The 63,447-nt window shown below is 40.0% G+C and overlaps 2 protein-coding genes across 2 annotated transcripts; both read right to left on the reverse strand.

The window, feature by feature from the left end:
* Positions 1-3,043: 3,043 nt before the first annotated feature.
* On the reverse strand, positions 3,044-22,369 carry STAT3 (signal transducer and activator of transcription 3). The gene is made up of 24 exons (XM_053453593.1): positions 22,234-22,369; positions 17,277-17,420; positions 16,808-16,952; positions 15,927-16,025; positions 15,273-15,368; positions 15,103-15,184; positions 14,875-14,969; positions 14,139-14,290; positions 13,283-13,441; positions 12,174-12,266; positions 11,596-11,655; positions 11,459-11,488; positions 11,145-11,238; positions 9,727-9,774; positions 8,161-8,244; positions 7,429-7,527; positions 6,782-6,917; positions 6,640-6,692; positions 5,921-6,015; positions 4,395-4,534; positions 4,092-4,307; positions 3,804-3,846; positions 3,550-3,656; positions 3,044-3,298 (listed from the first exon to the last, which is right to left on the reverse strand). The coding sequence occupies exons 2-24, from the start codon at positions 17,402-17,404 to the stop codon at positions 3,243-3,245; spliced, it is 2,310 nt and encodes a 769-aa protein (XP_053309568.1). The 5' UTR covers positions 17,405-17,420; positions 22,234-22,369; the 3' UTR covers positions 3,044-3,242.
* Positions 22,370-27,649: 5,280 nt separating this feature from the next.
* Positions 27,650-49,039, reverse strand: CAVIN1 (caveolae associated protein 1). Its single transcript, XM_053452899.1, has 2 exons — positions 48,439-49,039; positions 27,650-30,048 (listed from the first exon to the last, which is right to left on the reverse strand). Exons 1-2 carry the CDS (start codon positions 48,859-48,861, stop codon positions 29,377-29,379), a joined length of 1,095 nt encoding a protein of 364 aa, XP_053308874.1. The 5' UTR covers positions 48,862-49,039; the 3' UTR covers positions 27,650-29,376.
* Between the last annotated feature and the right edge of the window lie 14,408 nt (positions 49,040-63,447).

The following is a 63,447-nucleotide window of genomic DNA, read 5'->3' on the forward strand; positions in this document are numbered from 1 at the left end:
ATGCTTAAGTTTCAGCTGAGGATGGATAGCTATAATCTTGGCTAAACTAATATCCAAAAAGCACCTGCTGGCTCCAAAGTTGATCATGGCGGATAAGGAGATATGACCTTTAGTCCACTGTCAGAAAAGAGAGATGGATAAATGGGGGTACACACTTGGGGTACTTTTTAGTTTCTTCCAAGTGCGGCTGGATAAAAGCGTACCCTCTTGGTGAAGACGTCGGGTACGGCATTCCTTATATAAGAGTCCTGGTTTACCAAAATAGAGGCATACCTTGTATGATCTGCATCTGCCTTATCCTCTGGTGTTAAGTCTCCTCTTACAAGGCCAATCTGCATAGGTCCCTCAGCGGAGGTGGAAATGTTGTAGTGACTGAGAAGGGGAAGGTAGATTTTGATAGGAAACAGCCTTCCTCTCTCTCGCAACCCGTGATCAATCGTGAGTTCCCAAGCGAGGCACGTCGTCTATTAAGGCAACTGAAAAGCCCCGGCCAAATCGATCCAGCAAGGTTGATTCGTTCGCTATTTTTCTGGGAAAAACGGTGTCTTAAAATCGAAAAAATACGGTACTAATGTTGAATACATTTGGAAATTCTATTAAAATATTCTGATAATAAATCCAGTAGCTGGCTCCCTCCTTCAGAACACTGCTGCAAGAATTTGCTTTACCGTATTTTTCGCTCTATAAGACGCACCTGCTGATAAGACGCACCTAGATTTTAGAGGAGAAAAAAAAGGAAAAAATATTTTGAGCTAAAAAATGGGCTAAAATATTTATTACAATAACTGAATAAGCTATGAACACAGTAAGACACACACAGTAAGACACACACAGACACAGTAAGACACACACAGACACAGTAAGACACACACAGACACAGTAAGACACACACAGACACAGTGAGACACACACAGACACAGTAAGATACACACACACACACAATAAGACACACACACACAATAAGACACACACACACAGTAAGACACACACACACAGTAAGACACACACACACAGTAAGACACACACACAAACACAGTAAGACACACACACACACAGTAAGACCTCCCTCCCTAACCCCCCTTCTCAGTATCTCCCCTCTAACTCCCTAACCCCCCCTTCTCAGTATCTCCCCTCTAACTCCCTAACCCCCCCTTCTCAGTATCTCCCCTCTAACTCCCTAACCCCCCCTTCTCAGTATCTCCCCTCTAACTCCCTAACCCCCCCTTCTCAGGATCTCACCCCCCCCCGCCCCGGTCACTTACCTTAAACTCCTGTGTTGGAAGCGTGAGGCGTTTGTCTCGGGTGCCGGCGCTTCACTGCTGAGCGCCGGCGTCTGACGTCAGCGTAAAGCGCCGGCACCCGAGACAAACGCTTCCAACACAGGCGTTGAAGCGCTGAGGCAGGCGGCGGTGGCGGCCGCCGCCAGCAAAGGATTCCTGTATATCTGTCAGGCAGGGGGGCCCGAGAGTTGGACCCCTTGGGCCCCCCTGACTGGCAGAAATCCAGGACTCCTCTGCTGGCGGCCGCCGCCGCCGCCGCCTGCCTCAGTTGCGACCCCGGATTTATCGGCGTATAACACGCAGGTAGGGTTTAAGCTCCGAATTTTAGTTAAAAAAGTGCGTGTTATACGCCGATAAATACGGTATATCGTTGCCCCCCCCCCCCCTCCCTGCCTGCATCTTCGCTCCATAAGACGCGGCTGATTTTTCATCCTACTTTGGGAGGAAAAAAACTGCGTCTTATGGAGCGAAAAATACGGTAATTTAGCCATACGAGTATTAGTGGGTTTGGGCATGGATGATGGCTCGTTTTTTTAGTGATTCTATGCTTTCAATCTTGTGGCAACAGGTGGGGGAAGCTCATAACAATTCCCCAATGAACAAAGCGAGTTTTTCATAAGGTCGGTATGGAGTGACCTACAGAGTCTTGTCCTACTCTTGGCATCTGCCACACCAAGGTTGTGTGCTGGACTGCCATACGGTGAAGCTTGATTCATCGCTTCAGATTCAAGGCATTTTCATTCCTGAAGACCCCAATGCCAGCATTGTACCTGTTGCTTTTAAGCTTGTGTGCCAACCATGGTCAAGTGATTGTTACCCATTTTAGCACTCAGCCAAGAGGTAGTAGGCTATACTAAGCTCACATACGGACAGAGCTGTGCTTTTGGGATAGTTAAAATCTCTGGGCATGGTTATCACAACATATGTGGTTTAAAGCAACCATGGGCTTACAAAAAAAACTAATCATTTTTAACACAGCTTAAAAGGATGCAAGTTAAAATTCGATCTAAGTCATACCTAAGAACCTCTTAAAAATACATTAACGTCATTCAATGCATGAAGACAGACTTCACTATGCCTTTATTTTTCTATTTTTAATATATTGTACATAATTTTTATTAAAAAAATGTATGTTTCTTGGACTAAAAACAAAAAAAAAAAAACAGGCAAGTGGTACTACATGCATAAGAGTTTAATATGGCATGAAACATTGTCTTCTTAAAATCTTAAAACAGGGATTGGACCTTTAAGAAATTATAAATACGGGTGACACAAGATATAACATACAAACACCATGTAGTTATGACAAGCAGGCTTCTATTCTCACCAACAAAGAAAATAATTATTCATTATAGCTTTATCTGAAAGGGATTACTAAAATCTTAAATTGACACCTCATTTAAACACTGCAGTGGTCTAGCAGCGCCCGAAAGTAAACCTTCCACAAAATAACATTCACTTTAGTTACATGTTTTTTTACATTGATTGTGAATATGTTAGCAAAGGTCAAAATACAAATGAACTTGTTTCCAGCGAGTATGTCTTGTGAGCTTCTAGCATTGCAATGCATGTTCGTAATCATTGCACAAACATTACAGTCTTTACAAGACGCTTACATCAGTATGCTGTATGCCGGAGTTTGACATAATGCTCCAAGTAGGTGCATAATGTATAGATATGAATCACATCCTCTTCATAAAAGGTGCAATTTAGTTCTAGAATTCTTAAAATTAAACATAGCCATTACTATAATGAACGATAATCCAGAAAATTAGGTTTATCTAGCGTAAAGAACACTATGTAAAATACTGGTTTTCACTCTAGTTCCTATGCTTATCCCTTGCTGTACAAGGAGCTTAAAATGTCTTGTGGCCCCAGTGAAAAGAAAAGGTGCACGGAAACTGCACAGGTCCGAAAGTCCGAGACAGAGCATTAACTTTTGCACAGATGAATAAAGCCAGGTCACATGGGAGAAGATGCGCATTCAGGTGTCAGCTCCATGTCAAACGTTAAGGTCTCTGGAAATTTAAAAGAAATTTTTTTTACAAAAATGCTCCAAAAAGTGTAAAAGATTAACAAATGTAATTTTTGACATATTTTAATGCTTACATGCAGATAGAATATGAATGTTTTCTTTAACACATTGTGTATTTTAATAATACTGTATGTGTTCACCTGCATGCTACCATATTCATTTAGCCTTGCCTTGCCTGAGCTACGATCTGGTTCTCTCACAAAGCATTTCTGCACGGCAAAAGTAAAAACTCACCAAACTGATTTCCAGCACTAGCCTCGGCCCCATCGCTTGGAAACTGCATCAAAGAATCTAAGGTCCGTGGAGACATTGGTAGATCTATGGTGCTGCTACATGTTGTCCTGGTAATACATTGAAGGACATAGTCTTTAATGTTAGGAGCGGTGTTGTTGGCAAGAGGGTTTATAGATATTGCAGAAACATCACAATCATTTTAGTATATAGAAAAAAAAGTCAAGGGTATTCAACAATAAGGTAGCAATACTTACGGGGTGACACAAATAAACTTTGTCTTTAGATAAGGCACGGTGCCTGAAAATAGAAAATATCAGTTGTAATTTAAACAGGAAGTACTTTCTGACAGTTTTGTTCTCCGTATAACTTTTAAGTTAAGACATACCATGAAAGACATTAAAGAAGAAAAACAAAAAAGTATTTTTACTAGAAGGACTTATACGCTCACACCCACCATGTGGGCCATTTTAAAAGTCAAACACCTTGTTCTTCTATAGCACAGCAGGCTGTCATCACAGACTTCAACCTGGGAAGTCTACTACTACCTGGGTCTGTGGGTTCTGGGTGCTCCTGGCTCTCAGGGCGGCAATATTTCCCAAAGGCCTCTTCTTTGGGAATGTCGGGGTACAGATAAACTAGCGGGGAAACAAGGATGTTTGTTGCATCCATGATTTTGTAACCCATGATGATTTCGGCAAATGACATATTGTTCAGCTGTTGCTTGGTATATGGCTCAACAGACTGGATCTGGGTTTTCCCTGTGAGTAAAACAAGATATACAGACATAAGAACTTCATTAAGGAAGACTTTGTATACTTTATATAAAATTATAGTTCTAGCCATACCGCTGATGTCTTTCTCCACCCAGGTGAAGGTGATCCCTCCTTCTTTGCTGCTCTCACTGAACCTTAGCAGGAATGTCCCAGGAGGTTTAGTACTAAGAATCGCCCGTTCACGCTCTTTGCTAATGAAACCCAAGATATAACTGTGGAAGCGAGACAGAGATATAAACATCAGAATATAGAATGAAAAAAGCAGGTATAATTAGAAAATAATGTTAACCATAGAGGATAGTGAATCAATACAGAATGTGCTGGGCTTCCTACATGCATGAAAGGAGATGGATATAATAGTGTAACTGCTTAAAATGTAAATATAATTTATTAAGACTTTGTTCACAAACGGAATGGATAAAAATCAATTTTATCTTCTTAACCCCTGTGATTATTATTATTATTTTTCCAAGTGGCTGTGTTTAGAGCCAAGTTTCTACAGCTCTGTTCAGTGTTTCCAGTAATACCAATACTTATCACTGTGAAAAGAGCAGGATGCAAAGGGTCATTTCAAAATTTTTTGTGCATGGAGTTGTATGTCCATAGGGATGTTAAGGGCTTGGGGTTTGGTGAATTAAAGTCAGGCTCTGAGTACTATGCCACCCCCCCCACACACACACACACACTATATGGGGGGTCTAGCCCATACCCTGAAAAACAGCCCCAAGCCTATTATGCCTCCTCCACCAAACTTTCTAGTAGACACTATAGCACTGCTTTGTGGCCAAGCTGTTACTCCTAGATGCTTCCATTTTATAATATTAGCACTTACAGTGGACCAGGGCAGAAATTTCACAAGCAGACTGTGGCAAAGGTGGCATCCTATGACAGTTCCACGTTTAAAGTCACTGAGCTCGTCAGTACGACCCATTCTACTGCCAATGTTTGTCTATGGTGGCGGCTGCTTGATGCGCTTTATTTTATGTCCCAGTTAGGTATGGCTGAAACAACGGACAGTAGTGTCCACATACTTTTGGTCATATGGTTTACATCCACCCCATATAAGTTCCAGTACACAAAACAAGAGGTTAAATTCCAAAACCATGTTAAAAACAAGTGGAAACGTATGTTCGCAAGTATGACCACCTTTTGGTTTTGAGAGTAACCCCCATTATTCTTGTCATTCTGATGAGAGTTGCAGTTCAAGGAGGAACATCTCTGAAATTTCTTTAAAATATATTCTTTTACAATTATTTTATTCTACCTGATTAGAAAAGTATGGTTACAAACTGATAATGCTGCCAACTGTCTTAGAAAGTGGGGATGTCCTATCACTGTAGAATATTCATAGACAGCAGATCACTGACACTTTTATCTGAAAGAGTTGCTAGCAGACTGGATGACTCTCGTGGAGTTGTGCCCCTCAGCTTCTTGATTGCAATAGCTAGGAAGCATATTTAAAAACAGAAGATGGCTGTGGAGGTCAATGGCTAAAACGGCTGTATAAACTATAGCCACACATTGATGAACATCAGTCAACCAATGTTTCAGTTGCAAAACTGGTAACATAAAGGAACAGAAGCTATTTGGAAACTTACCCTTCGTTCCAAAGAGCAAGAATATATTTCTTCACAAGGTCAATAATGTTGTCCAGCCAGACCCAAAACGAGAACCCTTTGCCTGCCATATTTTCCTGTTGACAAAGCCATACCGAGAATTACCAATAAACATACACTATGAGATATTTCTTAGTCACAATTACCCAACGTGTCACTTTATTTTACATATTCTAATGATTATTAGCACTGTGTCTCTATAATCCACGGCAAACTGTTGCGTACAGAATAAAACATATGAACTACAAGACTTCAGGTCACCAACTCCAGCCCTCAAGTCCCCTACAGATAAACAATGGCTTTCACTCGGTGTGACAGATCCAACTGTGGTTATTTGAGCAATCAGCATTTAACAGGATATCCTGGAAGCCTGAATGGTTTGTGAGGAAGGCAAGACATTTGGAACACTGGTTATGATAACACGGGTTACTTCAGCATCTTGGGAAGTTAATTGCAGTAGGCAACCCATTATTTAATATCTCATTGGATAGCTAGCTTCAGGAAAGACCTCAATGACTCCCAAGAGCAAGTACTGGGCTTCTATAAACATTAACACTGGTAACCAATGTTTTCAAGCATTTTAGTCAGAATCGAACAGAACCACTTATTTAAGGCTGGCTACAAATAGAGCTGCTTTTGGTTTTAGAAACCTGCCCTACTTATTTTTAACATTTAAAATATTTGAAAAATGAGAAAATTACTTTACAAAACTTGGCCCAAGTGATTTGACAGCCAGAATAGTTGACGCCAGGGCCTAAAGAAAACAAGAGAAGGTTATTTTCCAATGCACATATCCATGCGGTATAAATACAAACTGGCCACTCCTGAGGGGGGGAAACATACCTAGTAATTTCTCTGCCAAGGTAGTTAGCTGCTCGATGCTAAGGCCACGTTTTGTGGTAGATGAAAACTGCCAGCTTAAAACCTCTGCCACCTGGTCCCAAGTTCCAATGGGTGGTTTTGTAAAAAAGTTAACATTCTGGAGAACACAATAGAAAAGAAAGAATATATCAAACATAAATTGCAGGGCTACAACAATGGAAATAACCACTAGACCATCTTCACAGAACACTGGAGTTTATAGTTACAATAGCCAATCATAGCTTTTACTTATATTATTTATTACATACTGGGATTCATCAACTCAACATTTTCACTGAGGGATCGCAGAACAGCAGGAAAAACTAATACTAACTGACAAATTTCCACTTCACATCTTACAGCATTATCTTTTCAATAATTAAAACATCACCCAAAAAATCAAATAAAATGAAAGTATGCTTCATAAATAGAAATGATATATTTAGACACCGGATTAAAAATTATGTACGTGTGTATGCAACACTGGTTAATCTGTGCATGAACTATAATAAGAAACACCATTATGGGGCAAAAAATAGCATCATTGTATGGAGTAAGTTGAGTTCAGTAAACAGAATATGATAAAAGTGAGTAATCTTATTTTAGTGGCAGCCTGCAAAAACCCCCACCTTTGGATTGTTGGTTAGCATGTTGTACCACAGGATGGATGCCCAGGCATTTGGCATCTGGCAAATATTGGAAATCACGACAACTGGCAGCGAATGAGTCTGCAAGCAAATAAAGTTATGTTGAGACGTACCCAGAAGTTTACATTTTCCAGACGTATACACTGAACACAGTCATGACATCATACCTCATAAGAGATTAGACTAAATTACAATAAACTTTCTAAAAAGAAGACCCGCTGAGTGCATCAGATTTATTTGCATGCTGTATAGATCTTTTGGGTTGTTAGCACCAGGGCATATTATAACTGTCTCCAATCAAGTGAGTGCGTTACACACCACATTTTTTGCGCATATATAAACTCTTTAGCTTCTTTACAAGGAGTCTGTAATAATGCCATAGATGCGTACCAAAGGAATCACTGCACCACAGGCTAAAGGCACAGAGAGAATATGCATTAAGGCTACTGAAAGTTAATTCACGAAACCCCACTGTGGCCGCTGTTGCAACAAACCAGGGTTAAAGGTGCAGCTAAATAGGGATGCTGGCAAAGCTACATTACAAAAAAACTGATCGCAGAGAGGGAGAGGTTTTCAATATGCTCAAGAAGCCTGGACTTCCTCTACCCATTTTGTATGGTAGGCTTGGACCCACAGATTTCCATTATTCAACTGAATGCTGAGGCCTGAAATATTGTTTTTTGCCCAAAAACCTGCTTTTGAAAAATTCCTTACCTCTAGATCAATTTTCAAGCCCTGGTGATAAACCTCAGTCTCAAAGGTGATTAGATGAAGTTCCTCCGTGACAATAAGTGAAGCCTAGAGAGAGAGAAAAAAAAAAAAAAAAAACCATGATAGCGTGTTAAGGTAGCTATGCAGAGTGAGAAGCTACTGATAAAACCGATTTTAAGGTCAAAAGAATACAATACCCATGATTTTATCTAGTATTATCATTAATAAAGGGCCTAATTATTTTAACAAACTGGCCATAGAGCCAGTGTATGTGTGTGTATATATGTATATACCGTATTGGCTCGGATATAGGCCGCCCCCGTATATAGGCCGCACCCTAAAAGTTTGGTGCTTTTTTAAAGAAAAAGTTTTTTTTCTTTAAAAAAGCACCAAAAAAAACATGCTGCCACTCTGTCCCCCCCCCGAGATATGCTGCCACTGTCCCCCCCCGAGATATGCTGCCGCTGTCCTCCCTCCCCGCGATACGCTGCCGCTGTCCTCCCTCCCCGCGATACGCTGCCGCTGTCCTCCCTCCCCGCGATACGCTGCCGCTGTCCTCCCTCCCCGAGATCCGCTGCCACTGTCCTCCCTCCCCGAGATCCGCTGCCGCTGTCCTCCCTCCCCGAGATCCGCTGCCGCTGTCCTCCCTCCCCGAGATACGTTGCCGCTGTCCTCCCTCCCCGCGATACGCTGCCGCTGTCCTCCCTCCCCGCGATACGCTGCCGCTGTCCTCCCTCCCCGCGATACGCTGCCGCTGTCCTCCCTCCCCGCGATACGCTGCCGCTGTCCTCCCTCCCCGCGATACGCTGCCGCTGTCCTCCCTCCCCGCGATACGCTGCCGCTGTCCTCCCTCCCCGCGATACGCTGCCGCTGTCCTCCTCTGCCCCCCCCTCCTCGACTTACCGGAGCAGACTCCCGGGTGTCTGCTCCGGTAAGTCGGGGGTGGGCAGAGGTAAAACGCTTAGATAACCTCCCGTGCCGGCACCCCCCCCCCCCCGTGGGAAGTGCTGGCAGGGGAGGCTGTCTGAGCGTATCGGGGAGAAGGATGCAGGTCCCCTGCACCGCTGCGGGGGATCTGTATCTTAACCCCGCTGCCTGTCGGGCGCTAGACCCCGAATATAGGCCGCACCCCCACTTTAAAAACTTAAAGTGGGGGAAAAAAGTGCGGCCTATATTCGAGCCAATACGGTATATCTCAAAGCTCTGTGTTACAAGTCAACGTTTTCAGGATGAAAGTCTGAAAATAAAAGACTGAAACGTTGACTTGTAACACAGAGCTTTGAGAGATTTATTGAAACCAAGTCCCAGGAGTGCCGGTAACTATTTTTGGAATCTATATGCATTACTGCTTCAGGCACCAGGCAGAGTCATTAAGGTTGGTGTGCAATTGTGTACTTTGGAATGTAATTTTTTCTACAGAATGTAGTATTTGGACAAATAAAAAAAAAAATCCCTTTCAAGTAATTCAATATCTGAGAAGACAATCTTAAACATCACAAGATAAAAAATATCCAAGTAAAGTATCATTCTAGGTGTGTATATTTGGCATGTCCACTTTTTATAACTCACATCACAGTTTGCTCTTCCCCCATTACCACATCGCTGTTCTCTTAGAGTCTGCAAAATAAAAGTTAAAAAGTGCTGTAATCAATGATTTGCTTCAGTGCTTTTTGAAATTCCGGTGGAATTAGGGGGATACTGACAAATTACTTTAGTATTAAATCAATTTCCTGTTTATATATGGATTAAACACCTAATTTAATTCATCATTACTATGATGTACAGTTTCTGTAAGCATCCTAAGAAAAGCGTTAATTGAACAGCTAATAGAATTACACCTTCCTCTAAAGTCTACTAAAATGCGTGATCAGGCAGATAAACTGTTCAATAAACCGACCACCAGGGACTATGTATTCAAGTCACATGCTACAAAGTTTCTTGCAGCAGATATAAGAAGTTGTTTGCAGCTCACCGCACACCTGTGGGTTTAGGAGAGGCTTTCGCTGCCTGGTCCTGCTGTCAAACTGAAGAGCAAGCCTCTTACCTTAAGATTGTTAACAGTATGAAGCCTTGCTATAGGTGGGCTAAGGGGTCTGAAGTAGAGGACTGCATTGGGGACTGCGGGTGGTCAATGTACCCGCGGGTCCCAGTAATCCTGCAAATCTCTGCTGCTGTGGATTACTCTTCCAATGATGCTCAGCCAGCATTATGGTGGACACATGGCTGGCTGAGAATCATGGGAATTTTAGTTCACAGCTAGCATCTGCAGCTTTACTGTTGCTGCACTTCCCATGACGCTCAGCCAGCAAGTAGTATGTCTGGCTGAGCCTCATGGGAAATCAATTCAATGTGTTGGTTATTTCTAATATGCATGACTGCTGACAAAAACGAAGCGTGTTCTAAGTGGTGATGCGAGCGCGACATTGTAAAGTGCAATTTCTTGTATCGTGAGTTCCGCAAGATTATTTTTTAAAAAGCGTCCCTCTTTCACATTTTGAAATGTTGGGAGGTATGAAAATGCAAATTGCCGCCTTATTTTTGGCAATATATGACTTCACGCAAAAGGCTTCTGATATAATCAAGACAAATGGGATCTGACATCCCATGCAAATTGTGGGCCTGTTTCTCAGAAATATGCAGTTTCATAGAAATTGTTTGCAAATAACTCCCTTTACAGAGCAGTAGTCAGTATAAGACATTTTACAGTACAGTTTTGTCCGCTGTATATATTTTTTTCAGAACAAATCTACTCCTTTCTGAATAGAACTGCATCTATCCTACGGACCACATCAATGTGCATGGAAATCACCATGATGACAATTACACGATTTACTAAACTTTTTGAAAAGCTAGAGCAGGCACCAAGATCATGATTAACAGCTCATCTTAAACATTAATCAAACTAAATATACTGTACTAAAATCTACAAGAGGTTTTCAGTCGAATTCCAAATACGATGTCTTTTTTTTCTTTAACTTTATCCTTACCAAATGTTTGAACTCAGCTGACAAGCTTCCATTATTGGATTCCTCCATGTTCATTACTTTGGTGTTTGTCCCAAGAATATTGAATTTCCGAGACCTATACATGAATTAGAAATTGCATGGCCACAATTAGGACTTTTCGTCTCATTCTGATCGAGACCTACCCATGCCAATAGGTATTGTGTCATGGAGATGAATGAAAACAGCAGTACATATACCAAAACGGGTACAAAAAAAAAAAAAAAAAAGTTTCCATTCCAAAAAGACATTAATATAAAAAAAAATATCCTAAAATCTTCATGAAAAGTTTCTCTTACCCCCGCAAGGCTGCAACATCGCCAGAATCCCTGCAAAAAAATATTTATTTTAATCCAAAACAAATTAAAGTTTCATTGTTATATCTTATATACAAAAGACAAACCAGCCCCTAACAGTTATCTAATCTGTTACTTACTTATCAATGCAAACTTTGATTTTCAATTGATAATTGAGTTCAGGGAATTTCACCAGAAGCCTGTAAACCACAGAAATTAAATGTAATACTAGACATAGTTTCGTGAAGCCACACATACATTTACCATAAAGCAGTATTCCTACATTCATGAACTAGCATCCTGACAGAACTAAGAGGAAACACTGAATATGTAGAATAAGGAGTTCAAACGTTGAACATAATGAGCTATTGCCAAAATTTATGATTAGTGCAACAACAGAAAATATTGCATCTCCGGTCTGATTTTTAATTAGCTTTACAGTAACCTTCATACAAAATATTAAAAAGTGCAAAACACTGGGGGTTACGATAAATTAAATAATTAAGAAGCTGCAGTGCAGCTATACCTCCTTCACTTCACCTTTAAATACGCATTATGATCAGGATGAACATATGTTCTTTGTGGGCCAGAAACGCTTTATGTAAATACTTGTAGACAATCTGTGACGAAGGGTAAGTTTTTTTTTTTTCTATGACAGACAGTTGAATACAATATAGCATTACCAAAAAGACAGTTAAGACGCACAAAATTAACCAACCTGACTTTGGTTGTAAACTGGACACCTGTCTTGATGACAAGAGGCCGGTCAGGATGCATGGGCATACAAGGCTGTCTTTCTACCACAAAGGCACTGTAAGAAAGTAAATTAAAAATTCTTCATGATTTTTGTGTGGTAGCAAAAAACATGAGTCCCTATTCTGCTAATAATGACACAAAGTACACAGCTGATGACAATGTCTTTAGGAAATCATAAATCCCTTATATATCTTCCACAGATATCAATGTAAAAAGGAACATAACTTTAACCCTTTAATGACCAGTGATGCGCCTGGTCTCTCTAGACCCCCTTGAGGACTCTGGGCTCCCTGTGCAGGTTGAATACAGATACTGCATTCATCCATGCAAGCCAAAGGAACCCTGCTTACTAGTCACATTGTAATTAGTAAAACATAAAAAGAATAAAGTAACAAAAGTACATTCCCAACAAAATGTAAAACAAAAAAAAGTCCTCCCAAATGTGGCCTTTTAGCCCTGTCTAGTTTTCAAAAATACATGGTTTGATGGGGTAAATATAATTGACCAGCTTCCAAGATGCCACATGGGAGTAGAATGACCAGATTTGGGAAAAGAAAAAAAAAAAAAAAAAAAGAAGGTTTTGAAATAGTAATACGCTACTTGTACTTATTTCCCTATAACTTGCAAACAAAAGCAAAAAAAAAAAATCTAAAACCTTGAACAATCTATTTAGTAGGTTTGATCATTAGCTTTTCCAAGATGGTACCCGGGGGGGGGGACTTGTGTGGGTTCACTAAATGGGAGAGGTGAAAATTACAGCTAAACATGAGCACAGCAAGTGTTAAAACAGCTTTGGTCACGAAGGCTACAAAAAGAAAAAACAGCTCGGTCCTTAAGGGGTTAAGTGTCAAGATTTAAACCTTGGAGCCATGTGGACATTTGTCTAGCATTGTAAGCAATCGTAACAAAATCAATTGGTCCAGATAGGTTTGTACTGGTGAATTTTCTTCTGCTGCATTTAAATCCAGGTTCGAATTGTATAATAAACACACCAGCATGTACATATACCAATCTACACATTCAAATGTTTGGTCCTTTATTGCCACTTTAATGGAGGACAGCTATACTTGCCTCTTCATAAGGTTCCTGAACAGCTCCACAATTCTTTCCTCCAACATGGGCCGATGCTGTATAATAGGATCTCCTTTATAAGACACTTTCTGCTGTAACTCCTCAAGTTTTTTTATCTGCTGCCGAGTTTGCAACTGGGACTCGGCCAGCGAGGTTATCCTGAGATCATATGAAAAGTCTCATTAAGTCATTTAATAAAAATACCTCTACTCTGCTCTCCTAATCAACAACGTCAGTATGAATAATTATCAGACACACACACATACACATATATATATATATATATCTATATATATATATATATATCTATATATATATATATATATATATATATATATATATATATATATATATATATATATATATATAGTTATATAATACTGATATATCTATACATTTGATATAGATTAATTTTTTTTTTTTTTTTAATGTAATGGCCCCAAGTTGAAGGATTGGATGCCACAGAGCTCATGTGTCCAAATATCCCTACAATGTCATCACCTGTATCACTACACTACAAAATAAAAATCATATAAAAAAAAAAATTCTGTCCACACTACAAAAATAAATAAGAATATCTGCATGATCTAATGTTGTCCCCAAAACATGCCAAATCTATTAATCCAGGCCACCACTCTACGTTTGATGGCAGAGGCTCAGAATCCCAAACATAAAAATATTATACAGGCGTATGAGGTATAGCCAAACTCAACATTTTTATGGTTTCAAAAGAAAGTCCTACTTGTCCCAATACATATATCATTTGAAGGAGGAAAATACAGTTGAACAAGGACAAAAATAAAATGCTGTCGCCTGCAACTGTAAGGGGTTAAAATGGTGTCCTGTGGGGGTTTACCAGTTTTCCAGACGATCAAGGCAGATATTAGGTGGCCCGCCAATACATGCTATTTGTTGCCTCCTTTTCCAATCTGCAAGTTCCTCATCAGTTAGGGTCTTTTGGACATATTCCATGGCTGACAGGAGACCAGCTAAATCACTTATGATGGTCTTAGAAAGTGGAAAACAATACATTTTAGAAACAACTAGATTAAGATGCAAATTGTAGTATTGTAACAGTTTTGGAATTCAATACAACATTAAAAACATAACTTCTAGTCAAGTAGAATTCCAAAGCCCTTCCCAGAAATACATTTTATTATCCAGTAGAATTGTCTCAATTATAGTTTTTCAGGGTATGCAAGAACTTTTGTTGACTCAGATACAGGAAATAAACACATTTGTATTATTTGTAAGCGGTTAAAACTTCACATAAAAAGAAGATAAAAATGCAGGTTTGCTAAGATTTTCTATCTTAGAGAGTTCAATTAAAGTGTGCTCATGTCTAAGTGGATAAGAACATTCAAAGGGTTAACTAGGCAATATAAAAATGTATTGATTGTGACTGACTGAACCTAAAATAGTGCTCATGTTTTTTTGCCTTTAAAAGTACCAGAGCAGCTGTGTTCTTCCATTAAATGACACTTGAGACATTAACGGGTAGTTAATATTTTAACAGTGCCTCATATTTAGGGTCAAGGATACCGTGGCAAATGTGGAATCCATAGACAGAGGTCAAAGCCCAAAACACATACCCTTCTTAGTTGATCCAGTGCAGTCAGCATCTGTTCCAACTGTTGCATTTTCTGTCTCGTCACCGACTGATTGTTGCCATTAAGGTCTGATAGATCTGCAGTACAAGAAGTTTAAAGATGGATGCAATTAGCCAAACATTAAAAAAAAAAAAATTCTTAAAATTTTTTTAAACTTCCAGTTTTAACTGGTGGTCTTTGGATGTAACTACATCTAACAATTAAACTCACCACTTTGACTTTTTAATGTTTTATAATTGAAATCAAAGTCATCCTGTAGATTTTCTACAACCTTCATCTTCTGCTCAAGGTCCTGTAAGACATTTTTATCATAAGTTATGCCATTAACATGAAGACACATTAGGTGGAAGTGGGACTACTGTGAATCACGGAATACACACCTGCACTTTCTTCCTCACGTCTTGCAGGTGCTGCTCTAGCATTTGCTGTTTTTCGGTTACCACTGCTGCGGTTGGATGGGAAGAGGGCCCACCTTGCTATGAGGGTATAAAACATGTCATAAGTGCTGGCTCAACTAAACTTATCAAACTAGAACAGCAGGGAGGAAGAGTGGCATATAGGGGTTAAACTGAATATCTGGGGGGCAGAGTGGCATATAAGGGTATAAGGCAAATCTGGCAGCAGCGTGGCATTTCTGGGGGCAGAGTGTAAATTTGTGTTTATTTAAATCTGTAAACATTTTACATACATTTGTGTATTGTATTGAACTACATAATATAGGATTTGGGAAAAGTGAGAAATCCACTATAAATCACTATACACAGTCAATGTAAACATTGTAAACCATTAGGTATGGAGGGTTTGCAAGCATCTTGCAGCAAACATTAATTCCAAAAGGAATGCAACAAGGAAATCTTAATTGCTGGTCGCTATAAAACATAGCATTTATTTTAGTGAATTTCATACTTTAGCGAGCAAATAAGCATGCATTGGTCAAGCAATCTTCATAGAAAGAAAATACATGTGCGTGTTTGGTTTCCTATATGAGAATTCAGATTATATTGGTCTTAATGGCATATTATAGATTTCATTACCTGGGCAGCAGCGGCAGCATTTTGAAGAAGCCTTCCCTCTTCCCATAGACATCTAGCTACAATGCGTGCAATCTCCATGGGTTTCTCTAGATATCTGCTCTGCAAGAATAAGTAGTGTGAAAATCTTCATGAAAGCAATGACAAAACCAGGGCCTTCACAACAATTTGTGGGGTCAAAATTTACGGTACAGACAAAACCCAACACACATTTTACGCATCAAAGCGTGGAACACTATTACGGCTATTCTATAAGAAGCGTAGCTCCCAAAAGCATCTGTAACTATGGCCTACCAATCTATTAACTGTAGAATGTAGTTACACAAAGTGCTTTTTAACGTCATTAGAAAGACCAAAGGGTTAAAAATTATTTTACACACTGTTCCTCACCAAAAAAATGGCACTTTTGCTGTACTTCTGGTTAATAGGCAAGTGAATATTTGTGTAATACGCAGTAAACCTAATCTTGTAAGAGCAGGGCCCTCCCAACACGTCCTAATGTGTTTTTATTTGCCGTCAAATTTATTAAGGCTAGAATAGAACTTTCAGTGAATTTAAAATCTGCCCTTTATTAACAAACTATGAAGCAATATTATAAAAGGGAGGTCTTCCACTCCCTCGGTATCCACCTGGGCTTAGATCAACAAGGAAATCCTCCACACTGAAACAAGCCACAAAAGAGCCAGGGAGTGGGACAGGGGAGCACTTCAGCAAAAATAATTAAGACCCTCTCATGCACCCTCCAACACCAGTAAGCCAGCCTAAAATGCTGGATACTAATTATAGGACACATGCCTAATTTCAGAGGTCACAATACAATATTGTCTGCCACTTCTTTTAGTTCATGTCAGTGGTAACTAGCAATGAGCCTTTGTAATTAATACCTGCAAAAACTGCTTTATTCTCCTCAGGTTGTGTTGGTAAAGGACATTGGATTCTTGTAGAAATCTACTATACTGCTGGTCTATCTCTCCAAGGAGGTTGTGGAAAACCAGTGTGGCATGGGACTCCTTACTGGCAGCAAACCCCCTACAATAAAAAAAAAAAACACAAAAGGCTGCTGGTTAAACTATATAAATCTATAGAAAGCTTGTATATTCAGAAATTATGTTGCTGAACTGATTTGAAATCAATCACGTTTACAGAGTTGACAGGCAGAGCTGCAATCAGAGCACTGTGTGAGGAGGATCTTTATTCATGTTAGTTGTGATAACGTCTGCAAAAAAGGAGGGATTACTGCACTATATCCGAAGGGGCACAGACTAACAAATTCAATCAAAGCTTTTCTAGTCACAAAGAACCCGTTCTATTCACTGAAATATTGAATTTAATATCAGTAAGAAGAAGTTTTACCAGTCTTGGCTTTCTATCCATGGTGCAAGAAACTGGCGCAGCTCCATGGGAAAGCTATCGCTATAAAGCTGGTGCAACTGCTCCAAGTATCTGGTATCCAGCTGTTGTAACTGATTCCATTGCGTCATCTTGTGTCACGAAGGTCTGGACAAGACAAAGAAACATAACAAATACCAATATTAAAGGGGTCAATAAATGATAATGAAATATGAAACTACTTTCATTTGTATTGCTTGTTTAGGAGGGTCCCTGGTACACTGAGATTTCTTACCCTCAAAATCCCAGCATTTAAAGCCAGGGGGCATAGTTATACATGTTCTGTATAGGCAGGGCAATATCCAGCCTAGCCTATTAGGAAGGGACCAAAACTGCAGGTCCAACACTCTGATATGCCTTAAGTTCCGGGATTCCTTAAGTTTACAAGAGACCTTTCTAGTTCTGCACAGACCCTGGCTTTTCTTTTAAAAACGTGCGACCACCGCCATACAGTGTATGGCAGACGTTGACGTCCCAGAGAGGGTCCAGACATGGGCCGATGCCGATCCAGGCGTTTGGGTGAAGAAAGTGAACGTAGATAAGTACACTTTGTGCTTGTTATTTTGTTTCCAACATATCCTATCTGAGCAACATTTTGCAACATAGCAACAGTACTGATAAAAATATGCAAACATTTGATTTTGGCCAAGATTGGCAAAGTGTTTAAGATAGCGAATACCTGTACTAGATAGAGGTTGGTAAGAGAATGGCAGCATGAGAAATCACAGAAAAACCTGATTGCAAAAAATATATTCAAATACTGGTCATATTTAGGGTTTAAAAAACAGTAAACTAACATATTTTGCACCAGTTGTCTATAGTTTACAATAGGTTAGCAACTTGTTCAGAATATATGTAACACAAGCACACGAAATGGGAAAGTGAGAAACTACAGCAAAGAACAACAAAAAGATGACAACACCCGGTGTAATATTTTCACATATCAACTATTTTATTCAGGACCAGCTTCTGGTTTTGAAACACTGTAGGTTATGCTATATGGAACCAAACGCAGGTGACGCACAGAATAATAACTCCCTTCTGTGGAAAATGTAGGTTTACGCGTGTCTATCCAGAACAGGAAACAGGCAGGGATGTGTATTCTTTATTCCAGATTTGTACTGGAAAGTACTTCCAGTAATGGAAGGGAGGAGGAGGAGACTGCCAGTAATCCACACGCACAAAACACGCACGAATATTGACTTGCCTTTGCTATTCAGCTGGAAAAAACACACTTCACAGCGAATGTAAGCATGGTGGCCGAAGAGAAGCTTAAAGGACCCGAATAATTGCATATTAAAAGACCAAGCAATAGATATGTGGATAGCTGGCACAAAGCGCTCCCCTGCAAATACATAAGCGAGCAGCTCTGGAAACATAAGCCAGTGTGTACATCTGTGTATCTGTGTATCTGTGTATCTGTGTAGCTGTACATTGCTGTGAGGCTTTGGGCCAGGAAAAAAAAGTACAAAAAGGATTCAGGGGACTCCCCCAGCATTTGTATGAAAAAAGGCAAGAATACCCCGATACTGGACTATCATTTACAGAAAGCGCATATGATGCCTGCGGAGTCAGTTTCTTCTGCTAGCGTTTGGGTAGGTATTTTTCTATGTAATGTCAATGGCTACAGAAGCAGAAAGCCTTCCAATGCAAATCCAAGAAACACTATTACAAGAAAAATGGAAGAGATAGAGAGAAGTGAAGAACAAAGTGAACTACATGAATTAAAATTTGGAGGATTGTTCTCCCAGTTTACCAGCACATGCGCAACGCAACACACATTTTTTGTTATAGAACACCTTGAAGGCAGGGCCTTCCTCGTATTCTGAACACATGTACATACATGACGCATCCTGAATGTATAGCTCATACAAATGGAACGCAGTCTGCAAAAATGATAGCATGTGCTTGTAAGTAAACATTTCTCATCACAAGGGTTATCCCTTTAACAGACTTTTGTGAATGCTTGCAGAGGATGTCACTCCTGCAGGGGCTTCAATCGAAAGTTAAAACTATGTTACAATAAGGAACAAGGGATTGTCACCTTTCATTACTAAAGCAATCAGATAAAGAAGAGTTTGTTTTGCCTTAAAAAACGCTGGGTAGTGTAGCAAACACTTCAAACCACCAAAATCCTTAAGTGAGTTTTAAATGTGGAATAAGGAACACAAAAGCAGATGTATCAACAATTCAGGAGTTTCCCTGTGACATCAGAAATAGAGTTTAATGCTGGAACAATGCACTTGCTGGTACTGAGCTGCAGCTGGTCTCCCCAGATCAATTCTGCTTGTTCTGGTCTCCCCAGATCAATTCTGCTAGGACTCTGGAGGATTTGTGTGTTTGAGGAGCACGGTGTTCAGGACAGGTCAAAAGGCACAAAACCTATAATTAATTCCTCCAGGACCAGTATTATTATACAGTTTAGAAATTCTATTAGCCGACTGCAAAGCATCGGTATTGCAATGCTCAGCACAAACAGTCAGGGCATCTTTTGCCTTTGGGCCAGAGATTCTTCTAATTCTAAGAATTAGTGGGAACAAAACTTCCTACATAATTGTTACTACATCCCCTACAGAACTTGTTATCTCAAACTAAGAATTATCAATTGATTAACCCACATGAATTTAAAGTCTACCACCACTCCCAGCCGTACTGACTGGGAGTGGTGGTAGAATTTAAAGCCCTGTGTGTTAAACAATAAGGCTAGTGCTTGTATAGTCTGATCTCTACCTCTGAAGAAGCCTGCCAGGGAAGCTCGTCAGGTGATTTGAACACAGAAAAAACACTTTTATTCATTTATACTGGATGTCAATACTATATTATTTAAATATTGTATCAATCCAACTCCAGCCTCTTAATCGCCCCATCATCAATTAGTCTCTATCCTATTGTACTCTAAGTTTGCTGGGAACGGCCTTGTCTTTGGTGATCACAGCTGTCACTTTTTACTTCTCTGTTTCTATCATTTTACTGGTGCAGGTCTATACACCTTGCCTATCAGGTCTCTCTGCCATCAACAATGCACTTTTACAATATAAGACATTTAAAAAGGGAAGTTGTATGGGGGGGGGGGATAAAGTGACAGTGCTGTAGGTTAGCAGATACCTTGTTTTATCTCTTCCTTTATCAGCAGACCTTGAGACCACTATTGTCAGTCGTCGTACTTTGGGTGACTCAAACACCACACTGAGCATATTCTATATTCTCCATATTCAGTATGGAGTCCCTTCCTCCAGTCTAGTTCAGTCCATCTGGGGAGCCATTGTATTGTTTAGCACTGGCAGCATGATCAGGGTGTTTGTCTCGTAGACTGGACCAACATAACCAAGCTAGAACATATGCGATACCCTAAAAACAATATGATTTGCAACATTGCTCAATGACAATCAGCAGCTACAAGGGACAATAAGGGGTTATCATTTACAACAGATATTTTCTAATAAACCAGACTCTTTCTTTAGTTCTGTTTTCTACATTGAGAAACCATTTTAATACTTCCTTCCCCTTCTAACATCAGAGCCTCAATAAATATACTCTATATAATAGAGTAAGCTCTCAAGCAGGGCTCACAAAAGCCCACCATTCCTGAACAGAACATTGTATAAAAGTACCATAAGGCTAGACAGCAAACTCACGGCAGGGCTCTCATCTCCTGATGTGTGTGTGTGTATTAATGTATATTTGTTGTGTGTTAAGTGACCCATTTAAATTGTAGATCATAATAACGGCTTTTTTTTTTGATCTGGCTACTAATTTTTGGTGCCATATTATACTGATCCCTATGCCTGTACCTTGCCGGCTTCTAAAATGATCAAGATGGCTCTAAGATTTGTCTTTGGCTCAAAACCTATCCATGGATTTGTTGGCCCTACTGCGCAGCGAACTGCTTTTGTCACAAAATAAAGCTACTCGTACAGACACATTAATGACGTTACACACGTTACAATGTTACAGACACATTAATGACATTACACATGTTACAATCTTACAGACACATTAATGATGTTACACACGTTACAATGTTACAGACACATTAATGACATTACACATGTTACAATGTTACCGACACATTAATGACGTTACACACGTTACAATTAGATGTGTTTGTGGGTAGTCGAGGACATCTGTCTTGTTTTCCCAAGTAGACTATAACATACACAAAAGTATAAAAAAAGTGTTTTTTTGTTTTTTTTTAATTACTTAATCAGTTGTGCCATCTTTTCTGAAAAAATGTCAGCCTTTTGTTCTTTAAATAATTTAAATATATAATGGCCAGGAAGCAACAAGCCATACTTTACAATTTGTAAAGATAACCCTTCACTTCACACTTTCTGTCCAAAACAGAAAAAAAAAAAAAAAAAAAACCTGCTAAAATAAAAGTGAAACCGGAAAAGCCTCAACTTTCAGGCAGAAAGGTTGTCTCATCAGAGCTTACAATCTAACGTTTACATCATATCATACATCGGGGACGTATGTAGCATGTTACTCAGTATATCAGCACATGAGAAAATCAAATCAGCGGTTACAAGCTAATTATCGCATTTATTTAATTATCCTTAAGTGGATTTACATGAAAGCCGGGCCTTAACATAATCCTCAAATCATGGTGGCCAACAATTTACACAGGAACTGGCTAACTAATACAGCGGCAGAGCAACCAAACAGGTAAAAGGGGACACACGTATGTATGTATGTTATAAATGTATATATGATAATTATATATACATATCACGAGCATGAATGCTCGGACAGTCCTTTACATTAAAGCATTACTCTTCTCCAAGCCTTTGCAATATAAGTGAAAAACTTCCCATTTATTAGCTTGTAGACATGTAGAGATATAACTTAAACGTTCCAGGCCCCGTTTAATATAAGGGAGTTGGGAACAAGTAAAAAAAAAAAAACCCACTTACTTCCCTACCTCCGTTTTTCGAGCGCCTTCTTCTTCTTCTTCACTCTGACGCAGCAACCACTGTCTCCCAACACCAACACCGGAAACCGTCTGACCCACCTCGGTCTATGCCCCTCCCATAACTGCCAATCACAGCCAAATCCCCGCCCAAAATGGCTAGAAATGTGACAGCGCTCTTGTAAATGCCACCCTATGGTCTGAAGCCGTTAAGTGTGACCAATCAGAACAGTGTTTTGCACTCATCGGCCCACACCAGACCGTTTAACTAGAGCCCTCCGGCACTTTTCTAGCCAGTCTGGCGGCTCCTGACTGCCCCAGTTGTCGGGACTAATTGTAAGCTCCGCCTTTCTAATTCAATATTCATAAGGAGGTCTTAGTTTCCTGCCCACTTGTTGGTGTCTGGGACGTTTGCTTGCGATTTGGCTGTTCCATGAGGTTAGTCACCCTCCACACGTCATTTTCACTAGAAGGAAGAGAATGATGAAATGAGGAGGGAGGAGAGGCTGAGAAAGCGAAACAGCCTGCTGGAAATCAGGAGAATTCCTGGCAGATTGACGTCATTTTCAAGAACGTCATTATGTAAAATAGAGGTGACGTACCGAAAAGAACGTCTTTATAAGAAAGCATGGGAGTGAGATGTCTGTAGAACTATCCATATGATAGAAAATAAGAAGTGCCACTAAATATGACAGACTGCATGTACTTCCCACAGTGTAGGCGTGCACTACTCTTCTTATTCTTTGTACATGATTATGTCTAGTCAGAAATGTTAAATAATGATCATTTAAGATTGGCGATAACATACCTGGGGATTAGTTAGGTTTCTCTTTTGGTACCAGATTCTTGTGGTCAGGTCAGGTGTGCAACAAAAAACCCCAATAATATAGGTATTGTCCAAGTGCTCAAAGTAAGAAAATATATATTAATAACACTTCCCCGTATACAGCTGCAGCCCAATTTACGCACTTTCCAGCCTGGCCAAAAATAGCAAAATACACGATATATAGATACATCCTATAAAGAGGAAAGGAAGGCAATACAATAGTGCAGATGGTAACAAAATTATAAAACAATACGAAAAATTGATAGTTCGTTCACAAACTGACACGTGACAGCAAACTCATCTCCAAATTCTTTTCGAGATTTCTAAATCTGAACATCTTTTCTCTATATATACGAGCGCCCCATTGTGTATTTTTTCAATTCTTGTGGTCGAGTAAGGGAGTGGGAAGGAGTCCTGATTTACTTCTTCCGAGGGCTTCTCCCTTGGTAGTCGTGTTCTGGGCAGAAGAACTTCCGCTGTAAAGGCCTCTAGTCTGGACAGACATAACACAAATCAGCTCAGTGTAGTGTTTGGGCATGAAAAGCCACCCAAAATATCACCACTGCCTACTATGGTAGCCTCCAAATCTGGAGATGAAGGATACTTATTGTAGCAAAATAAAAAATAACAATGTTTTTTTTCCATGGTACTTATCACCATTTATCGGAGAGGTGACTTATTGCCACCTAGTGATAAAATGAGGAAGCTCAGTGGAAACTCCTTTAACTTACTTAATTTTCTATACAGACTGTGTTATTATTATCATTATTACCTTTTATATAGCGCCAACAGGTTACGCAGCACTTAATATAATACATATATTTAAGGGGTTTGACAAGATGAGAATTGACAGACTAAGACAAACCGATATATATTCGGTGGAGAGAGCTCTGCTCGCAAGCTTACAATCTTGAGGGAATGGGGTGACAAACATACGGCACAGAGAAACGGTGAGAGGTAGTTTGGTGGTTGTATCGGTGGCAATGAAGTATTATTCTTACTTTTGAAAGATATTTTTACAAGGATGGCTTGCATGTATTAATACAATTAAACATAAAACTAAAAAAAAAGCTTTTCTAAACATATAGGTAATGAAGTTTTAGTAACACCCTTTTCCCATGACGCACCCACATCCACAAAACGGCCCCTTTTTGAGCTATGGAAACATAGGTTGAGGGTCCATATTACATACACCACACAACACAACACAGGGGTGGATAAAACTAGGTATTTAAGCTCCTTTAAACTGACTTCAGCCATTGCACTTCAAGGCATTTCTATGTTTGCAGGCTACATTGTTTGCATCAGCAGGCTCCTCGGAGAAAGAGAGGTGCACCCAGGCAGGAATAGTGGGGGAGTTTTAGGTGACTGAGTGTGTTCTGACCGTTGTTCAGTCTACTTCTTCTCAACTTGTTTCACTGCCAGCCCTTTCCCTCCATGTTACATTGGCTTGTATGTCCATCACAGGGTAACAAGTTGAGAAGAAGTAGACTGAACAACGAGTCAGAACACACTCAGTCACCTAAAACTCATTGTTTTAGCAGATCCCATCAAATACAATGTTGCAAAGCAGCCCACTCCTTTCGGCCTATGATCAGCTCTCAGATGTTTCCAAGATGGTACACGGAAGCATTAGTAGCAGATAATAATATAGCCCAATGGTCAGTCACTTCATTTACAGCACTGGAATCTTAAAATAAACAGAACCAAAATGGGATACAATAATAAATAATATTTTTTTTGTCATGAATCCTCTTTAATGTTAAAATTGGGCCTGGCAATTTAAGGCTAACAGCCAATAAAAGACATACGTGCGGCCACCAGCTCGATACGCATGGCTGCAAGCTATCTTCACACACAGACCAGATCTGCTGCATGAGTGGCAGTAAGGGTAACAAAGCAGGCATTTGCACGATTAGCCCGATGACCCGGCCGATATGATATAATTTCAGAAAGAAGTATATTTATATATATATATTTATATTATTATTGTCACGGAAGGCTCTTTGCCTTGGGCTCCCGGAGGGGCCTGAGGGCCAGCCTCCTCCCTACAGACTATGGGCCCTGGCCTTGGAAGGGGTTCTGTATTTGGGGAGATTAGTACAGGGGAGTACATTAGGACTACTTCTTCCCTGGTATGGAGTGCCACATTTCCCCAAGTACCAGAGACTCTAAAGACTGTGAAGCTCGGATGCAGATTTGAGGCGCCTGTATTTTGGGAGGGGATTTATGTGGGGTGTTACTCTCCATCGTGTCAGAACTTATAGGACAGAAACCTCTATGGCCGCTATTTGCACCAGGATCTGATATCCAGCAGGTTTCAGCCAGAAGTCAGGGAACAACCCATGTTTACCATCCTCCCTACAGACTACAATAGCGACCCCCTACTTGGCTGAGGTGGGCTGAGTGCAAATACTGAGCTGTGTGCAAAGGAGGACCTGATGGAGAACTTTGTGTGGTTTGCTGTGTCTTTTGTATGTAAATTACCCCCTTGAACTGTTTAAATACCGGTGTGTTTTCACATAAACTAAGTCCTGTTTTCACCTCACCATGAGTGCTGTCTGATGCTTGGGGTGGGCTGCTATGACACTTTATTGTCATTTTTAGGACAATAGCCACATTGTGTAGCTAAGCTTCGGGTAGCCACAGTGCCAGCACAGCTCTGTTGCAGCGTCATCCCCCCTTCTCTATACAACACTGGTTCTGTGTGGCCCTTAAGAGGTTAATCACTCGTGTCCCAACAAAGGAATGTTTGGCGGGAGTACCCAGTCGGGGTAGAGGGCGTCACGTCACAAATATATTTTTATTATATTATACAATTTTGGCATAAATAAGCATCAAGACATGTGAAAATATATAATTTGGGCAATGCCGTTTTGCATGATTGAAAGGTTAAAAATTTGACCCAGAAAAAGGTCTCCTTCAAAGAGAATCACTTTGGATTTCTAAATTCAAAATTCTTTACCCACAGGATCCTCGTTGTTACGGAGAGGTGAAGGTAGATGAGCAGTATTCAATCCCATGACGTCTGGCTTCACAGATCGTACAGATGGAACCAGAACGCTGGACCAGGTAGGCTCAGAGTTTACACAATTTGAGCAAACATCCATGCGATGATCAAGGCTTTTGATGTGTGCCCCACATTTTGTGCCCTATCTCAGCGGGATTCATCAGTGTGGCCCTTTGGTACTGTAATGATAACATACTGAAACAGGGCCCCTTATGTTAAGATGGAAGCAGCTGAGGTCACTGATGAGGTCATGGAAAGGTCTGCAGTTCAAATACAAGGGAGGAGCTGCGTGATGACAACAGACATGCACACATATGACATCTTTCAAGTGCATGCGCAAGGTAACCATTATACCTGTTTTCCGAGGAAGGCCTTACAACAGGCTTTCTGAGAGGGATGCAACAGCCCCAGTCAGTTAAATGTGAAAAAGGGTGGAAGGGGAACAGGGCGGGGAATGGACGTGCCTAAACTCCGCTCCCTCATCTTGGACATGCCCCACAAAGTAGAAAAGAGCCACTTATTAGGTTGAGGAGCCAAGGTCCCATCTTAATCCCAGAAGACTATTTGTCACAATAAGGGAATGCACTGCCTATGGAGGTGGGGACAACAAGTATTGTGGAGGCTTTCATAAATAAACTGGCTTGGTAGTTATCCAGAAAGGGTATTGAGGAGCACACATAGTAACTTAAAAGCTGTTGATCTGGCTGTCCATCAAGTCTCGAAATATTTTTTTTATTCATCTTGATCAGTGCAACTATGGACATCTTGGAAAGGGTGGACTTGATGGACATATCTTTTTTAACATTACTTAACTTTGATAACAGGAATTTTTGTAGGATCACCTCTATATTATTCCGGCATTGAAATTCAACATTTTCCCCTAATTTTGTATTTTGCTCTCATTACATTTTTCCTCTCTCTTATGATCCCAAATCATCCATTGTTTCTTTCCCTTCCATCCAATGTGACCCTTCTTACATAGCCCAGAGTTTTCTTTTTTATAGTGGCACTTCAGAATTTCAACTTACTAAATGTATGATGCATGATGAAGGTCATGCGTAGTACATAAGTTAAGTGAGGTGGCTAAAGAAATACCACTGAATTAATTATGTATTCTGCTTTTTTTGCTGTAAGGATATTTTTATTGAGTGCAAATAAACTCTCATCTTATATGGCTCACAGCATCTATATGCATAGCATCTGAGCCAAACAGCACTTCTTGTGAGTGTGGAAGTGGAACATAAAGGGGCAACAATGAATTATGTATTTTACAAAAAACATTATACCATTGTTTTGTGGGTTTTTTTTTTCCTATGTGTGTACATCTATAAAAAGAACCAAAGAAGTGGATCATTATGAATTATATATTGTTTGTATCAAAATGTGTTCAAGAGATGGACACGTTTGGTATTTTGTGTGTTGGGGAAAATAACATTATAAATTATAGTCAGGTATATAATAATTTTAACTGCATGGACCTTAAACTTCCCAGATGATTTATAAATGTAAATATCTAATTGATGTTATTATGTTTCTTGTTTTGAGACTACCTAATTAATGACACTGAGTCACATCCAAAGAAAAGCAAAATATGCAAGGCAAAAAATTGTGTTTAATCTGGTTACAATTAGACAAGGAGGACAATTGAAATGTGTTATGTATCCCTCTGGCAGCCAAAAGGTTAACACAACATCAAGCCATAAACCTCCTACTGTCTCTTACCAGATATATGACCCATAGGGGTTTTGCAATATACATTTTACAGAAAGTGTAATAAGTTTACAGGTAGAATGGGTCTTGCCCGTTACCTGGTATATTTCAATATCAACAAGCTCATTTTCAATGGAAATTTTTTAAAACTTAATTTTCAATCAGTCTTTCTGCAGAGAAAGTAGAGATTAGTACCCAGAATTGAACATAAGACTTTTCAGGTATTATTAGGTAACTACATAACCTACATCAAAATAATTCTGATAGTACGGGTATCTGATATAAAGTTTATATCAGAAAAATGGAAACTTTAGCTATAATTTAGAAGAATAAAACTGCACCCCAAGAGATGATGTTGCCTTCTGGAGAAGATTCTTATTTTCACCAAACAAGAATTTACAACAGGTTAACTTCTTCCACATATTTACTTTTTTTTAACCCTTAAATATTGTCCAGTTTAATCACACTTATATTATGCTTGGTCTCCTACCCATCATAGTGGTCTTGCTGTATTAACCTCTACTTTGTCTTCTGGCAGCAAATCCCTGAAACCATCTCTTTCTCTCCTTAATCGGTGCTCACATGAATTGATCTCCATTAGTATGAGTACTCTTTCCAATTCACTTTCTTTTAATTATTTTTCTGGCACTTTGCTCAATTTAGATTCTCTGCACAAAACAGCGTAAGTACATACTGTGAGTACTTAAGTAACATTCCTTAATCAGTTTACCTTTACCTTGTCAATGTCTCTTTCCACGGAACATTATACAATGACACATTATTAATTATATTCTTATTTTTAATACAATGCTGGTGTTGGTGGTTGTCCAAAGCATTCTACAAAGAGAGTTGTATGGAGCCTTTGTCATAGATATGTAAAGGGCCAATGACCTAAGAAATCAAATCGTACACTCATTTCTGATGCACCAGTAAGACAGATAATTAAAGAAGTGGTTGTTTATGGCATATTGAGCAATATGGCGATTGGTTATTGTCTCAAAGACAGAGTGATCTACATAGTATTCTTGTTTTTTTTTTTATCAGGTATGATGGCAATGAAACCAACATAACTGCTATTAAACTTACAAAAAGACATCTTAAGATTGACCAAAAGCCCCGGCACCTGAACCCCACAGTTCTTGCTTGCCAAGACATACTAATGATGCTATTCTTTGACTGAAATACCGGTAATTTAAATAGTTTGTTGAATAGACTATTTAGCTAGCATCCCCGAAGCAATACTAATCTTACGTATATTTCCAGAAGGGATTACATTAATATGACTTGCTAAACATGATCCGGGTAACTCTTTGGGTGACCAAGTATAGTTTGCTGATAAGACCCACAGAGAAAGAAAATTAGAAAAGCTGTGATGTGATTACATATGTCATACACAAAATTAGCTTTATTTTTTATATCTGCTAGTGTGACCTGCTAAGCAGAAATATGGTTATATGTATTTTTATCTTCTTTGTAATTGTGTTTTTAAAAGCTTCAAATATATAGAAGAAAAATGTGTGTATATGAAAAGAAAGGAAATAAAATTGGTTTGAAATGTGAAAGATAACAATTATAGCTGTCCATTTGAAGGGAACAGAATTCTCCCTCTCTAGTCGCTGTCACTTCTCTCAGCCAACACAGCATCAGTGTCCTCGGTGATTTGCAGAAGAGCATGGGGATCGGGACTTTCTCCTCTCAACAACTCAGCTCCTTCCCCTCCTTCTTCATCACCCTCCCCGCCAACTTCCACCATTTCTGTTGCCTGGACCTCAACTTCACCCTCTCTGATCTTCTTAACATAGAAAGTGAATGGGGGCACCTTGTAGACTGCTGTTTTGGAGCGGGCATAGACAGGGTGGTCAGGTGTGAAGGACTTTTTCAACTTGTCCCTAGAGGTCTTCATCTTCTCCCGCCTTTCGTTTGTCACTATCTTGGTTCCCAGCTTGGTCATTCTCTTCTCTATGTTGTGCCTGGTCTTCTCCAGATTCTGCTTGGTCTTCTCCAGGTTCTCTTTGGTCTTAACTTTGGTCTTTTCCATCTTCTCTTTGGAAAAAGCTTTCTTAATGTCATCAACCCGCCGCATTCCACTCTTTTTTATACGTTCAGCTCTGGACTCCTCAATAATCTCTTCTAATTCCACTTCCTCATCGGATGACAGTTGTATGTGCTCTTCATCTTCTTCTTTGTTTTCTTTTGGTTGTTCTTCTCCTTCTACCTCCTGCTTCTCTGTATCTTTGACAGATTTGCTGATGCTCAATTTGGAAGGCAACTTCACCTCATCCTAGAAAAGGAGATAATAAATAAAAAATAAATAATTAACATGTTATTAATTCCTGTATACAAAGAAAATAACATTGTTTGGGGGGATGTAATTGTGAGAGTTTTTGTTGTATTATGTAAAAATTAAATCTCTTCTCTTTTAGTGTACATGACACTTTTAGAGAGCAAGAAATTTACATTTTACATTACACAGTATAAACCAAACTGGTAGCCAACAATTATAGATTAAACTATACTGTTATCATAAGTTGCCTAATAATATGTTTATATGCGTTTTGGAGTACAAATATGCACTGCTTCTAATGCAATGAACATATATACACACCCAAAATGCTTGGTTCACATCTCAAACTGCATTCTGTATACCACAGTTACTCTGTAAAGTATGGGTATATATTGTATACCTGCATGTTGAAAAATGTCTAACTTTGCTATAAGTTTGTGGATGTCCAATCCGTGTAAAAATGCTAACAAATGATTGATGAATGAACACATGATTCTTCCACAATTTGGGTATCTGGGAATACCGAACATACCAACATGGCGGCGGCAAAACGTAGACGAAGACACACAACACGAATAATCTTCGTGTTTGTCTTCATCTTTGTTTACTAATCTCCCTGGTCCCTTCCCCATCTAGCCTACCTAATCTACGCAGCATCACAGGGGTTAACAGGAGTGGAAATGCGTAGGTTTGCCATCAGGAGTTAAAGGGTCGTGCGAACAACGCCTGCTGGGGCCTCCTTTGGAATCAACCAATTGGTTGATGCTAGAGGAGGCCCCTGCCGAATAAAGTCGTTATAATGGACATTTAACTCCTGACGGTGAACCTACGGATTTCCGCTCCCGTTAACCCCTGTGATGCTGCGTAGATGACGGGAGTAGACATCCGTAGGTTCGCTGTCAGGAGTTATAGACTTTTATCTCTTGGAGCGGAGAGACAGGCCAAGTTCACCGTCAGGAGTTAAAGGGCCGTTTAAGTGACTCTATTGGTCGCCTACAGGCATCAACCAAACCAGAGGAAGCCCCTGCAGGCGACCAATAGACTCACTCGCATGGCCCTTTAACTCCTGACAGGAGTGGTCTCCCCAGGCCAAGTTGCGGCACCAGGATTTTAAATGTCCATACAAGCGACTCTATTGGCCGCCAGCAGGGGGCTTGTCTGCCATCAACCAACGAAGGCTCCTGCCGGCGACCAATAGAGTTGCTCATATGGACATTTAAAATCTTGTCGCCAAAGCTGCTGCGTAGTGCGTACCTTGTTAACCCCGTATTAACCTCTTCTACAAAAAAGGAACACGAAGAATCTACAGGAATATTCGAACCGAACAAGCAAATATTCGTGAAATACGAAGATTCCCCCCCCCCACGAAGATGAACACGAAGTGTTGGCCTGCGCTCAAGTCTAGCAGAGAAACTGTTATGAAGATCTTTGTAGGTGAGACTCAGGATTGTACATTGAACCATAGAGTTTACAAGCAGCCAATGAAAAGATTGGCAGAGTTGAGTGATGTTAGAAGAGTGATGGGTAAGAAATATAAACCTAACAGTAGCATCCATGATGGATTGTGTGGTGGCAAGATGGGTAGACCAGGAAGACTAACTAAGACTGACTTGCAATTGTGATGATAATGAGTGTGTAGACAATAGCTTTAGTTGCATTGCCCTGCATTGTGTTAGGAAGGGCAAGTATGAGACATGTTTTTAAGATTTAGGCGGCAGTTTTTGTAAATAGATTTTACGTGAGGGTTTAGTGAGAGGTCAACATCGATGGTGCCAAAGAGACAGTGATTGTGTGGGGTAGGATGGTGGCTGCATCATTGACGGAGACTCTCAGGAATGTTAGTAATGCTTGTAGTCAAGGTGAGAAATTCACTTTTCGAATTTTGGGAATCGTGCAGATATCCTGTTAGAACCAAAGACAAGGCAATAATTGACAAATAGTGAAGGGGAGAGATTAATGGAAGAAAAGCTAGATCTGAGTGTTATTAAAAAATATAAGTGCCATTTATATTTTATAATATGTTTAACCCATTTAAAGGTTATTGAGGATAAATGCTCCGTCTAGTGGATACTCAAGTTTTAGAATGCAATATAAAATGTTGAGTTGAGAATGGCAGGTTCCGTGCATTGACAAAGCACCCTGACTTCTCTTTGTCAAATGGCGCTTGACAGCTCAGCAAAGCCCTGATAGGACAGAACTTGCCAATAACTACACATGCAGCTATTGGCTTGTAAGCTGGCAGGTATACTCTGAAGACTCTGTTCATGCACAATCATAATTATATATATATATACTTTTTTCTGTTCTGTTATAGGACTGAGTCCTGATGTACATTGCCATAATTCTTTACTTACTGGTACAGTGCAATAGAGTGTTTCATATGATATTTATACTTTACAGTACATGATGGAAAGGCACACAGTGCTTATGGGTTAACTCTCTTTATCTTATGAAAGTCATCACTGACACGTGGTCTCTTTGTCCATTGGTTTAAACTTTAGACAAGTTTATCCAATTTTCTGCAATGTGCAATTGGCTGCCAAGGAAATATTTTTTCTGAACAGTATTTTCCATTCTCTAACTCCATGCCAAAAAACTCCATAAACACAGAACAGCTTATGCTTGTGTCTTACTCATACACAGCCATTTTTGTCTGATAAACCTTTTCCAAATTCTAATAAAATATACAAAAATAGAGGCGCCCACAACCTAAAAAGCATAAAAGGCACAACAATTCACATTCTGTGTTGTTGCTAGAATAATTATGACCAGTAAGTACACAAAACAAGAATTCCGCGCATGCTCAGTGAATACCATTCAAAATGCATAAATCTGTTCATTTATTACTTTACCCACCACTACGGTGTACTTTGACATGGTGGCGGGCTAAGCAATATATGGCCATGTAGTGTGATGGAATCCCCTATATTTATGCCTTAGATAAATATACACGGTATTTACAGGGCATGCGCTGAATTCTTGTTTTGTTTTGGTAAAATAAAATAAATGTTTGGGATTTCAGTTTAAGGTAATTTTACTCAGGCCACATTATTACCGTATTTTATTAAAAGTACAATCATTTATGGATCATCGTTGGATAAACGGTGACATTGTGTATTGATTATACTTATAATGACTTTTTAAAACTGTTCTTTCATTGCCGGAACCTAATGATTGTTGTAAAAATGTATAACATGGCTGCCCAAACCAAAATGGGTAGACTTTCTTAAAATCGTCCAACTGCAACTCAAACACATTAACTCATTAGGAAATATTGCAGCCAAGAGAGAGAGACGGAGGAGAGAGTAAAAACAGAATAATGAGCGAATAATGAGAATAATGGTGAGCTGAATATATTTATGAGTGTATCATAGTAATATGCAGCCCTAAAAGTCACAATAGTGTGCATATATATGCATTCAAATTTAAAATGAGCATGTACTAGAGCATAAGTCTCTCTGAGGCAATGTAAGGGGCACGCGTTACAGCAGGGGCGGTTAGTGTAGTGGCTGGGAATATGGGGTGCAGGTTTGATTTATTCAGTTAATGCGAACACCAATTTTTGATTAAGCCGCATGCACGTTCTGCATTCCAAGGAGATGACGATGTTAAGTTAGCAGCTGCCCACACTTCATAGAATGCGTACACGGACATACGGCGCTCTACAGTGATTGGAAGGGTGACGTCTGCCTTGCTGGCTGCTTGACAACACATGTAGTACACCCTAGATGACTATGGTTGCTAATCTGAGAAGATACAGTGTTTTTTTCTATGCTACATAACACAAACACATCATTAATGAGACACTCCAGTTATCATGTGACCTTTAAAGCATATGTTAGCTGAGAAGTAACTTTAAATGTGTTGTCCGCTAATCAATAAATGGGAGGATGCTTCATTTACCCCGTTCCCCATCCCATTATATTTTCCATGCTGAACTGATCTCCTGAAGTGTGGTTTACTTACCCCTCCCCATGCGTGCATGCATGGAAAATGCTTCCACTGATTTCTATAGCAGCCAATCAGTAGAAAGTATCTTCAGACCAAGTAGGTGGCAGGGAGCTGCAGCTTCTCCCTAAGGTGTTATTTTGTTTAACCTTTTTATAGAATGCATATTAAAGTACTCATAAATATGTTACTTGTGTGTCTGTGTACATATATTATTGTGTGCGTTAGTGTGCATGGTAGTATGTTACTTTATGTGTATATGTTACTATGTGTGTGTATATGTTACTGTGTGTGTGTGCCGTATATGTTACTGTGTGTGTATATGTTACTGTGTGTATATATGTTACTGTGTGCATAAATATGTTTCTCTGTGTGTATATGTTACTGTGTGTGTATAAATATGTTTCTCTGTGTGTATGTTACTGTGTGTGTATAAATATGTTTCTCTGTGTGTGTATATGTTACTGTGTGTGTATGTTACTGTGTGTGTGTGTGTATGTTACTGTGTGTGTATATATGTTACTGTGTGTGTGTATATGCTACTGTGTGTATGTTACTGTGTGTGTGTGTATGTTACTGTGTGTGTATATATGTTACTGTGTGTGTGTGTATGTTACTGTGTGTGTATATATGTTACTGTGTGTGTGTATATGCTACTGTGTGTGTATAAATATGTTTCTCTGTGTGTGTATATGTTACTGTGTGTGTGTATATGTTACTGTGTGTGTATAAATATGTTTCTCTGTGTGTGTATATGTTACTGTGTGTGTGTGTGTGTGTATATGTTACTGTGTGTGTATAAATATGTTTCTCTGTGTGTGTATATGTTACTGTGTGTGTGTGTGTATATGTTACTGTGTGTGTGTGTGTGTGTATATGTTACTGTGTGTGTATAAATATGTTTCTCTGTGTGTATATGTTACTGTGTGTATAAATATGTTTCTCTGTGTGTGTATATATGTTACTGTGTGTGTATAAATATGTTTCTCTGTGTGTGTATATGTTACTGTGTGTGTGTGTGTATATGTTACTGTGTGTGTGTGTGTGTATATGTTACTGTGTGTGTATAAATATGTTTCTTTGTGTGTATATGTTACTGTGTGTGTGTGTGTGTATATGTTACTGTGTGTGTATAAATATGTTTCTCTGTGTGTATATGTTACTGTGTGTATAAATATGTTTCTCTGTGTGTGTATATATGTTACTGTGTGTGTATAAATATGTTTCTCTGTGTGTGTATATGTTACTGTGTGTGTGTGTGTGTATATGTTACTGTGTGTGTGTGTGTGTGTGTATATGTTACTGTGTGTGTATAAATATGTTTCTTTGTGTGTATATGTTACTGTGTGTGTGTGTGTGTATATGTTACTGTGTGTGTGGGAGGTGCTTTTGAGCCCACACCACTGATGAATGAGGAATGGAGGAATGAAAGATCAGGTTAACCCTCAAGTTTCTATTTAAACCCTGGATTTAGTTACTTCACTTATTCACTTCTGGAAAATGTAGTATACTCTGCTGCCATGGCAACATCCAAACTGTTTGGTGAGAATTGACTTATGGGAGGTGGATCAAGGACCCTTCTCTATCTCAGCTGTTTGCACCAGTCACATAGAATTGAAATGGCCGGAGTAGTTGTAGATAACAAGAAAAGTTGGGGACCCTAGCGGGGGATCACGAGAGATGTACACCCTGACAAACTTTCTGTTGTCGTATCACAGGTCTAGGGGCAGAGTTTCTATCTGATGGTTACAATACATGCATTTTACTGCAGAGTTTGTAAAAATGGCAGCTGGTGAATGGGAGGCTGAATTTACTGCCAGCCTCTCAGCATTTCAAGTGGCGTAAATAACGACAAGCAGTGCTATTTGTGGACATGCTGTGTTATTCCCAGGCCCTGTCCTGGCTCTCATCCATAACCATTTTAAGCTCACCCAGCTATGTATTTTCTATGCATTCTTGGTTCACACGGCAGCCCCCAGGTCAAAAATAGAAAGGGGCCCCAAAATGCCATCAGAAACACATGAAAGATATATGTTAGATGTGTGATTGTATCTATATACAGAAGCTTTGAACTTGCTTATTTCTGTGTCTTTTTTTTTTAGTTAGCGTTTGTCAGAATTTATGTCTCATTTCTCTGTATATGCGAATCAATGACTTTGTCTGTCCCCTGAGAATCTGGATGATCACAGGTATTTTAAGGCATATTTTATTTCTCACGGTGTGTTAACTGATATTTGGTTTCCTAGCATTGGGACAAAAATATATTTGCTCTTGTGGCGCAGTTCTAATTAGTACATAGCAGAAGAAAACAGTTCTTTCTATTATTACGCTTACAAGCCCCTGGTAGACATGCGCAGCCAGTTCCACAGCACGGTGTACGGAGTAGTCTGCATCCCCAGCCTCAAGTACCACAGACGCTGAGTTCAGACTGAGGCTGGGTTGCAGTATAGGCCACATCCCTGGCCTCAAGTGAGTTGCACACCGCATCTCGCAGCATGATTGAGCTGGAGTTGGAGGATGGCGTGTCCTGTCGTCCTATGGCATGTCCTCATTGATGGGATTCTGGGAATGCTGCAGAAAGGGTGTTCCTGACCTGTAGAGGTGGTGTCCTGATGCTGGTGGGAGGAGCCTTGAACCTACTTCCCTACATAAACTCTGCTCATCGTTCATTCCATGCTTGATTGTTGCCAAGCTGTTGTGGCTGTCTCCGTACAGTCACCATTTCCCTTGTACTACCTGCTGCAGCTCACTGACCCTACTTGACCTTATTTGACCTTCCAGCTTTTGACCTTTGGCTGTATGCTGCCCTGTGACCTTAGTTCTGTAACCTGTTGTGCACCATTTGCCACCTGCCTTGACCCTGTGGACTGTGTATTGACTTTTGTCCTGGCTTTGTGGACTGCCTACCTCTGGGAGACTGCACCTCCTGCTTTACGCTCCCAGCCCATCATATGCATAATGAAAGGCCAACTTATGGAGTCTCCTGAAATGTTTTAACTCACCTAGAGAAACTTATATATTTGTGTTACTAATATTTCCAGAATAGAAGCAAATACAATATCCCTAGAACAAGGGAAATATGGCATCTGTGATTTTACTGCTGGAGGTATTTGTCAATATATGACAAATTGGCAGCTTGTAGTCCAGTGTGTTTTTTTTCTTTTATCTACAGTTTCCCGTAACAACCAGAACATGAAATCTGCTTTTGCAATTAGTATCTAAGCAGAATATAATGGAACAATGGGCAGAGCCGTCATGGAGAGGGCATCAGGCATTAAACAATGAGTGTGAACTGTGGACGGAAACAAGAGGTTTCCACAAGCTAATTACTGACCCGGCATTTAGGAATAAGGACATTATTTAGGAATAAAGACATTAACCCTTCAACAAACAGTGTTGGGATGGATTTCTCACCAGTCATTATAGATATGTTCCCAAAGTGCTGCAGATTTCAGAGAGCTTTGTGGCAGTAGTCATGTTAAAACTTTAATTTTACTGGGTTAATATGAATACATTTGTAATTCAGACATTAGCATTTCTGGATTCTGTTGATCAGAAATATTGCTTCTTGTCGGGTCTGACAAAAATGTGTATTCTAGGTCAGGAGAGTGAAGAGCTGCACATATCATGACTGCTGTGGGATTTAAATCCTGAGAATTCCATTGCAAGAACAGGTTTTAGACATGACTGATGAACGGTCCATGAGATTCAGGGTACAGATGATGCACAAGGATTTCAGGCCTGACCACAGCTAATAGCCAACAATCCTACCGTGTTTCCCCGAAAGTAAGACAGTGTCTTACTTTCTTTTTATCCCTAAAAGCCCCACTATGTCTTACTTTCGGGGTATGTCTTATATTGGGAAAAAATTGAGAGTGATGGGAGTTATGATGTACTTTTAGAGCATAATTAGATCATGAAAAAGACATTGGAAATGGTACAGCATAACACCCATCACTCTCACACACTTACCAATCAACACACCTACCAATCCACACGTATACCAATCCACACACATATACACCAATCCACACGTATACACAAATCCACACACATATACACTAATCCACACACATATACCAATCCACACACATATACACCAATCCACACACATATACACCAATCCACACACATATACACCAATCCACACACACATACACCAATCCACACACATATACACCAATCCACTCTCACTTAATGCTTTCCTACCTTTCCTTTCTTCTTTCAGCTTCTTTTCCTCCTCTTCGCTCCTCTTCTTCAGTTCTGTCTTCTTCCTGGTTCAGAGGGCACGGACAGCGGTGGGCGCGGCTTCAGTGTTGTGCGCCGGGATCTGACAAGAAACCCCGGCGCACAACAGCTGTTGCCGCGCAGATCACAAGGGAGCGGTATCGGAGGTCATTAACAGACCTCCGGCTCCCTTGAGTGATTTTAAGCCGGGTTGAACCCGGCTTAAAATCACTCAAGGGAGCCGGAGGTCTGTTAAAGACCTCCGATACCGCTCCCTTGCGAGCCTGCTCCTCCAGCGGCGGACATTACTGTCCGTCTCTGGAGGGGTGCCGGGTGCCGCAGGTTGGCACCCCCTGGAGTGTGGCGCCCTGTGCGGTCGCACACCCCAAAGGTCGGCCCTGCTCTAAGGGGCCGGCCTTAGGGGTCTGCGGCCGCACAGGGTTTAAATAAAAACATCGGGGGTTTTTTTCAACTTTATTTAACATCCTCCATGTTAAATAAAGTTAAAAAAACTTTATTTAACATGGAGGATGTTAAATAAAGTTAAAAAAAAACCCCGATGTTTTAATTTAAATCCTGTGCGGCCGCAGACACGTAAGGCCGGCCTTGGTGGGGACTTCCCGGCCCCTTAGAGTGGCGGACCCGGCAAATCCCCCGTGTCCCCCATATGTCTTACTTTCGGGGTACGGCTTATATTAGCCGACCCCTCTGAAACCCCCGATACGTCTTACTATCGGGGGTGTCTTACTATCGGGGAAACACGGTATGTATATGGAGCTACGAGAGCTACAAAGTCTATTGCAACTGCCCATTAAAATTGCTATGGTCCTTCAGCATCTAGTATGATCTAGTATAGTTTGACACAGTCATTTCCACTGCCAATAAAAACTGAGAAATGTCTCCACTAAAGCACCTTACCCCAAGGGAATTTTTACAGTGATTTTAGGATCTACAAGAATTATTTGTTACTAGTTAAGTTCCTGATCTACATGTAATTCAAGGAGAAATCTGATTGCGTCTTGGAGTCAAGAAATATTTTTTTCCCCCTGATGGCAGATTTCGAAGTAGCTTAATTAGGGTTTTTTTGCCTTCTTTTGGATCAAGAATAGGAAGGTTAGGTAGAAGAGTTGAACTTGATGGACTTAGGCCTTTTTGTCAACCTTATAAACTATGTTAATGAGACAACTAGAGGAAACATGGGAAAAATCAAAGATGGTAGACAAAATGCTAAAATCTGAGGTTTAATGAGCATAAAAATAAGCTCTTACTCTTTGAGAAAAGAAAATGACCATGTGGCAGATAATGTACACCACGTTTTCCTGGACCAACAGCTAATTGCTCTGTATCCAATTGAATGTGCGTATGTTTAGTGGAACTGGCCTGCTCTAAAACCAGATGGAGAAGATAGTCTTCTTCTTCTTACTAAAATAATACTTCTGCTTAGGAATCCACAGGGCATGCCATTACCATCCGAAAACAACTTCTTTTAAGGCATAATGCCTGGTGGTGTCATGCTTAAAATAATCCACCGTTCAAACTGATAATGAATGCTAAAGTAATATTATTAATGTATGTACTGCCAGCTGCGTGGGCTGCATGGCAGGGTTGGTAAATCAAGTGGTAGAGATATCACAATCATTCATATGCATTGGTATTTCACTGCTTATAAGACTTATTTTCAAAAGGTACAGTACATATATATATATATATATATATATATATATATATATATAACAGGTCTGTCTTGATATGGAATTACAATGAAAAGCTTTTACTGAACTATATATGTCTGGCTAAACACCATGGGAGAAACAGTTCGCCAGCAATCTAAATTGAAGGAATGTAAATTAAAGCAGCAACTCTAAGAAAGCAACCAGTTTTTGCCAACAATTAATTTTACTTAAAAACCCTAAAATCTGGGGGGGGGGGTTAGCTAGCATTACAAACAAAGAAAATATTCATTGTAAACATTTATATAGTATTGCATTAATATGAATAAAAACAATCATTGACGTGTGCTAATTACAGATCAATCTAATCTATACAACCATCCAAACACACTGTGCTACAACAGGCGTACACTACAGTTTTGTTACCCAGGTTATTCACTGCTCTTTCTCACTGAGTCACTGGATTAATCCCACTTTTTCTTTCCACGGTGACCGTTACCATAACAAATTCAAAAACAGCATTCTGGAAATATAAACTCTTACGTCTGCAAGAGACACAAAACTAGTATGGATTGTAGAATTATTATACAGCATAATAGCCAGGACATCTTCAGGAAAACAGTTCTTTTATATTTTTGTATATTTATTAAGATATATCTTCCCATTATTTAAATTACAGGATTAGCTCATTAGACCACTATTACAGTACTTCCCTTATCGTGGTATGTGAGACGGATATTTCCTTACATTTTTAAAGAAAAAGTATAAAATGCCTTAAGCTAACATAAGTTGAAATCAGGTCCTAGTTTTACTCTAGGGAAGAGTGTTTATAAGAATGGGTATTTTAGAGGCAGTTTGTATCATCAGAACAGGGACGTTGTCATTCCAACACCATCATTTTACAGTGTATTATGTCACAGGCAATGCTAGTTATGTGCTATGCCCTTCAAAATGTCTGAAGTATTTTCTAGTTGGGGTCTTTACCAGGCTGATGTTACACCAGTAATCTCTCTCCAGTTTTAACACTAATTCTTAGATGTTTCATGAATTAAAGCTATGTCCAAGCAATGCGTACAGTGGAAGTTGTATAAAGGTTTTGTATATATAAAGTCATCATACGATGGTTGATATACATGAAATATCAACTGTTCCGAGCAGCCATGGAAAATCGGAGTCTTAGTACAAAGGTTAACTCATCGTAGGCAAATCTGTGTATAATTTAGGAGCACCATAGGAAATTGTAGGAGCAAACCTTCTTTTATTAGTCATGAAGGGATCAATATAAATGCATAAATGTAAGAAAACACAAAAAGTTAGGTGCCGGTAATAAACGTTTAGATGGTATGGATTTTTTTACCCTAGCTAGGGGTGCCCTGAGGACAGCTGGAAGGCTAGGATCTAGCCACTGGTTATCTGCGACAGATACAGAATCACGAACAGGCAGAAGTACACAAGGCTTGGACAGGAGGGCTCAGCTTTGAGAGAGCTGCTAATGCTTGATTCCTGTAGGCACGAAGAATGCAGGGATCCTGCATGTCTGGGACGTGAATCACAAAAGCTAAATATGGGTTGTAGCTCCTGCCAAGAGAATAGTGTCTGCTTACGGTCTACACCAGGAGATGAAAAGAGGCAGCAGAAGAAATTAAAGCTGGGAATAATTCTGCAGAGAGAACCCCAAAAAATAAGTAAAAGGGTTACTTTTATCTGGGATTTTGATGCATAGTTATGGGAATATTTTTGGTCAGTGGCGGAACACAATAATTCAAGTTGTATTTGGATCAATGTGTTCCGTATTTCTTCCCAAGAAAGCATAGGTATAAAGATTTTCTCCCTTTTTGTTTAGTCTGATGAACTTTCTTTAATTGCCTCAGGGTCAGCTATATCTTCAATTAGCTAGCATTGTCTGTCCTCATCTTAGCTCCCATTTAGAGGAATAATGTGGTATTTTTGGACCAGCACACATGTGAAGTTCAAAGATATGCCCTTTAAAACCTCATGAGATGAGTTGATCAGTGGATGCTGGGAACAGAGAGAACGCTGAACCACAGGTAGATCAATGATTCCCACTATAGAGGATACAAGAACAGCCGGGTTATATAACAACGATAAAGACAACTTTTTATGTGCTAGTCCAGGCCTGTCCATCTAGGGTGAAGTTCATTTATAATTCACAACTCATCCTAATGCTCAAGAAGAGTATTTGAGTCACATATTTTTGCATATATATGTAACAGACTTAGATATCATCACCGCTAATTACATAGTTACAAGCACTTCTCATATTGCACGGATATAAAAAGTCAGAAAAATCTTCTGGCACAGATAGAGGAGGCACAAGCATTATGTGAATCCATCTTCCCACACACACACGGAGCAGAAAACACCACCTCTCACATCCCTACCCATGGAGAGACACTCACTCCTTGCCCAAGAAAAATTCCTTTAAGCCCACGCCTCCCACACACTGGCCCTTAAGTGTATCTAATTCTACTAACCTCATCAGATCATGGACACAAACAGTATATTTCACTTATTTCTTAAAATGCACCAGTAACCTAAAACACATAAATTTCTAGAAAAAAAAAACATACACCTTTTTTCTTGCATGTTTCTTGCATTCATGGCAGATTGCTGAGAGACACTTTGGGTATTTAGTTAACTTATCAAGATTATTCTCAGAGGAGCTCTGCTCTTCCCCCTACCCTGTGTAAGGTAGAAATAAAAAACTATATGCTCATTGCCCTCTGCTCCAAGGGTGGCAGGGGGTAATTGCCCTATGGGCTGCTCAGATTTAAACATTTTGAGCCACATGTTTGCAATTCCACATGTCTCCACCAGGGTGTCCAGAGCATCAATGGTTTAAGACCGCATTTACATAATGGCTGAATTGGCTTTTGTGCATCCACTTTCTGTAAATATGTTTTGGATATGACTCAGTAGCATATGTTTGTCTGACTTGAGTTGCTTTTTTACTTGGTCACTTGACTGGATTGGCCTTGCAGGCTAAATGTAGCCTCCCTGCTCTTTCTCCTAGTCTGTGATGGATTGAGAGACAATATTTAGCCAGACAGGGGGCTGCCCAGTACCCCTGCCCCTGTGCAAGTTCATAATGTACATTTCCCACACAAGAAAATAATTGTTGCTTTGAGTAAACAAACAAAACCTCTTCTGTACAACACACTTCTAACTGCAGGAAGGAAAGCATTTGTTAAATTTACAAAGATCAATCGACTTATCTGAATTGTGAGTGGACAAAGCTCGTAAGATTGTTATTTTAACTAATTTGGATTCCTAATTAAATAGAATGTAAATGGTTAAGATAACCTGGACCGTCCTTTAAATGAAGCAAATAAATAAGCAAATAAATTATAAGCAAATAAATAAAAGTAAAATAATTGGCACAGGATGAAAACGTGGAATTGCGCTAACAGATATGTAGTAGAAATACATTTCGTATTTAGTTCTCAACATGCATACATAGGGGCCTGGGCTGCATTTGCAGGAGGCAGAGCACTTGACCTTTGATATGTTCTGTAAATGCCATTGCTGTTATATTTTTAATACGTCCATTAAAATACGTCGGGAGGAATGTCCATTAGTTAGTAGAGGAATAATATTTCAAGATTGGTGTGGTTTAAGAAATGAACACATATTCTTAACATTTCCCATGTATAAAATATTTGCAGTCTCTCTTCTTTTTATATACCTTGTGTGGAAATAAATGAATATGCGTGTAAAGAAAAATGGTGGGGAAAAATAAATGAAAGAAACCCTAGAGACTTGCTGATCCCATTTGCAGCTTTCCTGAATTGAATGAATCGTGCTGGACACCGTTGCTAGAAAAACAGTCTAAAAATGGAAATGTATGCCTGGTGTTTGCTGCTGGAACAAGCGCTAAAAACAATACTCTATTATAAACTTAACAAAGATTAACAATTGAAGTATCAAGATATTCCTGCAGGCAATTTATTTGGGACATTTTGCACAAATAGTTCTAAGTTTTGGATCATAAGAGATATTTTATTCCTGCCTTTTTCTCTTTTCTCTTCTATGTGTTTTTGTATTTTTAATACTGTTAATTACAGTCCATGTTAGAGGGAACACAAACACACTTTCACATAGTTTACAATCTATTTTGTAAAAAAGTATATACTGACAAAATAAAATGTGTTTTAGCAATATTCTTTATAAAAGTATAACCTATAACAAAATTTGAAGTGATATCAGACTAGGCATGATAAGGTGGGCCCGGCACTTTAAGGCCAACGGCCGTCTGATGACTTAAGCGCAGCTAATAGCAGTATACGAGCAAGCATACTCTACGTATTTATGCTCATGGAACGTGCAGCCATTTGCTCGGCGTATCTCATACCCATAGAGATCTCTCTTAAGTGAGAACAAGTAAACACACCAGGCTAAGGAAAAAAGGTACAGCAAGGCTCTTCCCTCTCGCCCCATTTCCTCTCATTAGATGACTAGCGCAGAAAACCAAAAAGAAAAGGGCCAGGGCGGCAATGGGGACTGAAAAATTCTTAGCAATCGTATCCCTCTGCTGCAGTTATGCTACATCATATATAATTACAAATGCCATCCAGTACTAATCTTTTCTGTATTATTTCTATCTACTGTATAAATAATAATAGTGGTTTAATGTATAGGTATTCTAACGGATGTGAAGGAGATAGACACATCCGCTGCTTAATTCATGCCTTCAGGGAAAAGTTAGTGTTTAGGAACTGGTGAGAATATACTCAGTGTCAATCATAATATATCCTGCAGGATAACAAACTGAAACTGGAAGGTGTATTAAAATGATTCATTGTCTGTCTCATAAGGTCTGCAGAAAGCACAGACTTTAACACAATGAACCACATATAAACAGGCTAAAACAGACAAGTACATTTTACATAATAATATTTTACTTCATAGAACATGGATGACTGGGTCCGCTGCAAGATAAGTATGCTCTCTCTCTCTATATATATATATGAAAAAGTATTTTCTTCTATTTTTCTTTACTTGTCACATTTAAATGTTGTAATGATCGTTTCATTTATTAAAGGTAAAGATTTAATCAGAACCTATATCACCCATGTGAAAAAGTAACTGCTCCCCTAAAACTAGTAGCTGGTTGTGCCACTCTTGGCGGCAAAAACTGCAATCAAATGTTTGCAATAACTGGCAAAGCATCTTTTACGAGGGACATTCAAAAAGTTTCTGCACTTTTTAAATAAAAAAACTTATATATATGTAAAAGTCAGCCACATTGGAGGGTTTTCGAACATGAACTGCCTTTTTCATGTCATGCCACAGCATCTCAAATTCAAGTCAGGGCTTTGGCTAGGCCATTTGAAAACCTTCATTTTGTTTCTTTTGAGACATTCAGCTTGTGTGCTCTGGATCATTTTCCTGCTGCATAACCCAACTGAGCTTGAGGTCACAAACTGATGGCCGGACATTCTCCTTCAAGATTTTCTAAAAGTTACCCAGGCCCTGAACAGAAAAGCATCCCCAGACCATCACACTACCACCACCATGTTTGACTGTTGGTATGATGTCCTTTTTGTGAAATGTTATGTTAGCTTTACACCAGATGTAATGGGACCAATGTCTTCCATAAAGTATCACTTTTGACTCATCAGTCCACAGAATATTATCCAAAGGGTCATCAAGATGTTTTTCGTCAAATGTGAGATGACCCTTTGTGTTCTTTTTGGTCTGCAGTGGATTTTGCCTTGCAACTCTCCCATGGATGTAATTTTGGCACAATCTCTTTCTTCTAGTGGAATCTCAACTGAGGCAGGGGAGGTCTGCAGCAGTTCTTTACATGTTAGTCAGGATTCTTTTCTAAGCTCCTGGGTGCATCATCAATGTGCTTTTTGGAGGAATTTTTGTAGGCCGGCCACTCCTGGGAAAATTCATCACTGTTCCAAGTTTTTTCCATTTGTAGATAATGGCTCCCCCTACTCTTCCCTAGAATCCTAGAGCCTTAGATACGGCTTTGAAACACTTTTCATAGTGATGTCAATTACTTTGTTTCTCATCTGTTCTTGAATTTCTTTACATCGTGCGCTGCTTTTTGAGACCTTTTAACCTACTTTGCTAGATAAGTTCTGTTTTTTATTGATGGTTAGATTCAACAGGACTGGCAGTAGTCATGCCTGGGTGTGTCTAGTGAAATTAAACTAATTATCAAATAAATACAATTTTCACATGGGCCTGGTTGGGTTGGATAGTTTTTTCCTTGTATACGTTAAATAATCAGTTAAGAACTGCATTTTGTGTTTACTCGGGTTATCTTTGTCTAATAGTAAAGTAGTTTGGAGTAGCCGTTTTAGTCCAGTGATGCAGAACAACAGAATTCTGTAATATATTTTTATTGGACAGTATTTTGTAATGACAAGCTTTCGGGAGTGCTCCCTTTATCAAGTCAAAAGTTTTTCTGGAAGACACCTGAAAGTTTGTAATTCAAATTACTATTACAAGTATTACAAGATTCTGCAACATTATGTTATTCTGCTTCTAATATTAAAATTGATTATTATGTTATTATTATTACTTGATTAGTGTGACAAATATGCTATGCAAAATAACAAGAAATCTGGAAAGGGAAATGCTTTTCTCAGAGCACTGTGTATATATGTATATATATATATATACGGTATATATATATATATATATATATATATAATTGCTGGCCAAATTGATTAAAACATTCTGTATATAAAGGTTATGGTGATCTGGGACTGGTAGGAGTTCCATGTCCTGTTTTATATGGCTGCCTGTGAGCCGCACCCGCATGTACTCTCGCTCGAACTGTGTGCACAGCATTTTGTAATATGTATGCCCACTTCACCCCATAGATGTCTTTGTGTTTCTATCTCAATGCTATAAGTAAGAGGTGAATTTAATCTTTCAATTAACTGGTCACTGATACGTTTGCTGGTCAATGTATAGAGGAAAAGTTACCCACTCAAAATGACAGCCACTTTCTTGGCTGAGAAGTAAAAGTACAAATGTGGCAGGAATAAATGCATAAGTGGTTTAATCCACGCTAGGAAATCCCAATGTACAAATATATTAGCAATATATTTAAGGATATCTCAGAAATAATAACTACCGCATGGACAGAACAGATATCAAGAAGATACTTTTTAATGTTAGATAGCAACAATTTCAGTTTAAACATCGGTATTCGGTACAGTAAGGGTGGTAACTCTCTGGAATGTTTGTTGAGTTGGTGACTGCTGGTACTGTGGATCTTTTACAAGAGTGGATTCCCTTTCGTGCATGGGGTAACCCAGATTGCCTAGAACTAAAGCTTTAACGAGCCATGGTCAGCATATGAATGGCAAAGCACCATAACATTTGTAGCAACCGATGATCTGCCAGCTTACCCTGATTTAACATGAAGAACAATGGATCATTCTGTAAGCACTAGTTATTGAAACCACCAGAAGGTTTAAATCTTGTAGAGCCCCTAAAAAGGCATTCCTTGTGTTCTCCACCTTTCATCAAAGCGATGATTCATTGTTAAAGTATTACTACACCATCTGGTGTTAGTGTTTCAAACTATTAACGATTCCAGTACAACAAATGGGGGATAACAAACCACATCAGATTCTGTTGTTTTCTAAATATAAGTAACAAAAATGTTATCCTATAGAATTGTCTCCAGCTATTCAAACCTGAAAATCAGTTCTCAATGGGAAGTTGCAAAGAGACAACACTGGTCAGCTCCACTGACTGTCAATGCATAGAATTAAATAATATGTATTATGCATATTTTCAAATAATGTTATAAAATGCATATGATTTTTTTTCTACAACTACCATACAAACAACTGGCTGTGTCCTGACCTAGTAACTGAAAGAAACCCATAATGGAACAGCGATCATGATCTGGTAATTGGTGTTAACAAAGTTGGTTCCTTAGAACAGATATTTCTGGCAAAGTACACCATTCCACACCCTTTAACCAAGTCGCTGCTGAATGCTCATATAGCAAATGGAACGCTATAACATTTATCACACTCAAGTGGTTTTTCAAAGAACTTTGAAAAAATGTCATTTTCCAAATAGAAAAAAACATTTTATCAAGGAATACAAACATGTCTAAAACATGAATATGTGAGGTTTAATATATTTTCTAATGTGCCCCATCTTCAAAGTCTAATTTGTCAGGTTATAAGAAAGAATTCAGTCAAAAATAGAAGAAATATGAAATGTACAATAAGTAATACAAAAGAATATAGGATCAGCCTGCCTGTTATTTTCCTATACATGTCATTTACGAATTCATCTACTTCTTTGAAGTAAATTGATCTTCAATAAGAATACATTGTAAGACTGATGTAAGCAGTTAGATACACTAAGTTTAGAAATTGCTACAATGAACACATTGCAAATTCAGTGTTTGGTTCATGACTTGAGAAGAAAATACACAAGTAAAGATACAAATGAAAATTATGATATTTCTATTGGATGTGATAAACCCAAAGCTGACCAACATTTCGAAAAACCACATACCACTACATCTCACCTGGTAGATCATGACTTTGAAGTTCTTGCGTCTCAAGAGTTCGGACTCGTTTACTTCCAGCTTTTTTATCTGTCCTGCCTGTCTCTCAAGGTTCTGCCTCACTGTCTTGACGTTGACGCTAACCTTTCTCACTTTCTCGAGCAGTTTGCTGGCCGTGTTGCTGGTGGTCGCATGGGACTTGGCCAGCTTGGTAAGCTCACCTTGGATGCTGCCCACTACATTTTCCATCTCTTGCTGCCTTTCTTCGAGCTGGGTTTGGGTCAGTTGAATCTGGTCCACTGCACCTATGATCTTATCCAACAGGCTTAACACCAGGACACCATTTATTTGGTCTGCTTTGATGGGCTCTGTCTCTGCTGGCTCCTCTGGAGGAGTCTCAATGGTGGTGGGCTGCTCAATTATCTGCAAAGTTGTATCCTCCATGTCGACTGTTGCTTTATGGGTTGAAGTTCTAACTATGTTCAAGCTGGGAAGAGAGCAGAAGGGAAAAACAAGCGGTGAGAGATCCAGAGACTTTGATAATGCTGGTAACCGGGACGCTAGCCAGAAATAGCAAGCATGGGATGGGTATGTGTGTGTGTGTGTATCTGTGAGCTTCTATGCAGAATAGCAGTGCTCTGCATAACTGTACGGGTAGGACCTGGGAGGAGGGGGGTGACTGTTCCATACTTTCATGTCATTGGCTAACTCCACCCATAGTATATTGGAGAAGCTGGCTGCTGACCTAACCTCTCCCTTTCTGAAATGATTAAAATAGTTATAGGGGGGTGACTCGTCTCCTTGCATGCAAGCACAGGCAGTGGAATGTACCAGCAGAGGGAGAGATGAGAAAAGTCAGGCTGATCATATTATGGGTATCCCTAACACATTAACCTCTTAACTGACAGCAAGCGTTACAACCTTAATGCAAGCTGTAAAAAAAACATTAACCCCTGCCATGATCCTCAGCCATTGTTGGTTGAGATGTTTACTGACACCAAAGCATCAAAGCTATTAAAGGACAAATTGAAAATACAGAATTTGTCATCTTACATAAGAAATTAGTTAATGTTTTGAATCAGTATTGGTCCGACACAATACTGCTATTTACATCCCCTTGTATATTGTTACAATTTTTCTCTACCAAGGGCACATATATGAAGTTCTGGGAAGTGTTACCTTGAGGCAATAGCAGTTAGTATAAAGAGTTGTCTTTCAGAAGAGGCAGTAAAGTGCTTATGATCAAGAGAAGCTGCAGTTGCTTGAAATTAAAAAGACAATGTTATCTTAAAGGATGCCATGAATCACACAGGATTTAGGTCAGGAAGGAAAAGCACACAGAGCGCCCGAATATACAACTCTAAAAGCCGATTATTCAAATTACACAAATAACAAAGACTACAGGTGGAAGATTTATTTATGTATGCTAACATGTATAAGAAATATTTACAAAACAAGGACTGTTATGGGCTACTATACATAACCATGATGTAATGTTTTGAAATAAAAAATAATAGTTACACTTTAAGAGCAAAACATCTACTTACCTTCCTCTTATCCTAAGAGAAACTCAAATGAATTTTTTCATACAAAAGTTCAGTATGTGGCAGGTGGGTGGGCTCAGCTGAAAGGAGAATGGAAAACTCTGCTTATTATGGCTAATGGAAAAGTGCTTGGAATCATTAACAGTCAGATGTTTCCCCTGCAGGAACACTCCCTGGCCCTGTCAGGGAATTCCGTACAGATTGTTGTAGTCATAGGGCACTGCAGAGTTTAAGGCAAGATTAACCATCAGCAGGTAGAAAATGGGCTTAGTTAGGAGAACAAACTTTTACATTATGTTGTGTGTTTGGAAAATGGGCTTAGTTAGGAGAACAAACTTTTACATTATGTTGTGTGTTTGGAAAATGGGCCTAGTTAGGAGAACAAACTTTTACATTATGTTGTGTGTTTGGAAAATGGGCTTAGTTAGGAGAACAAACTTTTACATTATGTTGTGTGTTTGGAAAATGGGCCTAGTTAGGAGAACAAACTTTTACATTATGTTGTGTGTTTGGAAAATGGGCTTAGTTAGGAGAACAAACTTTTATATTATGTTGTGTGTTTTGACAGACCAGCTAATTCTACTTGGTTGCTGAGTTTCTGCACAAAGCATAGGGCCTTAGAAGATGAGACATACATGAGGTCTATAGGTAAACCTTGTCTTGTGACATAACATACATGGTTAGAATAATTAATGCATCTACATGAGTTTTTAGAATGCACATCATTATTATTATGTTTATTGGACAGAAGACACCTCTTCTTCTGTACCACTATGTCTTAATATGGATTCATCTTGTTGTCAAGTTCTATATTGTGAATGGGACTTCCATGGCCTGATGATTCTCCCCACTGCAGCTCGAAGTAGGTAATAATTGGCAGGAAAGCACTCCCCTTGAAATCAAATCCGCCCACGGGGTCCCTTGCAAAATTTGCCAAGCAAGTGTGGAAGCTGACTTGCAGAATCCCTCCATACATTTTTAAGAGGGGTGCCGTATAAATTGATGGCCGGAGTCTCCCTTTAACTATGCCTGAAGGAGGGATGTTAGTGTCCTGAAAGTTTGTGTTTACTATTCTATAATGTTAACCATTAAATTGGGCCAATATTCAAGGCCTGAATTGGCACCATTGGTCAGGATGTTAAGAGTATAGACCGTGCCTGTTTGTTAATAATTGCAGGTGTCCTCTAGTATCAGACAGACATGTCTGGCCCAGAAAATGCTGCCACATGGCTGGCTCATCCATCCCTAGCCGTGGGAAGAAACATAATAAGGCATAATAAGGGCACAATGTACTCTCTCCTCCTCATCATTTTCAAAAGATTGTTTCCAAATATACCCATTGTTCATTCAAACCTACATGCTACATTCTTCATCTCAGAAAATAAACAGATCCAGACACTCTGTACACATTACAAGGCCATTATTGATAGCAAAGCAAATTCCAGATGCTGAATTTCCTACATTTTTTTCATTACTTATGATGTGTTTCAGCTGTGTAAAAGCCAGGTTCTATCTGTGAACATCTTATAACCAAAGGGAAAAAATGGCTGTATTTTAAATACATTTTAAGTTATATGTAGTATATACACATTAAAAGAGGACAGTAGAATGATTAATGGGCGAACTTACGTGCAGCAACCGATACATGGGACACTTGTACAGAGGTAGCTTATGACAAATTCATTAAGACCTGAGATTCAGCTAAAACATGAGGTATGTACAGATAGAATGGCTTTGAACCTAATGAGATCAAGTTGTGATTTTTTTGATCCTGTACATCTATGATTCACTCAAATAAGAACTCATCTATTCAGTTGAATTTATAAAATGTTGAATGAGAAAAAAGATTTGTAGAAAAAAAATTTGTAGAAACGTGGATGTGAACGGGGGACGGCAAATCATCATTATTTTTCAAATTATTATTTTTTCCAAAGGTAAATTTGTGAATTTGTGAACTGTAACAATGGGTGATACAAAATAGGTAAACCTAAATTCTAAACACATTTTGAACTGGAGGAAGAAGGATACAATAATATATCCTTCAATAATCATCAATATATCAATAATAAGGATACATAAGTTTTCTCAAAACCAACTACAGGTCTAGAAAGCCAAGTAAGAAGCCAGGAATTAGGGCAATCAGACATAGAAGGATACTTGCCAGAGGTCAGGAAAATGAGCAACTGGGACCAGAATCAGAAAATAGTATAGGTAAAAACAAGGAAGGTACAGAAATAAAAAAAAACAGCAGCAAGACCACACATGGAAACAAGTGATCTGGAAATGGCACAAAAACACACACAATGAGAGACTACCAAAAGAGCCTTAAGGTAGTTGGCAGCTTAAGTGTCTGTATAAACTTGATAAAAAAAAATATTTTTGGCAGAATTCAATGGTCATCTGAGCTAAGTCAAAAAAGTGGTCTTAGTACCATAGAAACCGATAAAATTGTCTATCCAGCATGATTGCTTCATTGGTTTAGACAAGTTGGGGTTCCCTATAACAATTCCTGAAGTAACGGCCATTATCAAATATCTTGCAGTTTCATTGGTTGCTAATAATTAGACAATTATTCTAGCTCTATGAACGAATAATTGGAATTATAATAAAGACAGGAGGCGAATATTTGCATTGACTTTCTTTACTGTCACATAGCAGCAAATATAAAGTAGAACATCTGACAACCAATCATTAAAAAAGAGCTAACAGTATAAAGATGGTAGCAGCCCCTCCTTCTTCCTCTTTCTGTACCATGCAAACCATGGAACGGTAAGATGAACAGGAAAGTTGAATTGTCAGTAGAGAAACTTGATCGATGCATCCAAAGTTAAGCTCGAGAAAACAGGTAAAGTGGTGACGTGAAACCTTCTCCGGAGGGTTTACACTGAAAAATAAAGAGAAATAAATAACAGCATCTGTTTTCCATAGGTGCAAAATAACCTAAGAACAGGGGATAATTATTATAAATATATAGAAATCTATTACAGTAGCCCGTAAAAATTTCACATAAGCAAATAATAATAATAGTAATCAAAAGGCCGAGAGGGAGGTAAATATTTGCAATTTTAAATGTCGCGCTAATAAAGGAAACAAAGCTGAAGATAACAGATGAAAATAAAATGCCCGAAAAGTAGAAACGTGGCCAATCAGTAGGCGAAGAAACCAGATGAAAAGGTTTTGAGTAAGAAATCAAAAGTTGAGAAGCTGAAGCGGGACAAATGGGGGTAGTAGAAGACATCTAGCAATACAAAGCTTGGGAACCTCATTAAGGTAAGGATAAGAAACAGAAGTAGAAAAGTTTTTGTGCGCCTATGAATCTAAAAAACTAGAGAGAAAGAAAGAGATGGCCTTAAAGAAAGAGTCTGTGGAGAATGGATGGGAAAACAGGGACCGCTGAGGGATTATGGATTAAAATTTCTAGGAGAGGCAGAAACCAGGGTTGGGAGCGCCTTAATGAAGTTGCCAGAAGCAAAGTTATCTGGGTCCTGAGAAGATGTTGTATCACCCTGGGAATGAGAGAGAAAGGAGGGAAAGCATATGCTCCTGACACCGGCCAAGTTTGTAGAAAGGCATCCGTGGCTAGAGCCTCTGGATATGGGAGCCAACTGAAAAATGAGATCCAGTGTCAACTGGCCCATGCGATAATTAGGGGAGCAGAAGACCTTTATGTGTAGCGTCCAGTCGCTGGTGTCCCTCCAATTCCTGGAAAAAACAGTCTGTGATTTGGTTCTCCACACTGGGAACAGACTCGGCCAACAGAGATATGTTGCTCTCGAAACAAAAATGGTAAATCTGCTTTGTCAGCTCTGTCAATCCTTTGGATCTTGTTCCTTCAAGATAATTGATAGATCGAACTGCGGAGAAGTTGTCCATCCTCAAGAGAAGACAGCAGTCTGAGCGATCTTTTGCCAGACTGCGGATAGCAAAAGAAACTGCAATTAATTCCAAGTATTTGATATGTAGTGTGCGTTCTTCCTGAGGCCAACGACCTCCCGTGGCCTCTGAGGGATGTCGCTCCCTATCCTAGCATGCTGGTATCTCATTCGAGGATGAAATCTGAAGATAGCTTGGCCACTCCATGCTTGCAAGTGGAGAAACCACCACTGAAGTACTGGACACACTTCTGCTGTAAGCTGGACTGGTTGGTCGTAAGACGATAATTGTCTGAGATAAATTGCCTTGAGCTATTGTAGCGCTCTGTAGTACAGAGACCCAATCTTCTCTTTTCATAAGGTCTCGTAAAAGATGAATCCCTTCCATTTTGAAGTGATGATAGGATCCCAGTCGGATTACACTCTTATAGAGTTCCCTGCCTGGTGTGGTGTCACCCAGGGCCGGCCCAAGTCATTGTGCTGCCTGGGGTGAAGTGTGAAATTTAAAAGAGTGAAGAGCTCACCCACGGGGATCACAGATCAAATATCTGTCACAGTGTCAGATGTGTGTGTAAATATATATATATATATATATATATATATATATATATTTATATACGCGTTAGACATGCATTATTAACTACATAATATGTACATATGTCTTTGAAGTAAAGGCTATGATTAAAATGTGATTTCAAAATAACAACCGAACTGTGCAGTTTCTTTAATATTAGCCCCTGCTGTCGATCTATATATATATATATATATATCTTAATATTAGCCCCTGCTGTCAATATACCATATTGGCTCGGATATATGCCGTCCCCGTATATAGACCGCACCCTAAAAGTTTGGTGCTTTTTTAAAAACATGCTGCCACTCTGTCTCCCCCCCCTGAGATATGCTGCCACTGTCCTCCCCCCCGAGATATGCTGCCACTGTCCTCCCCCCCGAGATATGCTGCCACTGTCCTCCTCCTCCTCCCCCCGAGATATGCTGCCACTGTCCTCCTCCCCCCCCGAGATATGCTGCCACTGTCCTCCTCCTCCCCCCCGAGATATGCTGCTACTGTCCCCCCCCCGAGATATGCTGCCACTCTGCCCCCCCCGACTTACCAGAGCAGACTCCCGGGTGTCTTGCGGGGCCGGCGGGGGACATCTACGCAATACGCGTATACAAATTCCGGTGCCAGCACTCAGCGGATGTGCCGGCACCGGAAGTTGTATACGCGTATTGCGTAGATGTCCCCCGCCGGCCCCGCAAGACACCCGGGAGTTTGCTCTGGTAAGTCTTGGGGGCAGAGGTAAAACGCATCGTGGGGACGGTCACCGGCTGCGGCGATGCGGCTAAACAACCTCCGCTGCCGGAGGCTGTTTACCCGCATCGCCGCAGCCGGTGACCGTCCGCAAGATGCGCTTAGACAACCTCCCGTGCCAGCACCCCCCCGTGGAAAGTGCTGGCAGGGGAGGCTGTCTGAGCGTATCGGAGAGTAGGATACAGGTCCCCTGCACCGCTGCGGGGGATCTGTATCCTAAGCCTGCTGCCTCCCCGGGCGTCGGGCGCTAGACCCCGAATATAGGCCGCACCCCCACTTTAAAGACTTAAAGTGGGGGGGGGGAAATCACTCCCTCCGCTCTAGCACCACAAAAGAGGTATAGATCAAATAAACAACACATAAAACAGCACATGCATGTATAGATCAACTGAATAAGACACAAACTACATACATAAATAATGTATGGAAACATTGCATAGCAGGGACAGATCAACACATTAACACACAAACCCAGCTTTGCATGTACAGTTCAATTGAAATTCACATGTGAACTCAGCACAGAAGGCATAGAATCAGACAACCAAATTCTGTATTTGCAGGTACACAATAATAATTTATGAAAACATAGCATTGCAGGTATAGATCAACTGGAAATCACATGTAAACTCAGCACTGATGCTATAGATCAAATAAACACACAAACCAGCTTTGCAGGTACAGAACAATTGGAATTTGCATAAAAACTCAACAATAAAGGTAAAACAAGCCCTGGCATCCACACTGCCCACATAGAACCTGACAAGCACCCAGATAACACACATAGGACCTGCCATCTTTGTCCCCAAACAGCCCAGCATGAGTCAACTTTGTCACCAAACAGCCGGCCTGTGCCATCTTTGTCACAGAAACACCCTGCCTGTGCCATCTTCCACAAATCCATCTATGATACACTTTTACAGTCACTCACTAATTCACATAATCGTTTATTCCCTCTATTATACAAATCATTTACACATATTCATTAATGCATTCTAACAAATTCATTAATTATCTCCCTCATTCAGACAATTCATCCGCACATTGATTCATACTTTTCCTCATTCAGACAATTCATCCACACATTAATTAATACTCCCTCATTCAGACAATTCATCCACACACTAATTCTTGTATTCTCTCACTCAATCTAACTCTTTATTAATTTCAATATATTTCACTATAATCTACCCCTCTCTTCCTCCCTTCTCATCTACCCCTCTCCCTTCTTAACTTCTCACAAACTTCTAAATTCTCCGCATTACAAGCCGGCACCGAGACCGAGCTAGAGGGCTCACAGAGGAGAGAGAGGGGCCAAAAGGGACCACAAAAACATAAATTCCAATATAATTAAATACAATTATATATGAGTAATATATAATATAAAGGCAATACAGCTGACCTTATTCCATGGCAGTAGTGTCCCTAAAGCTCCGGGTGCCACTCATCAGCGGGGTGCCCAGTGGCCAAACAGCTGCCTAACGTAGGTCTGCAGCTTACTGCTGTGGCGGCGCGCACTGTATGAGGAAACTCTTTTCCCGCTGAGGTGGGAGCAGAACCTGGGTGGGAAAAGCGTTTCCTCATACAGTGCGTGGGCACCACAGCAGTAAGCTGCGGGCCCACGTTAGGCGCCCGTTGGGTCGCATAGACGTCTGCGCGGCCGGCCCCAGCAATCGAGGTAAAGGGGTGCGGGAGAGGGAATAGGTGAGTGGGTGAATTAATTAAGTTAGTAAGTTAGTGTTTAGGGGCAGAAATGGCACAGGCAGGCTGATTAGGGGGCAGAGGTGGCACAGGCAGGCTGATTGGGGGGGCAGAACTGGCACAGGCAGGCTGATTGGGGGCAGGGTTGGCACAGACAGGTTGTTTCAGGGGCAGGGTGGGCACAGACAGGCTTTTTCCAGGGGCAGGCTGTTTCAGGGACAGAGTTAGCTCAGGCAGGCTGTTTCAGGGGCAGAGGTGGCACAGGCAGGCTGCTTTAAGGGCAGAGGTGGCACAGGCAGGCTGCTTCAGGGGAAGAGGTGGCACAGGCAGACTATTTCAGGGGCATAGGTGGCACAGGCAGGCTGCTAAATTAGTGTATAATAATAAGGGTTATGCTGCACTACTGTCAATGTCTGACTTAGTGTATCAGTGGGAATTACGCTATACCATATCTGTTAAGTAAATGTTATTTATTTAAACTTATTTAATTTATGAGTTACTAAGTTATTTTTCCAGATTTTTATTTTTTTCCAGATAAAAATTTGTGAAATAAATAGCAGCAAAACATGGTATTTAGAAGGAAGGTTATATGAAGTAATATTAGCTTAATAAGCTACCTCTGCTCAATTTGGAAACTATCGTGTGTTGCAATTGTACTTATGCCATGCCCAGTTTAATAACAGAAATCTGTATATAATGCCAATGGAGGAATCCTCCTCCTCATAAGAAAGTATAACTATCTGAGGAGTCCCTGGAGTTCTGATACAGGCAGCCTCTCCCTAACCAATTTGGAGAGATTTCCATGGTGACTGAGCCTGTCTAACATTCTGGGAGGGAATGGAATTCATGACGCTCATGCTTCACTCAACACTCTCCAGGTATCTTACAAAAGAAGGTGCCAGTTATGCAAGGGGGCACAAAAGGTGAAACCCAATGATCAGCCACATTCCAGGCATAGCTGTGATTTGCACTCCTACATTTCAATACTAAAGTTCAACAAACACAAGGACAGGTTTTAAGGAGCAAAAGACTGTGATTTAACGCCATTATATTTGATGAAATTAGTTGTTAAAGCAGTGTTTATTATGTTATGGACCTACCTGGTCCAGGGTATATGTATTGGACTGTAATGAGTGATAGTGGGTCTACATAGCTTCATAGGCTTTGATTCTGAAGCTGGGTAGACTGGAGCAGAGACAGCCAGGATAGGACAATTGAAGGTGCAGGACTCGAGATCAGAAGAGCAGAGAAGTGCAGGACTTAGGGCAGGTTGAACAGACTGCAAGACCTGAGCAGTAAAGACTTTAGCTGGTGACTTACTGGAAGACTGTTGCATAAGGCATAATAGTGAATGTGGGTCACTAATGGGTCAGAGTGGTGGCAATGGTTCTCCTCTTCATATTACCTAAATTCATTCTTCCTGATCTGAACAGAGAGTAAACTAATTACATACAACCTGATGTTTATCCACACTTATTTATGTGTGTATTTAGGACACACACTTGACCCCCTCTGGCTAGCCTTATTGTTTGGGGATGAATGAAAAAAATTAACTGGGATCTTATTCTTAATTATGGTTATCCTGTATGTGGACAACTACTGCTCGAGCATCACCTTAAATCTAATTAATTTTTTCTATTTTAAACTGTGGCCTATGTTGCCATACAGAAACAATGTAAAAGATTACCCCCAGAAGGTTGTTTAGACCTGAGCCCACTGACCCCACATCCCTGATGTGCTCAACTATGCATTTAGGATTACAGACATTTTCCCCTCTAACATGCATTGGCACAATTATTGGAGGCATTCAACAATATAGGGAATTACATGTCTAACGCTGCATTTACTGATAAAGGTTTAGATGGAAAAGCTTCTCTTTTGGGACAGTTAGATTATATTTATATATTTTTTCTGTTCACACCCGAAACTGCAAAAAAATGTGTCCAGAACACAATTTGCAAAATATAATTGTACTTGTGTAAAAGGTGAAGGGTTAAATCCTTATGGAGGCATTACTTTTTGGCTATATTCCCAGGACCAGCAGGTTTCCAATAACAACAGAAGGAAAATGGAAAGGGTGAAGTAATTTATGTGTTTATTCATGGATTCCACCTTGTGCATGGAATCCCAGGGCAGGTCTGGCCCCACTGACTAATGTTAATAATACTTAGAGATAAAGCAAAGCTAGCCGTGTATTTGCTTTGGGTCAGCCCTCAGTGGGTGATCACATTCAAACGGCAGCAAAAAACAGATCAAGATGCTGATCCTAACTAGTTCGTGGTAGCAAGATGAGTTCCTAATAGACTTGTGCATTCATATTCGGGCGAACATGAAAACGAACGCGAAGGGTGCGTTTTCGTAGTTCAGCCCGAAGACCAAACAAACGAACATGGCGGCGGAAATAACGTATACGAAGACACACATCACGAAGAATCTTCGTCTTCATTTACTAATCTCCCTGGACCTTTCCCCATCTAGCTTACCTTATCTATGCAGCATTGCAGGGGTTAACGGGAGCGGAAATCCGTAGGCTCGCCATCAGGAGTTAAAGGGCCATGCGAGCGACTCTATTGGTCACCTGCAGGGTCCTCCTCTAGCATCAACCACCAGCCAACTCTTCGTGTTCATCTTCGTGGGGAAAAAAATGTTCATTGGTTGATGGCAGACGAGTTTTAATGCTCACTTCATAAAAGACTCTGTGTGGTAACCAATCAGGAACCTTCAGGACTCATTGGTTGCATCCTTTGTATCACGCACTTGGCCTGCACAGCATGCTCATAGATGAGTAGAGAAAATAGGAGTCTCCCATGCATTTATCAGCAGTTTGCGTAATCAATGTTCCTGTGGTGGAGTGGCTAGGTGTGTGACTGGAGGCATGGTTTACCTGACACAGTCTCTTCCAGTGGCCTCAACAGGTGAGCTGTGTACTCCTGTATTCTCAATAAAGCAAGAGGTCAACGCACACCCAACAGATACTATTTAAAAGCACCCACCTGAGGCATAAATATTGGGGATTACCAAGTAGCTGGATCAGTGGGACTGCACTGCATTTTAACCCACTGTGTAAAAAATGAACAATTTATCCAATATTATCTGTGTACTGTATAAACACTTGCAATGGAATTTATACATTTATATATGTTAGAATTCCACCTTACGTGGGTGCATTTGCCGTACCTGCCTCTTTTAACATTAAGAATATTCGTCATTAAATTACTTATTAAGTTACTACTTCTTAGGTAAATTTGATTCTAGTTTTGACAGTTCTACATGGCATGTCCACTGTAAATGAAATAGAAAAAAATAAAGTATTATGTAAATGACAGTATTTACAAATTCATTTATTGGACTCCCATAAAAAACTTTTTTTTTAGGTATGTGGAAAGGACTCCTGCCCCTGTGCATCCTACACATTCCTTTCCTCATTTTTTCTTCTTGAACCACTCATTTTAAGACTATGAATAATCAAAGAGGGGTATTTAGGTTAGAGCAAATATCAACTGATGTTTAAAGAATATGTAACCAAGCTACCACAATGTTTATCTTTAGAATAGGGCATTGCCTTTCAACAAGGTATGAGAATGCATAAAATGTTCTCATCGAGGGATATCATTTTCCATTCATCCAGTAGAGGATTTGTGAGGTCAGATGCAGATGTTGTATGATAATCTTCATCCCAGTTCATAATCTTGATCCCAGTTCACCCCAAAGGTGTTCAATGGGGTTCTCTAAAATGTCTTGCTATGGTGAAGGGGACATATCAAGACATTTTAGACAATGCTATCATTCCAACTTTGTTGTAACAGTTTGGGGAAGGCCATTTTCTATTCCAGCATGACTGTGTCCCAGTGCACAAAGCAAGGTCCATAAAAACATGGGTGGATGAGTTTGGCATAAAAGAACTTGACTGGTCCGCACAGAGCTCTGACCTCAATCCAATCGAACACCTTTGGGGTGAACTGGAACAGAGATTGTGAGCCAGACCTTCTCGTCCAACATCAGTGCTTGACCTCACACATGCTCTACTGGATGAATGAGCTAACATCCCCACAGAAACACTCCAAAATCTTGTGGAAAGGCTTCCCAGAAAGGCTTCCCAGACCAACTACATATTAATGTCTATGCATATAGAATGCAATCTCATAAAAGCCCCTGTTGGTGGGCAGGTGCCCTTGTGCGTTTGTCTACATAGTGTATATTGACCTGGTTCCCTCATCCAACCAGGCTCTGTGCTGCATAATGGAAGCTACTCCTCTCACCCATCTTCTTTCCTTGAAATGAATTCTGTGATATCAGGCCAATCTTCCTCTTTTGGGCCTGCGCTCCCAGGAATGAGGATGACAACTAAAGAGTGACAGCCAAAACCCACAGTCCTTTCCATCCAAAACGCTGCAGCATTTCCATTGCAACAAACAAATTGCCATATCAAAATCAAAAACATGTGCATGTGTGTTTACCTGAAAGAGGCACATATCCATGCAGCAGCTTCTGTGCTCACGTTCTTGTAAAGGGAATGAAAATGTGTGCAAGAGATACGTGACAGAGCTGTTTTGATGTTTTGACAATTGAAAATATACAGTATATTTGATATTGATTTTAATTGTACCTGACGTTTGCACAGTGAATTGCTTCTATACTGTTACAGTTTAAGAGGGTAAAAGAGTTTGTTCCTATATGTCTCAAAGTAGACTATAACAATCTTTTGTATTTGCAATCATACTTCATAGCTCACTATTTCCATTTTCCTTACATTGTTTCTGCAGACCTGGGAAACCAGCCATGTGGTTTCTGGAGGTGATTGCATATCATTCTTGGAATAATGCCCCTCGCATTTACACATGCACTCATTTCCTTCCACTAATCCATGATGATTGCTAACTCTATAAAGACCAGAAGGAGCTTGGAAAGTACAAAAGTTACACAATGGTGAGCCTCACAGAAATGTACAGGACCCATTAGGGATTGCAATAAAGTTCATGCCCTCAGCACTTATGAAGTTCACTTGTGTTGGGGAATCCTTTTAAATTTTCAAATATATTTTTAAGCAAGGCTTGCACTTTGCAACCAAAATGTCAAGTGGCTCAGGGCACTAAAGCAAGGTGTCTACATGGAAGAGGGGCAATAATTCCAGGGGATCTAATAAGGACACCCCCAAATATGTGGAGAAAGTGTTTCCATTGATTTTACTGCTACTGCCAAATATATAGATAGGATTTTAGCAAGGTGTTTTTTTTTTCTTTAACATATATTATATACATTATATACATCATACAATATACATTATATAGCACCAACAATTTATGGAGCATTTCTTACAATACATATGCTATATTTTCTCTGAAAAGTACCCTTTTCTTATATTCGAGGTTGTCTTATAAGCAGACCTCAAATAGAGGTCTCACTACAAGACTAAGATCCCCCCGCAGTGCTGCAGGGAATCTGGATCCCCCTGTCTGGCAGTCAGTGAATGCCTGCGCAATGCGTACCGACAACCCCCGCTGCTACCCGAAACTTCCGCTGGGGCTTTTATGCCAGAGCGCCAGTGTGACATCACCTACCGGTGCTCAATCATAGAAACCCCATCAGAATTTCCGGGTAGCTGCGGAGGTTGTCTACGCACATCGCGCAGACGTTCACTGGTTGCCTCCACTAGACACCAGGGAGTCTGAAGCACGGAGGACAAGTCCGGGATGCATTGGTAAGTCTAGGGGGCAGATTGGCATATAGGGTGGTATAAGGCATATCAGGGAGGCAGAGTGTCAAATAGGGGGGTAGAATGCATATCAGGAGGACAGAGTGGCATATGGGGGGAGTAAGGCATATCAGGGGACAGAGTGGCATATGGGGGTGTAAGGCATAAATGGGGGGGCAGAGTGGCATATAGGGGCAAATGTGCATAACTGGAGGCAGATGTGCATAACTGGGGGGCAGGTTGGCAAATAAAAGGAAATAAAAACAAGAAATGCATTTTTCTCAATCATTGTTTTTATTAAATAGGAAAAAATGTGAATTAATGTTTATTAGTAAAACTTTTTTCCGATACGGGAGTCTTATAATCAGGATTTTTCTTTTTTTCCTAAATTAATATTCAAATTTGGGGGGTCATGTTATAATCAGGGTTGTCTTGTAATTGAGCAAATGCGGTATTCAATGTGTATGACAAAACTAGAATTGACAGACCAAGACACAAGTTCAGAATCTAGATGTGAGCTTAAGTGGCCCGGATGTAGGATGAGGCAACGTCACATAATCAAATGGAAGCATTAGATGATTCCGGTGCGGTATCGAGAGAGGTAATTTATGTTGGGATTTATGGTGGAATCATAATTGAGGTGGTTCCAGTAATACATGCAGCACATTCAGGTTCTCCATTGTAGGATAGAAATATATTGTCTTCAGTGGCTGTGTTTAAGAGGACCAGAGCCTCTGTGGAATAAGGGTTAGTGAATTGAAGGGTCAATGAATAGAGCACACTGGAAATTGACAGGGCTGTGGATGATGTAAGTCAAATACACTGTGCCTGTTTCACATACCCAATGGTCTGCCTTTGGGGTAGGCCTCCCACCATTCCCATGTGGTCCACGGTCCTGATCCGCTGTCG

The sequence above is a fragment of the Spea bombifrons genome, chromosome 13, assembly GCF_027358695.1.
Source record: "Spea bombifrons isolate aSpeBom1 chromosome 13, aSpeBom1.2.pri, whole genome shotgun sequence".
Taxonomy (NCBI): Eukaryota; Metazoa; Chordata; class Amphibia; order Anura; family Pelobatidae; genus Spea; species Spea bombifrons.

What these genes read in the sequence shown, in the direction of transcription:
- STAT3 (XM_053453593.1), bottom strand. Translation starts at nt 17,404, where the DNA reads ATGACGCAATGGAATCAGTTACAACAGCTGGATACCAGATACTTGGAG. An exon ending in ATCAAAGTTTGCATTGATAA is followed by an intron (nt 11,489 to 11,595) that starts GTAAGTAACAGA and finishes ATTTTTTTGCAG; the next exon opens with GGATTCTGGCGATGTTGCAG. An exon ending in GGGGAAGAGCAAACTGTGAT is followed by an intron (nt 8,245 to 9,726) that starts GTGAGTTATAAA and finishes CTCTCTCTCTAG; the next exon opens with GCTTCACTTATTGTCACGGA.
- CAVIN1 (XM_053452899.1), bottom strand. Translation starts at nt 48,861, where the DNA reads ATGGAGGATACAACTTTGCAGATAATTGAGCAGCCCACCACCATTGAG. An exon ending in TCAAAGTCATGATCTACCAG is followed by an intron (nt 30,049 to 48,438) that starts GTGAGATGTAGT and finishes CTCCTTTTCTAG; the next exon opens with GATGAGGTGAAGTTGCCTTC.